Genomic DNA, 60,948 nt, shown 5'->3' with positions numbered 1-60,948 from the left:
AGTCCCCTTCATATCCTGCCAATAGCTCTACCCCATTCATAACTTCCTAGTTAGTATGAGCCATGCAGATAAGGTTGAGCAAGGCTGCCAGGCAACTGAGGAAGACAGGGAGGGTTTCCTGTAAGAAAATTTCCCATGACCCTGTGTCAAAGGAAGGTTAGAATACTAATTTGACATCTTTATTCGTTTTTAATATACAGATATGTATGCTATAAAATTCCCTCTAATCTCTTTAGCTTTAGCTATATCCCATAAACTTTGCTGTTTTATCATTTTCATTCATCTGAAAAGCCTTTTCTTATTTCTCTTTTTATTTCTTCTCTGACCCATTGGTTACTTAGGAGTGTGTTGTTAAATTTCCATATATTTTTCAGTTTCCCAAGTATTTTCCAGACTCACCCCACCTTTTGACCTCAGCAACAAGGCTGAGGGCAGGATGAGAAACACTGAAGTCCTGCTTCTCCTCAGAAGAAAGCCCTCCGGGGAGGAGGAGGAGGAGTCCTGTGATATTGGCTGCAGCCGCCTAGAGTGAGTCTCTCCTCCACTGAGCTGGGAGAAGAGGGAGAGCAGACTTGATTCAAATTCCATGGATGCTCACCTTTCTTACCGAATGTTCACAGATTTTCCTGAACAGGTATTTCTTCATTTGCTGTTTACCCAGAAAATTCGGAGGAATGTTTCCAGAGGCTCTGACTGTGTGTGTGTGTGTGTGTGTGTGTGTGTGTTATTTTCACCAGTTTCACTGGGGAAGGGGTCAGCAGAGCTCCTTGTGCTGTCCTGACAAAAGTCAATCTCTCTATATGTATACTTTTATAAAATATAAATCTCATAATAAATCTCATTCTGATTTTAAAATTTGGTGGGAGATAAGTGATACAGGAACAGGGAACTATAGATAGACTGTTACCCCAAAAAGGCTACCAGCTAGAAATAAGTGTTCCAATCCCTAAGGAGAGGATTACTTGAGCTACTTACCAAGAATATTAATTTAACAGATTTTAGTCAATGTTTCCTAGAATTTGTAGCAAATATTTGTTCTTTAATATGGTAGTTTTCACTTTATGAACTACAGAACACTTGACAAACCAGATTAACATACCAGAAATTATAATTCACACTCTTAAGACATTCCTCCAGGATACCAACTCCGTAAACTCGTGTTACACATTTGACTTGGGATCCAACTGATTTATAGACTGCATTAATGTGTCAGACCACATGAACAGGGTCTCCATCTGTCTCTGACAGAATAATATTAATCTTATTTTCCAAATGAGCACCAAGCATATCTCGAAGGTCAGAAAGAAAGCCTCGTTCAGTGTTGCTGTGTTCACAAAGGATGACATTTATTCCTTGGGAAGTTGCATCCAGAATATCATGATGGGACATCTCACCTGCCAACAAAGGAACAAGCAAACACTTAAATGTTAGACATGGACTCTGTGGAATACTGAACTGCAGAAATAACAAGTCTGCATTCTGTATGAAGTCAATGTAGCACAGAATTACCTTATATAGATGTCTAGAAAACTGTGTATAATTTTTCTTACATGTCCTCCAATTAAAAAAAAAGAGAGAGACCATCCTACTGAGAATTCCAACTTTTTTATTCTAGGCTGACCCAAGACAAGTATCCACAGTAAATGGCACATAAAGCAGTAATTTAATACTGCCAGAGCCAGAACTGTTAAAAGCACCCACAAGGGATTTTCGTAATTTAAAAAGTGACCATTGCTAAGTAAAATGGGACTTTTGGGGAGTTTCTTTCTTATGTAAATAATAAAAAAACAAATACCTCAGAAGAAAATTCTTAATTATATTTCCAAGAAGACACCTTTTTGTTTTGTAAGCACTGATATTTTCAGCATCAACCCTAGTCTATTTGAAGATTAAAAACAGAAACTACTTCTCTTTGACCTAAGGTAAAATTCCCAGAAATTCTGAAGTTACTGGAAGAGAATCTCATCTTTTGTGAAAAAATGTGGGGAAAATGCGAATGTTTTAAATAAAAAAAAAAAACCCATTTGTCAATTTAATCAGTTCTAACTCGAGCAAAAAGGTATTGTGTACAATTTGGTTTGTTCATAAAAAGCATAATTTAAAAATATATTTAGAGACCTAAAATCATTTAAAAATTAAGGAAAAAGTGAGGTTTTTTCCCCAGAAATTTTCAGTCACCCTACACTCTCCCCCCAATGTGTATCATTCCACTATAAGGAATATTTTTTATTTTAAACACCCTTTAAAATGTCATCTATAATAGTGATGGTATATATACCAAAAGGAGAAGACACTGACATGGCCTGGTTTGAAGCCATGCTTTACGAAAGACAAATCTAGATGTCTGGACTGTTAATTGGACTGACTGGAGAAAGTCTGAATGTGGTAAAATCCATGAAGACACTGCAATAATAGCTGAGGGCAAAAGAAAACTAAAGCCTGGCTTAGGATGGAAACTGCGGGAAAGAGAAAGCGAATGGGAAAGTGCAAGCATGAGCCAGACAAATGAGAAAAAAAATTAGTACATTTGCAAGGAGTAATACCTCACCTGGTGGTCTTTACAGGCTATTACCCTTAATGACCTAATACCATGGAAATACAGTCCCTGGCTCACAGGATGGGTTATGAACTTCAGCAGAGGCCTATATTTGGTCTTTTGGCTGGTGCTTCCCATCCCTGAAGTTAATTTCAAGTAATGCTTTATAGACTATAGATGTAAAGTTAGCCAAGATAATAGGACCATTTTCTATTTCTCAAAGTAGCCAGATAGGAAGGATGTTTTAACATTTTGGAACTGCTTGCATTTATTTTGTGAACATATTACTTCTCAATTTAAAAAAAACAAAACAAAACTAGTTTAACAAAATAATCATTAATTATGAGGAAAGAAATAATTCGACAAACCCAAATTGAGAGACAGACTACAAATTAAATTGCGTATACTCTTCAAAAATGTCAATGCTATAAAGACAAAGTGAGGAACAATTCCAGATTGAAAAAGAGACTATGTAACAACTAAACGCAATGTATGATTCTGGATCAGATAAACATCAGAAAAATAAATGCTATAAAGATTTGAATATGGACTATATATTAATGTTGAATTACCTGAATTTGATAATTGTTCCATGGTCATATAAAAGAATGTCCTGTTCTTAGGAGATATATGCTAAAGTAATTAGAGGAGAAGGGTCATCATCTCTACACTTTCCTCCAAAATAGTTTTTGGGGAGGGAGTAGTTATAAATACATACATACACATAAAGGTTCACAGAGAGAACATGTAAAAATGTGGCAAAATAATAACCATCAGTAATCTAGGTGAAGGGCATACTTCATTATACTATGCTTGTAACTTTTCTATAGTCTGAAATTTCTTCAAAATAAAATGTTAAAAATAATTTAAAAATAGTCACACACCATACTTAGAAATTCAGTCAAACTCCCTATACATACAAAGTTTATTTCAATCTGGTCCAGGTTTGAGGGCTTATAAAAACCTTTCATCTTCAGAAAAACAGACACATTTTCAATTTTTTGATTCAGAACAGTTACATCAGACTTGCTCAGATGCTGCCTCTCTCTACTTCAGGATGTTAGAAAGCTTTAAGTGCTTTCTACAAAAACTGTAGTTTTTGTAAGCAAGTATGTTAGATAATAAAGCATGGCTATGGGAGGCAGGAGAGGTATAGTAATGAAGAGGCACAGAAGCAGCCATGGGAGTGGTCAGAGGGCTAAGACCCTAGAGTTTGGTCCTGGAAGAGGGAAAAATAATTCCTTAACTCACTGTGTCCTAACCCTAAGGAGGAGAAGAGATGGAAACACAGCTGGTAACACCAGATGTACAAAATGGGGACCCTTTAAGATGGCCTCCAAATGCTCTGGAGGAATGTGGATCATGTTTGGCCACACCCTTAAATAGTAAGTAGGTCAAGTAATTCAATAAAAATTCAATGAGTACCTATTAGAGTAAAGCCCAAGGAGCCAGGCAAACAAATAATGACTGTCCAAAAGAAATGTATAGTGGAGGTTAAGGCCAAAGTGATAGGGATCTGAGAAGAGGCATGACCATCAGGGCAGGATGCAGACAGCGTCAGAAAAAATTAACTTTGGGGGACGGTGTGGAAGATAGAGAAGATTACAGGCTTGATGCAGTGCTTCAGGTAAATGATGCCTGGATAGATTGTGGCGGTTTGAAACTACATGTACTCCAGAAATCATGTTCTTTAAGCTAATTCATTCCTGTGTGTATAAACATATTGTAAGTAGGGCCTTTTATTGAGGTTACTTCAGTTAAGGCGCAGCCCAGGATGGGTCTCAATCCTCTTACTGGAGTCCTATATAAACAGGACAAATATGATGAATACATGGAGAAAGAGAAAGCCAAGGAAGAAGAAGCTGCAATCAAGAAAATCTGGAAGAGAAGGGAGAAACCAGCAGATGCCACCATGTGCTTTGCCATGTGGCAGAGGAACCAAGGATCACTGGCAGCCAGTCTTCAAAAGCAGTTTTGATGATGCCTTGATTTGGATATTTTCATGGACTCAAAACTGTAAGCTTGTAAGCTAACAAATTCCCATTGTTAAAGCCAACCCATTTCATGGTATCTGCTTTGAGCAGCCTAGGAAAATAAAATAGAGATAAGGGGAAAGGTTCTAGAAAGATCTTAGAGCTAGAACTGATAGGAATCAATGACTGACTGAATAGAGCTAAGTAGGAAGAGGAATCAGTTTCTCGCTAAGGCAACAGGGTACAAAATGTCCCATTAACTGACACATGAAATCTGAGAGAAAGCATATTTATGAAGAAGATAGGTTAAATAATTGCTAAATATCAGTTTTAATAATCTAAAAATAAATTGTTAAATGATTTCTTCCTTCTACAAATCTGTATGTCCCCCAGTTGTGATGTAGTGCCGGTTTAATTCAGGTTCAATATTTATTAGATCCCACGAACAGTGCTGTCCTAAAATCTACCATTTTGTAATTTGTTAAAAAATAAACCAAGGTGGAGAAATGGTAGAGAAAAAAGGTAACAGAAAGATACAAAGGCTTTCTTACCTGTGAGATAAAGGTCTGCCACAACACCCTGCAGAACACTGCTCCCAGAGCCAGCACACAGGGCCACAACTTGGACTTGAGAGTCTTCAGGATAAAGGAAACAAGAGATCAATACACTATGATTCCCCTTCATTTTAATATTTTAATTTGTACTGAGAATCCTAAATGTAATACAAATTTCACTCTTGGTCTCATCACCAGTGTATGAATTTTGCTTACTGATGTAAAAAAAATCAATATAGGCAAACAGATTCTTCAGTATTTCATCACTAATCCAAGGCAGTGTTGTTGTTCTCCTGGCTGTGGCTGCAAAAGCCCACGCGGGGCAACCACTGAGTGATAGACACCAATGGCACAGCCCTAGGCTTTATCTCAGCCCTGCCAACTAAAGTAACCCCACCTGGGTCTCCAGACAATCGTGAGAGGTAGGCAGGTACTATCTCTAGTCACAGGTGGAGAAGCTGAGAAACTAAAAGGGCTAGTTAGAAAGAGGAATGTGAGAAATGGATTTGGTACATATTTTTTAACATAGTATTTATCCTCAAAGAGGATCCACTGAAAAGTGAAATAACAGAAATATCCAAGCCAAAATCCTTAAGTATTTAACACTTAGGTTTCTAGAATGAACACTATTAGTGCTTACACCAGTTTGGCAACATGGTATTTCAAAAAAAGGGCTTTAGAGTTGGATCGGAATTCAGATCCCACCTCTGCCATCCATTTTGTTTGGAAACTAACTCCCATAAATTCTTTGATCCAGCCATGGACTTTTGTATACGTTACTTGAGCTATCTGAATTTCAATTTTTTCACCTATAAAATGGGAATAATAATACCTACCAATAGCTAACAACAGCAAACAAGTATTTACTGTACTTATGATGTGCCAGTCACTGCTAAGCATGTCACATGGATTATACACTTACCTCTCTGAGTTGAGTTAGGTTTTATTATTAGTGCAGTTTTATAGATTAACTACCAAGACAACAAGGGGTTAAATAACTTGCCCAAAGTTATGCAGTAAATAGACAAGACAAATTTGAACCCAGATTGTTTGGCTACCTACACTCTCTACACTTGTAACCACTATGCTTCACTGCCTTTGTAGTGAGAACTAAAATACTTAGGACACAGCAGTACAGTGCGAGGCTCACTAGGGATATATCCACCCAGTTTCTCTTCATTCTTTTTGTTCCCAAACTTACTGGTAAAGGCCAAAAGAAAAGACAGTGGCTACAAGTCAGAAAATGCAGTGAATCACATCATTTAGTAGCGCCTCCTTATAAAATATTGTCAATATAAAGTGCAAGATTTACATTGTAATTGCAGCAATCATGACTTTCAGCTCTCTTCTGGCACATGGTAGGATTGTACTTCATGCCCTCCCTGGGTTGTGCTGTGCAGTGTGACTAATTCTGGGCAATGAGTTGAGCAGAAGTAGCATGTATCATTTCCAGGCTAGAAATTTTCATTGATGGTTTAAGACCCTCCAGAACTCTCTCTATAAATAACAGCAACTAGTTTACAATGAGCAGACTTCTCCTGCTGACTTGAGATGAACACATAAAATGACTGAAAAATAAATCTTGTTAAAGTCATTAAGATGTATACTACAGTGTAACCTAGCCCCCCCATCAATAAAGTGAAAAAATCTCCCGTGAGCTGCTGACACATTTTCTATCATTTATATTAACACAACCAAAAGTTTCAACCTCTGTCCAAACATACTAGTAGATATAATGGTAATATAAAGGAAATATATTTACCTAGAGTCCTCCCTACCCCAAGAGCTAGGCGAACATGAGATAGTTTTAGGTGTCTCTTGATTCGCTCAATCATGGTTGCCAAGGAGACAGAGTCATCCAGTATACATAACCGTCCCATTCCAGTATACAGAAGCAGAGGCTGAAGAGAAACACAAATTACAAACACTGTTATAGAACAAACAGCAAATGCTGAAATCATGCACACTGAGTTTACTGTTACAAGCTCCAGGCTCAAGTTTGGGGATGCAAACCCGACAAACATTCTCTGACTTCTAGTTGCTCGCAGTCTCCTGGGAACAGACGTTTAAGTAAATAATCACAATAAAAGTATTTTAATGCAAGATAGTTGCAACTGTTATTGATGCACAAAGCAATGATAAAGTAAATGAGTTGCAATTTGGTGTGGGGGTTGGAGACCTTAGAGGAACTGGGACCAAAGGAGACTTCACAAGGACTTCAGTCTTGAAGCAAGACCAGAAAAGAGTTCAAAAAGGGGGCAGGTGAAGTGCAGTGTGGTAGGGAAGGGGTAGGGTAAGCTGTGGAGAGGTATTTTAGATGGAGAGAACACGTGCTAGGGTGTGCAAGAGTACACTGTGAGGGCAGATTCAAGGGCAGACAGTATGGCTGACGTGCAGAACGTGTGATGGGAAGGACATGAGGTAAGGACATGAGGTTGGAGACAAGGGCTGCAGCTCACAGGCTATGCTAAAAAGTCTGGTCTGTCTCCTATAGGTGCACAGTGAGGAGATTATTAATATCCCAAGTGAAGGGAGATGAGAATATTAATGGGGTGGCAGAGGTAATAGGAGAAACATTTTAGATTTGGGGACAGAATCACAAGGGCTGGATTTACAGGGGCAAGGGAAGAAAAGTTGTGGAAACTTGAAAAATAGGGTAGATGATGCCATCAAAAAAAGAAAACAAAAGAAAAAAATGATTTAAAGGGAAAGAGGTGAATGAAGCTAAAAAATAAGGTCAAATTTTTTATATATTAGATTGGAAATACCTGTGAGATCTTTACTTGGAAAATGTCCAGAAAATAGCTGGCAATATGAGTTGGACGGTTTAACTTAAGAAAACATTCTAAGACAAAGTAAAGATATAGAAATCATCATACATATAGTTAAAGGAGCAAATGAAATAGTCCAAGCATAGGGTATAAATCAAGAAGAGACTGAATCTGTAACCCTGAAGAAATACCACCATTTTTCTATTCCTGGAATATCTCCCTCTGTCAACATCTTTTCCAAGGTATATTATGCCCTCATCACCACTTTATGCTTCTTTAGATAAGAGGTAATGTCCTGTTGATCTAACAATTTACAAATTAATTTACTGAACAAAAATGTGCAGTATACATGAACAGATATATTTTTATTACCTTCTCCAGTAACAGAATTTCAGTCTTCTGATAAAGCTTTTTGTTTTGGGAGAGAAAAGCCACCACCTGCAGCAAAGCTTTCTCAGTACAATTCAGACTGATCCGTGTTTGTTCCTCATCATCAGTCCTGGGGGGGGTTGGGGGGGGCAGAGAATCACTCCTTGTTTATGACAAATATAGACAAAATGTATTTTAAATAATACACTGTTTAAAACCCTGGTATAACAGATTAGATTTATATGGAACTAAGGATTTAACCAACAAAACCCATTTAATCCCAAATCAATCTATTTTCTCGAGTTCTAATTTCAGCATGCATCAGGATCACCTGGAGGACTTATTAAAACACAGATTTCTGGGCACCCTCTCCAGAGATTCTGATTAATTAAGTCTGGGTAGAGCCCAAGAATTTGCCTTTCTAACAAGTTCCCAGGTGATTCTGATGTTGCTTGTCCAGGAACCTCACTTTGAAACTACTATTCTAGAACAGTTCTTTTTTTTTTTTTTTTTTTTTAATTTTGAAATAAATTCAAAGTTGTATGAACAGTTACAAAAACAATACTAGCCCCATACACAGAATTCCATCATACCCCGACACCCCCTCCCCCGGTAGCTCAATCCACAACTTTAACTTGCTGTCACATTGCTATTTCTTTCCCTCCCTATCATCCATCATCTATTGCTCTGTCGTCTGAACATATGAGAGCTAGCTGCACACATCCTTGAACAAACACTATAATTCACATATACACTTCCCATGAACAAGAACATTCTTTCATGCAATCCCATTAAGTGCAGCTAAGAAGTACAATAGATTCAACAATGATAAAAAGCTTACATTCTACATTTCCTTTTCCTTATGTCTCAACTGTGTCCCTTTGAGCCTCCTGTCCTCTATCCTCCTGTCCCATCCAAGTTCAAGTTCATCCTTAGTATTCAATTGTCATCTAGTTAGACTGCTTTTTTTTTTTTTTTCAGTTGTGGAAACATATATACAGCCTAAATCTTCCCATTCCACTCCCTCCCTAGCCTTTCATTAGTGGGATTAATCACATTTAGAATGTTGTAATGCTCTTTCCCACCCTCCATTACTAGAAATTTCCCTTCACCTCAAACAGCAACCCTACACTCATTTCTTAACTCCCCACTGCCCTTTCCCCCATTTCTCTTAACCCAAACTCTACTTTTCATCTCTATGGTTATATTCTCTGATAATTTCTTTGTGTTTACTGTGGGGCTTAAAATTAACCTCTTAAATCCATATCAATCTTGTTTTTCTTTGATACCACCTTCACTTCAATGGGACACATAAATGATGTTCCTATACTCCTCCATTCCCTCACCTGTATATAGTTGTCTAAAATTACATATTTTACACTGAGTTCAAAACCACTGATTTGTCCTTAGAGTTTGTATATTTTATATCATGTAGGAAGTAGCTAGTGGAATTACAGTTCAAAAATTATTGACTGCTATTTGTATTCCATTGTGGTTGGAGAATGTGTTTTGAGTATATTCAATGTTTTTTTTTTTTTTTTTTAATTTCTTGAGGCTTGTTTTATGACCCAGCTTATGGTCCCTTCTGGAGAAAGATCTGTGATCACTAGAGAAAAGTGAATGTATTGGTGATTTGGGATGTAAGGTACTATATATGTCTGTTAAAATTCTCTATATCTCTTTCTCCTTTCCTTGTCTCTCCTCCAGCAGGGCTCCCCTCAGAATCTGAAGTAGGGCAGGTCTTTCATAGGCAAAGTCTCTCAGCATTTGTTTGTCTGTGAAAAATTTAAGCTCTCCCTCAAATTTGAAGGAGAGTTTGGCTGGATAAAGTATTCTTGGTTGGAAATTTTTCTCTCTCAGAGTTTTAAATATGTCATGCCACTGCCTTCTCGCTCCATGGTTGCTGCTGAGTAGTCACTACTTAATCTTATGTTGTTTCCTTTGTATGTGGTGAATTGCTTTTCTCTTGCTGCTTTCAGAACTTGCTCCTTCTCTTCAGTATTTGACAGTCTGATCAGAATATGTCTTGGAGTGGGTTTATTTGGATTTATTCTATTTGGAGTTCGCTGGGCATTTATGCTTTGTGTATTTATATTGTGTAGAAGGTTGGGGAAGTTTTCCCCAACAATTTCTTTGAATACTCTTTCTAGACCTTTACCCTTCTCTTCCCCTTCTGGGACACCAATGAGTCTTAAGTTTGGACATTTTATTTTATCTATCGTATCCCTGAGATCCATTTTGATTTTTTTGATTTTCTTCTCCATTGTTTCTTTTGTTCTTTCATTTTCTGTTCTGTGGGTTTCTAGGACACTGAGATGTTGTTCGGCTTCCTCTAGTCTTGTATTGTGAATATCCAGAGTCTTTTTAATTTGGCCAACAGTTTCTTTTATTTCCATAAGATATTCTATTTTTTTATTTACTCTTGCTATGTCTTCTTTATGCTCTTCTAGGGTCTTCTTTATGTAGCTTATATCCTGGGCCACGGTCTTCTTGATGTCCTTTAAATCCTTTGCCATGTTTTCATTCATCGATTGTAGATCTTTGATTAACTTTGCGAGGTATACTGTATCTTCCGATATTTTGGTTTGTGTGTTTGGAGTTGGATTCTCCATATCTTCTGGTTTTATCATATGCATTAAGATTTTCTGTTGTTTTTGGCCTCTTGGCATTTGTTTTGCTTGATAGGGCTCTTTCAAGTTGTAAAGAAAAAGGGATATCGATCTAATTTTTCAGGAGCACAGTTTGGTGACATACACTTTCTCTAACTAACCAGCAGATGGCGTCTGTGAGTCACCTATATCCCTCGAGTCAGTTCTCAACCTTTCTTCCGCTTTGTGTGGGGAAATGATTCTTGTGGGTTCAGTTGGAGAACTCAGTTTGGGTGTGTTGCTGGAGCTGTCCGCCCTGAATGTGGGGCGTGTGTACGGGTAGCCAGGGAGGAAGGGCAGTTCTAATGTTCAAATCCCCCAGGATCCCGGAGATTCAAGGCCGCCGCACAAGTCTAAGCCTTCATTTCAGTTCAGCCCCAGCCTCTCACTCTCGCTGATCCATAAACCACCGGACTTGGCGTAGCGTCCCTGGGTTCTCCGAGCGGATCCCCCCTCCCAGCCGCGCTCCTCCAGTAGCTCAGCCAAGGGAAGGCTGTGCTACGTCATCAGTGTGCGCCGTCCCACAAGGGAAGTCCCGGGCCGCCGGGCCGTGCGGCAGCGCACTCCCAGCCCGAAGGAAAAATGGCCGAGCGGGGCGTCTCAGCCCCCGCCTCCTCACACCGTTCCTCCTTCCCAGCTCCGGGACAACTGGCGGGGCTTTGGGCTGTGGGCACGGCCCCGGGCAGGAGTTCATCCAGCCCTCCGGGGGCTAGCTGCTAGCCGCGGGGTTTCTTTCTGCTTCCAGCTCTCCCCTCCGTTCCCCCGAACCCAAGGGTATCTGCTGTGGGCTATCTTCCTGGCCAGACAGCAACAGGCCAGCCCAGCCCCCTCTTGCTGTGTTTTTCTGCGTGGTTCCCACAATTGCTACTGGAGCCGCTCCTTTATTTATTTATTTATTTTAAAACAGCCAGCTGGTCTCCATACGCTGAACCCTGGCTTCCCCAGCCGCCGCGCGGCTGCGGGTCTTCCAGTCAGCTTACTCACTCGTTTCAGAATGCCGACTCCTGGTTTCACCAAGTATACGGCTCCTCTGGAGCTAGGAGCCCTCATCCAGTTGGTGCATCGCTGTAACCGGTATTCTAGGTCACTTTCTGGTTTTTAGGTAGTGTTTTTCACAGAGGCGTTTTTTTCGCCCTGTCTCAGCTAGCCGCCATCTTAGTTCTCATCTCTAGAACAGTTCTTAATACTGGCTGTGCATCAATAGCCAATCTCCTAACAGCTTCTTAAAATGACAGATGCTGGAACCCTAAACAGATCTAGTGAAACAGAAGATCTTCAGATAGGGCTAGGGAAAACTGAATTTTTTTTTTAAAGCCCTAAAACAGTTAATTCTCAACATTGCTGAATTCAAAAATGCCCTGGATAGCATTTTAAAATGCATTTTCTTAGGCAAACCCTATTCTAATTACACAGATCTCGGATGATGCCAAAATTCTACATTTTTAATAAGCCCCCCCACCACCACCATTAACAATGATGCAGAGGATCCCTGAATCACCCTCTGAGAAGCAATGCCTTAGAGCTTCTCAAAAAATACTGGCGTTAAAAAAGTTTCGCATTTAGGCATAAACTATATAAAAATCATAGACTCCAATCTGGACCTAAATATAAAAGCAAAACCATAAAACTCTTAGAAAAAAACATAGGGGAAAATCTTCAAGACCATGGATTTGGCAGTGGATGCTTAGATATGACCTTAATAGTGTGGGCAATGAAAGAAAAACACAGATAAATTAGACTTCATCAAAATTAAAAACTTTTATGCATCAAACACATTTTCAAGAAAGTGAAAAGACAACCTACAGAATGGGAGAAAATATTTGCAAACCATATACCTGCTAAGTGTTTAATGTCTACAACATATAAAGAACTCCTACAATTCAACAACAAAAAGACAACCCAATTTAAAAAGGGGAAAAGGACTTGAATAGACATTCCCCCCAAGAAGACAGATATTCAAATGGCCAATAAGGGCATCAAAAAATGCTTTACATCATTAGTGCTTAGGGAAATGCAAATCAAACCCATGAGATATACTTCACACCCACAAGGATGGTATGGTTTGGAGCCATATGTACCCCAGAAAAACATGTTCTTAAAGTTAATCCATTCCTGCGGGTGTGAACCCATTTTAAATGGGACCTTTTGATGAGCTTGCTTCAGTTAAGGTGAAGCCCAGGATTAGTCTTAATTCAGACAGATAAAGAGAAAGCCACAAGGAACAGCCAGAAGCTGAAAGTCAATGGAACCCAGAAGATGGAGAGGCTGCTATGTGCATTGCCGTGTGACAGAGGAGCCAAGGACCAAGGATCGCCAACAGCCAGCCCCATAAGGCCAGTCTTCAAGAAGAAAACATCACTCTGATGACACTTTGATTTGGACTTTCTTTTAGCCTCAAAACTGTTTATGACAAACCACTGCATGGTATTTGCTTAAGCAGCAAAGGAAAGTAAAACAGATGGCTATAAAAAAAAATAATAATAAATTAAAAAAATAAACTAAACAGGAATTAAGTGTTGGCAAGGATGTGGAGAAATTTAAACCCGTGTGCATTGCTGGTGTGAACGTAAAATGGTAAAGTCATTGTGGAAAACAGTTTGGCAATTCCTCAAAAAGTCAATCACAATATGACCCGGTAATTCCAAAACTAGGTATATACCCAAAAGAAATGAAAACAGGGACTCGTAACAGATATTTGTACACCAATGTACATAGCAGCATTATTAAAAATAGCCAAAAGGTGGAAACAGCCTAAGTGTCCATCAACAGATGAATGGATAAACGAAATGTGGTATGTATCAATATACAATGGAATATTACTTAGCCATAAAAAGAAATGAAGTGCTGATAAATGATACATGCTGCAATGTGGATGGACCTTGAAAACATTTTACCAAGTAAAACAAGCCAGACACAAAAGGACATATTATAATTCCACCTTTATGAAATATCTAGAATCGGCAAATTCATAGAGACAGAAAGTAGATTAGATATTACCAGGGTCTGGGGGAGGAGGAATGGGGGGTTATTGCTTAATCATTACAGAATTTCTGTTTGGGGTGATGGAAAAGTTTTGGAAACAGTGGTGATGGATGCACAACACTGAATGTGATTAAGCCCACTGAACTGTGTACTTAAAAGTGGTTGAAATGGCAAATTTTATATATATTTTACCACAATAAAAAAGGACAAAACAGATAAGCTGGAAAAGTAGTTCTCAACATTAGAATCATCTGTGGAGCCTCAGGGGAAAAAATGGAAATAAAAACAATGCCTGAACTGCAATCTAATGGTAAAACCCAAGCATCATCTGTAATATAAAAAAACTGGAAACAAATTAAATGTCCATGAGTTAAAGAAAACAGTCAATCAGTAGGAGCAGGAATGCTTAAAAGAAACTATAATACAACCATAATAAGAAACAACACAGCAATTAAAAACAATGAGATCTAATGTATTTATGTGGAAAGATCACTAAGATACCCTTTGAGCAAAAAAAGGCAAAAACAGCATACCATTTAGTTAAGAAAACAATGCCTAAAACAAAACAAAACATTTTTTCATGTCCCTATGTGTGTTTGGAAAGATACCCACTTCTCTAAAAAAAATGAGACTTGAATTAAGGATATAGGGATTGAGTAGAAAGGGGACTTGTGCATTGTTTGAATTTTTTAATGAATTTTTCATGTGTTATATGTAAGTTTTTAAATTTTCAGTATTTACATAGTATTTCAGTAAGTTAAAAGATATCCAGGGCCGAAATCTAGTCAAAGACCCATAAATAATTTTTCTTAAGGTTCTTGAGATTTTCCAAAATTATTTCAGGACATCTGCAATGATGTTCTATAAAGAATCTACACTTAAAAACATTCATCAAAGAAATCACCTTTTGGTGTAGCCCAAAATAAGTTTCAATTTTATTAAAAAGTTCTATTTATCTTTGCTCTTAACACAATTGTTGATTCCCAGCTTTGTACAGCTTGTCTTTTATGATGCTTCATTAGGTCCTAAGATAAATTAGCCTAAAAGAAAATCTCCTATGAGGCAACACGTTGGTAACTCTGTCCTAAATAACTAATCGATTGCCCTTATAAGAGGCACTTTTTAATATATTTCTCTTTTAAACTGCTTGGGAATCATTCATTTGCTGAGTGCTGATTAAATACTACCTTTCAACATTACTGGGAGGATTAAAAATACTGTGCATAAAATGTAGTATAGTCCCTCCCACAATGAAAGTACTCAAAAGTGTTACTTTTCATTTTCTCGTCTTGGAAATGATTCCATAGTTCTCTAGCATCCAAGCAGAAATGAAATGTACACTGCTTTGTAAACTCAGTCAAGGGGGAAGGAGGGGTAAGGGGATCACAACACAATTTGTTTCAAACCTAAACACCAGGGAAGGAAGATCCTTACAAGTAAATTCGCGCACACATACACACACACAAAACATATTGTACCTAGCAGAAAAAGAAGTGACAGAAACATCTGCAATTTCTTTCACTGCAGACATGACTTTGTCCAGGTCTTCGGTGCGGCTGATGTTGAATTCTATTCGGTAGGTTCCCTCTGTGGGGCATTTGGGAGCTTTGGCAGGACGTATGGGGCTCAAAGTACAAGAACCTAGAAGAAAAAAAATTATGGAAAAAAATGGAGTATGTTTTTCCTAAGATTAAAAAGTAAGATAAACTATGATGGGCAAAATTTATAAGAAATATTTTTAAAAGACCTATGTTTTCGTATGCTTGTAACATACACACACATATATGTGCCTTATGTATACATCCACCAAGAGTCCACATAATCTAGAGATTTAGCATGGACATACAAAATCAAGTTTATTTTCAGTATTATTTTCCAGATGGCTCTTAAGGGAACATAAGAAAAATCTGGACAAGACTGACTGACTCATGGAGGTTTAAACGATATATAGAATTGTCTATTGCTTGGTAAGTCTACCCACGTCAACCATGATCCAGGTTACAAATGCTCATAAACTGTCTGAACACATTAATCCAGATCATATCATCATAAAAGCTTCAGCTAAAAATGAGTGAACTTAAAGATTTATTAAAATAAAGCTAAAACTCATGATGAATTCCCTCATTGTGGTAGGGATATGTAAGCATTCAATGAAGCCCTGATGTCTATCTGACTAACATATGAAGTCTATTCTGGAGAGGCCTTTGTTTGAATTCAATTTAATAAGCATTTTTTGAGTGCTTAAGTGCAAGGCACTATGCCGCATGAATGAGGATTATGAGGAATCAAGAAGCTCAGTCCAGGAGGATTGTGGAAAGATGGTGGAGTAGGAAGCTCCAGGAATCAGTCACTCAAACCCTGAGCTGGAAGAACTGTCTGAATGAACTATTTTGAAACTATGGAATCTAGTGGAACACTCTGCAGCATCTACGGAAGACTTGCATAAAGAAGCTGGTACATATCAGTGAATCTCACATTCCATGCAGTGGCTACTATTCTCCATCCCCCCAGTCATGTGGCAGGCAGTAGTGCGGACTGCAATCTAGGTTCCTGGTGCAGCCTGCTGATGCCAGAGTGAGATATAAGAATCTTGTCCTCCAAAATCAGGGGATGAGTGATCTGATCACTGATCAATATTTTTGTTCAATGGCTTCAAATCACTAGGGGACCAGCTCTCAGGGCAGCCACTGTTCTAACTTTCTCTCTCTCTCTCTTTTCCCTTTCCATTCCCTGTTTGGAAGCAAAAGTAGTTTGGAAAAGTCACAAATTGATGGCTCCAGCCTTCAACAACAACAAAAAAACTAGCAATCCCAGAAGATTAAGTGTTGCTTTATGATGCATCCTGGGAACACAGGCTCAAGCACAACAAAGACTTTCAGAAAATAACAACTTTGTTATTTACACATCACAAAGGGTCCAAAAGCACAGGAGGAGAAATTCAACTGTGCCTGTCTCTGGGGGAGGACAACTGCTTGGGACAGGGTTGGTGGATGGCAACTCATACGCCCTACTTCGCATCAGAGAGGAGACAAATCTGTGCTGTCCAAGGGTGGGGTATTTATACAGCCCAGAGGCAAACAACCCTGCCATTGAGCAAAAACATGCATCAAAAAAACTTGTGCAGAATTCCCGCCCTGATTAGCAGCTGTTTCCATTTCAGGTTTAAGGTATGAACAGGCTGCTCATTAGACCTAACATCTCCCCTTGGGGCTGAGGAACTGAAACACTGAAACACACAATAGAAATCGAAGGGGAGTGGGCAAGAAATCCATAAATAAAGAACTAAAAGAAATCAGGAAAATGAACAAAATAAAGAGACAAATTATAAATAGGAATCAAACAAATTTTGGAGCTGCAAAACACATTAATTGAAAAAAAAAACTCATTAGACAGATTCAAGAGCAGATGTGAAAGAAAAAAAAGGGCAGATTTGAATAGGCAGAAGAAAGGATCAGCAAACTTAAAGACAAGGCAATTGAAATCATCCAGTGTGATAAGCAGAGTAAAAATAATGAAGAAAAATGAACAGAGCCTGCGGGACCAGTGGCACACAATAAACCATACCAATATACACATCACTAGAGTCCAGAAGGACGAGAGAGAGAAAGGAGCAGAAAAAGCATTCAAAGAAATAATGGCTGAACAATTCCCAAATCTAATGCAAGACATGAATATACACAGTGAACTCCAAACAGGACAGACTCTAAGAGAACTACACCAAGACACATAATGAAATTGTCAAAATCCAAAGTCAAAGAGAGGATTTTGAAAGCCACAAGAGAGAAGCAACTTGTCAAATACCAGAGATCCCAAATAAGAGTAACAGAGGGTTTCTCATCAGAAACCATGGAGGCCTAAAGACAGTGGGATGGCACACTTGAAGTCCTTAAAAGATGATGATAATAATAATAATAATAATAATAATAATAATAACAATAATAATAATAAGCCCTTAAAACTGTCAACTATTCTGTATTTCACAAAATTATCTTTCAAAAGCAAAGGAGAAATTAAGGCATTTACAGATAAATAAAAGCTGAAAAAGTTCATTACCAGAAGACCTGCCCTACAAGAAATGCTAAAGGGATTCCTTCAGGTTGAAATAAAAGGACATAGTAACTCAGAGTCATATGAAGAAATAAAGAGCACTGGTAAAGGTAACTAGGTAAATATAAAATCCTATACTATTGTACTTTTGGTTTGTAACTACTTTTTACTTCCTTATAGGACTTTGGCAAGTGTGTAAAATTACATCTAAAATCTATGTTAATGGCCATACAATGTATAAAGATATAATCAGAGACAATAACAACATAAAGAGTTAGGGGTGGAGATATATAGAAGCAGAGAGTTTGTAAACTACTGAAACTAGGTTGGTACTAGTCAAAATAGGTTGTTATTAGGTTAAGATGTTAATTGTAATCACAAAGGTAACCACTATGAAAATAACTATAGAGAAAAGGAAAAAAGAAGAGACTCAAAATGGTATACTAGAAAAAAAAGCAACTGAATACCAAAAGAAAAAAAAAAAGGCAGTAATGGAGCAACTGAGGAACAAAAACATACAAGACATACAGAAAACAAATAGCTAAATGGCAGAAGTAAATTCTTCCTTTTCAGTTATTACTTTAAATGGCAATGGATTAATTAAATTCCCCTAATAAAAAGGCAGAGAATGGCAGATTGGATGAAAAAGCATGACCCATCCAAATGGTGTCTTCAAGACACTCACTTTAGATACAAAGACACAAACAGGTTGAAAGTAAAAGGGTAGAAAAAGATATTTCATGCAAATAGTGACAGAAAAAAGAGTTGGAAACACTATATTATTGTCTGAAAAGACAATTTAAGTCAAAAAAGATTACAAGAGACAAAGGATATTACATATTGATGAAAGGTTCAACCTAGAAAGAAGATATAATAATTATAAACTTACATGCACCTCCCAATAGAGCCCCCAAATAGATGAAGAATTGAAGGGACAAATAGAGTTCTACAATAATTGTTGGACGCCTCAATATACCACTTTCAATAACTGATAGAACATCTATGCCCAATTATAAAATGGGCAAAAGATATGAAGAAGACAGTTCTCTGAAGGGGAAATTCAAATGGCCAAGAAACACATGAAAAGATGCTCAGCTTCACTAGCTATTAGAGAGATGCAAATTAAGACTACAACGAGATACCATCTCACACCAATTAGAATGGCTACCATTAAACAAACAGGAAACTACAAATGCTGGAGAGGATGTGGAGACATCGGAACTCTTATTCATTGTTGGTGGGACTGTATAATGGTTCAGCCACTCTGGAAGACAGTCTGGCAGTTCCTTAGGAAACTAGATATAGAGTTACCCTTCAATCCAGCAATTGCACTTCTCGGTATATACCCAGAATACCTCAAAGCAGTGACATGAACAGATATCTGCATGCCAATGCTCATAGCAGCTTTATTCACAATTGCCAAGAGATGGAAACAATCCAAATGTCCTTCAACAGGTAAGTGGATAAATAAAATGTGGTATATACACACAATGGAATACTATGCAGCAGTAAGAAGCAACAATGTCATGAAACATATGACAACTTGAATGAACCTTGAAGACATAATGCTGAGTGAAATAAGCCAGGCACAAAAAGAGAAATATTATATGCTATGACATTGCTGGGGAAGAATGCAGGGTGTCGGGCTTCCCCACCTTGATGGTTGCTGATGTGCTCACAGACATTGGGGACTGGTGGTTTGATGGACTGAGCCCTCAAATCATGGGACTTGCCCTTGGGAAGACTGTTACTGCAAAGGAGAGGCTAGGCCTGCTTATAATTGTGCCTAAGTGTCTCCTCCTGAATGCCTCTTTGTTGCTCAGATGTGGCCCTCTCTCTCTAGCTAAGCCAACTTGGCAGACGAAATCACTGCCCTCCCCACTACATGCGATCTGACACCCAGGGGTGTAAATACCCCTGGCAACATGGAATATAACTCCTGGGGAGGAATCTGGACCCAGCATTGTGGGTTGGAGAACATCTTCTTGACCAAAAGGCGGACATGAAAGGAAATAAGTCAGTGGCTGCGAGATTCCAAAAGGAGCTGAGAGATCACTCTGGTGGACACTCTTAGGCACAATATAGACAACTCTTTTTAGGTTCTAATGAATTGGAATCGCTAGCAGTAAATACCTGAAACTATCAAACTACAACCCAGAACCCATGAATCTTGAAGACGATTGTATAAAAATGTAGCTTATGAGAGGTGACAATGTGATTAGGAAAGCCATGTGGATCACACTCCCCTTCATCCAGTGTATGGATGGATGAGTAGAAAAATGGGGACAAAAAAGAAAAAAAAAAGCACCCAGTGTTCTTTTTTTACTTTAATTGTTCTTTTTCACTTTAATTTTTATTCTTATTTTGTGTGTGTGGTAAGGAAAATGTTCAAAATTAATTTTGGTGATGGTCGCAGAACTATATGGTGGTACTGTGAACAACTGATGGTATGCTTTGTATGACTGCATGACATGTGAATATATCTCAATAAAACCAAATTATTAAAAAAATAACTGATACAACATCTGAACAGAAGTAAATAGAATATTTGAACAACACTTTAACCAGTTAGACCTCATGGACATATAAAGAACACTTCACCCAACAAAGGCAAAATACACATTCTTCTCAAGTGCCCACGGAACATTTTCCAGGATAGACAACACAATAGGCCACAAATCAAATCTTAATAAAATTTAAAGATATTGAAATTATACAAAGTATCTTCTCAAGCCACAATGGAATAAAGCAAGAAATCAATAAAAGAAGGAAAACTGGAAATTTTACAAAATGTGGAAATTAGACAACACAGTATTAAACAACCAATGGGTCAAAGAAGAAATCACAAAGGAAATTAGGAAATATCTTGAGACGAATGAAAATGAAACACACCAAAAACTTATGAGATGCAGCAAAAGTAGTGCTGAGGGGGGATTTTTTTTTTTTACTCTTGAAATTTTTAGTAAAAGTTGTTCCAAAGAGCAGATTGAGTGTACTATTCAGTCATAAAAGGAATGAAGTTCTGACACATGAGACAATAGGGATGAATCTTGAAGACATCATGTTGAGTGAAATAAGCCAGACACAAAGAACAAATAATATATGATTTCAGTGATATGAAATAATTAGAATATGCAAACTCAGTCAGAATCTAGAATACAGGTTACCAGGGGACATGGTGGGGATAAGGAATGGGAAGTTAAGGCTTAGAAGTACAGGAATCCTATTTGGAATGATGTAAATGTTTTGGTAATGAATGGTGGTAATGGTAGTACAATATGATGAACATAATTCACAGCACTGAAAGATATAGCTGAATGTGGTTAAAAGGAGAAATGTTCGGTTGTATATATGTTAAAAGAATAAAAATATTTTAAAAAATCCATGGAACTGCAGTAAACAAATAGGAACCCTAAGTTAAACCATGAACTATAGTTAACAGTACAATTATAAAAATGTGCTTTTATCAATTGTAACAAATGTTCCACACCAATGCAAGGTGTTAATAATAGGGTGGAATATGGGAATCCTGTATTTTATGCATCATTGTTCTATAAACCCATAACTTCTCTAATAAGGAAAAAAAAAAAGGATTATACACCATGACCAAGTGGGATTTATTCCAGGAAAGTAAGGATGGTTCCACTTTAGAAAATCAATGTAATACACCATAGTAATAAAATGAATGGAAAAAAAACAAATGATCATCTTAATTGATGCAGAAAAGGGACCTGAAAAAAAACCCAACATCCTTTCATGATAAAAACCCTCAGAGAATTAAGACTAGAAGGGGACTTTCTCAACATGATAAAAGGCACTTTGGAAAAACCCACACCAAATATCATACTCAATGGTGAAATACTGAGAGTGTTCCCCCTAAGATTGGGCACAAGACAACGATGCCTGCCATCACCAATGTTATTCAATGTTGTACTGGAAGTTGTAGCCAGAGCAATTGGGCAAGAAAAAGAGATAAAAGGTATCCAAATTGAAAAGGAAGAAGTGAAAATATTCATATTTGCTGATTACATGATCCCATATAAAGAAAAATCTGACAAAATCCACCAGAAAGCTACCAGAACTAATAAAAAAATTCAGCAGAGTTGCATGATACAAGATAAACATACAAAGTCAGCTGGGTTTCTTTATACCAGTAATGAATAATCTAAATAGGAAATCAAGAAAAACAATTCCATTACAATAATATCTAAAATAATAAAATACCTAGGGATAAATTCAATCAATGGGGGTGAAAGATTTGTACACTGAAAACTATAAAACATTGCTGAAAGAAATTAAAGACCTAAACATATGGAAAGGCATCCTATGTTCATGGACTGGAAAATTTCATATTGTTAAGATGTCAATACTGCCTAAAGTGATCCACAAAGTCAATGCAATCCCTATCAAAATTCCAGCCGTCTTTTTTGCAGAAACTGGAAATGTAATCCTCAAATTTATATGGAATTGCAACAGGCCCCAAATACGCAAAACATCCTTGAAGAGGAAGAATAAAGTTGTAGAACTCACACTTCCCAATTTCAAAACACCCTACAAAGCTATAATAATTAAAACAGTGTAGTACTAGCATGAGGAACAGAAGAGTCCAGAGATAAATCCACACATCTATGGCCAGCTGATTTTCAAGATGGGTGCCAAATCCATTCAATGGGGAAAGAATAGTATCTTCAACAAACGGTGCTGGGACAACTGGAAATCCACAGGCAAAAGAATGAATTTGGAACCCTGCCTCTCACCATATACAAAAATTAATTCAAAATGGATCAACAACCTAAATATAAGAGCTAATACTATAAAACTCCTAAAAGAGAAGAGAAATATCTTCAGAACATTTTGTAGGCAATGGATATTCAGATTCTACATCAAAAGCACAAGCAACAAAAGAAAAAAACCGATAAAATGGACTTCAAAATTAAAAACTTTTGTGCATCAAAGGACATTATCAAGAAAATGAAAAGACAACCTACAGAATGGGAGAAAATAGTTGCAACCCATATATCTGATAAGTGTTTAATATCCACAATATATAAATAGCTTCTACAATTCAACAGCAAAAGGACAAGCAACTCAAGTTAAAAATGTGCAAAGGCAAACTCTGCAAATTAAACTCATTACCCTCCACCCTACGTGGGACATGACTTTCAGGAATGTAAGTCACCCTGGCAATGTGAGACAAAACTCCCAGGGGTGATCCTGGTCCTGGCATCATGGGATTGACAGTGCCTTCTTGACCAAAAGGGGGAAAAGAAATGTAATAAAATAAGGTTTCAGTGGTGAAGAGATTTCAAACAGAGTCAAGAGGTCATTCTGGAGGTTACTCCCATGCAAACTTCAACCATGTATTACAAATTGCCATGGTAAGTCAAGCCCCAACCAACAGTATTCCTGAAAACCTACAGAAAACCCAAGGCTCTATCTAAGACTCTTTAAAAGTTTTACTTATTAAGTTTATTTTCCAGAAACTTAAAACCTCCAGATTGTTCCTATACCAGATAAGCCTGAAACTTAGAGGTACCAGTCTCTCCCAGAACATCAACCAGTTGCATTCTCCTACCCCATAATGTTGACACCCCTTTTCAACATGAAGAAATTAGAATGGTCATTGCCCAAATATCCCTGAAGACTGAGAAAATGATCAAATGAGAGGGAGGAGTTGTAACTGAGAAGTTAGGATTTAATAAATGATTACGACTACTGAATCATATAGATATTTCTTTTTAGTTTGTAGTGCATTAGAACAGCCAGAAGGAAATATCTTAAATTGTGGAACTGTAATCCATACTGCACTTAGAAATTTGCTCTGTATCTACCTGTTAAACTGTATTTTGAAATTTATCACTATTCTGCATATATGTTACATTTCACAATAAAAAAATGTTTAAAAAAAAAACAAAAATAGGCAAAGGACTTGAATAGACATTTCCCCAAAGATAATCAAACAGCCAATAAGGACACAAAAAGAAGCTCTACATCCTTAGCCATTAGGGAAACGCAAATTTAAAAAAATACAATGAGATACCACTTCATACCCACTAGGACAGCTATTATTAAAAAAATGAAAATAAGAAGTGTTTGGTGAGGATGTGGAGAAATAGAAAACTTGGGAATGTGAAATGGTGCAACCGCTGTGGAAAACAGTTTGGCAGTTCCTCAGAAAGTTAGACACAGAATTACCATGTAACCTGACAATCCGTCTTCTAGGAATTTACCCAAAAGAAAAGGAAGCAGGAACTTGAACAAATATTTGCAGACCCACGTTCACAGTGGCATTATTCACAACTGCCAAAAGACGGAAGCAATCCAGATGTCCATCAACTGATGAATTGATAAATAAAATGTGGTATATACATACAATGGAATATTATTCAGTCCATATTAAAAAAAGTGAAGTGCTAATAGATGTTACAATATGGATGAACCTTGAAGACATCATGTTGAGTGAGATAAGCCAGACACAAAAGGACAAATATTGTATGATTGCTCTTATATTAAATACTTAGAATAAACAAATGCATGAAGACAGAAAGCAGAACAGTGGTTACCAGAGGTGAGAGGAAGAGGGAAAGGGGAGTTAATCCTAAATGAGTATGAGTTTTGGTTTCAGATGATGAAATAGTCTGGAAATAGATTTGGTGAAAGTTACACAGTATTGTCAATTTATTTAATGTCAAAGATTTGTTCACTTCAAATGGGTAAAATGATTTTTATATTATGTATATTTTTCCACAATTAAAAATAAATTATTTTTATAAAAAAGAAGCTCAGTCCTGCAATCAAGACTTCCTATGTTCTCCTTATTCAATAAAGATAAAAATGTTCCACTTTTCAAATGGAATTTAATTGCCAGATTTCAGCAACATTATTTTTAAATATATTATATAAACATGGGATAATGCTGTCCCCTGCTAAAGCAGTTAAAGTTTCATTGGTAAGACACTCTAAACTGCCAAAGTATTTGTAAAGAAAATGTTAATTATGATGGAATAAGATGCTTCTCACCAAGTCCTTTAGCCAACCAGCTGTTGACTCCCTGGGGTGCAGCATCATAGGCTGTGTGAGGAGAGTAAATACCAACTCTGTTCTCTAGAGCCCGGATCACCAAGCGCTCCTTCCAGGTTTCCCAGGTTATGCGCTTCATGGGTCGGAAAATAGGAGGATGGTAGGACAGAATGAGATCTGCCTTCTTTTGCAGCGCCTCCTCCATCACTTCCTCAGTCAAGTCATTGGTCAAGAAGAGTGTGTTTACAGTATGTGGTGGGCTTGGTTCCACCAATAATCCAACATTGTCCCAACTCTCAGCAAAAGAGAGTGATGCAAAGTCATTCAAGGAAGAAATGAGAGCTTTCAAATCCATGAAGGAACGAGAAAAACTGCAGGAAGGGGAATGGATAAGCCGGACTACCGTGGGGACCAGGCGTACACAAGATGCCAACCTACAGAAATTAGATAAAACTGTTATCTGGTCACAAAAACAGAAAATGATACATACATATGTTTTAGACATGGACCTCAGAGGCAGCAAAACACATGGGCAAAAGAGCTCTAGTCAGATCTGGGTTCAAATACTAGCTCAGCCACTTACCAGTGCATGGTATCTTGAGTAAGGCGTTTAACTTCTATGAGCTTGTTTTCTTATCTGCAAAATTGAGATACTGCAACCTATCTCACAGGAGAACCAACTGAATTCTTATAAGCAGGTAACCTAACACAAACCTGGTACACAAAACAGAAATGTTCATCCGTCCCCTGCCCCACATATACATGTAATTTTGTCCTTGTTTTCCTCACTCCTGCCTCAGTGATCCTCCTCCCTTCTCCATTTCTTTCTTCTCTCTTCCTTCCAAGCTCACTTCAACTTTCTAAATAAAACTTACCCTAACAAACCTTCCTTTTCAGTGTTCCCCCCACCCACGTATTCTCACAATGTTATATTCCTGTTCCTCTCCCCCAGTATGCTAAAGCCACCTGAAAACAGGAACTATCTTTTATAAATCTCTATCAGCATAGACAGGCACACTAAATGTTTACAGCAAACTGACACAGCCAACACCTGTGGTGTCTATTGGCATTAAAACGTGCTTTACCAAAAAAACGATTTTTCTTTTTTAATTTTTAAATGCTTTACCAGCAACCAGAACCACAGGACACAAAGGTGGGTCACTCCACAAACGAGCAGGGTCAAAGCCAAGAAAAAGGAAGGAACTTCTGCATCTGAACCAACGGTTGCAGCACAAAGATCACATCCAAGAGATGGGAGAGGTCAAGATGTAGGGCACTTTACCCATACAGTCTATAAGCTTTCTAGACATTTATAACTAAAAAGAAACTGGAAAGTTTGGTTAAAAAAAAAAAAAAAAAAAAAGGAAAGGTGGAGGATAATGGGGAGCTGGAAAAAAATTGTTGGCTCTAAAATATGAAAACTGCAAAATCGAAATCAGTAAATATTTTTTAAAATAACTGTAAAAGATAACACAGTCACCCCATAATGTCAACACCCCTTTTCAACACAAAAAAGTTAGATATCCCTGAAGATTGAATGATCAAAGGAGAGGAAAGAGATGTAACAGAGGAGTTAGGATTTAACAAATGATTAAGATTACTGACTCATTACATAGTTATTTCTTTTGAGTTTCTAGTATATTAGAGTAGCCAAAAGGAAATTCCTGCTATTGCTGAACCAGTAGCCTTGATCTTTGATAATGATTGTATAACTATATAGCTTTTATCTTGTGACCATGTAATTGTAAAAACCTTTTGACTGACACCCCTTTTATGCAGGGAATAGGTAGATGAGTAATAAAATAAAGATATGCATAAAAAAATAATAGGTTGGGAATATGGGGAAAAAAATACCCCTGTGTAAACCGTGGACAACAGTTAATGGTACTACTTTAATAATCTTTCATCAATTGTAACAAATGTAATCACTGCTTAAAAAAATAGAATTACAAAAAAGTGCTATCAACTGTAACAAATTTTCCACACCAATGCAAGTGTTGGTGGTGGGGTGGTGTATGAGACTCCTGTATTTTAGCATGATTGTTCTTAAACCCACAACTTGTCTAATAAAAAAATAACATTGTCAATTCAGTTCTTAAATTTAGTATCTACAGAAATTTTTGTTTTTGAAGAAACATTTCCTGGTATGCACAATAATTTACAAGAAATCACAGGCAATCATAAATTGAATGAAATGTTCATAACATTGCTTTCAAAAGCAAAATAAGTTTCGAACATTTTTACGGCAAAAAAATATTTGATGAGATATGGATACTTATTCAGTATTTGAAGCTCAGCGGGTTGTCCCAAGAATTAAACACAGTCAAGCACGGAGAACAGTGCCTGTCCTAGAGTAATCACAGTGCTTGCTACTGTTAAGTAAGGTAGGAGGGCCCGCTTTACAAACTGCTCCCTCTTCTGTTTCCCCTAATCCTCATTTCAGTCCCACTTCAGCGCCTTTTCCAAGACAGTGAAGAGCCCAGGTGGCACAGCAAGCCAGCCCTGCAGTGAGGACCCCCGCCCCACAAGTGCCCTGTACTCTCGCGTGACAGGGCAGTTCTCTGCCCCAATGTACTCTTACGCCTCATCTCCCCGCAGCAACCCCACAACAGACACAGCCTGCCCGAACCAGACACTGTCACGAAGGCCGCAAAGTCTCACGCGGATTTTTAAATCGCTCCTTACTCACCAGTCCCGAAAAAAATACGAACCCTCAAACGTCACTTCCGGCCCGGCGCAGTCTCTCCGGGTTTTGTGGTAATGGTTCCAATTAAAGAACCGGGCGGAAGTAGCCCATTCCATTTTACAACTGAATCCAAGGTACTTCTACAGGTGGCCCAGTATAGTCCCGATTTACGCTTCTTGTCCACGTGTAATTATTAATAGAGTTGCCTTCCACTGTCAAGGCGTTCCAGGTGGGCGGTAAATTACATGGTCCCACTCGTTCTAGTCGTTTTGGTTTGAGCCAGGGAGGCGGGGCGACGGGAGCTTGACGAGGTAAAGAGCTTCCTCTCTGCTAGGACCCGCTCTCAACTTCCGGTGCCCAAAAGAAACTCTGACTTTGAGCCGACTGACCCGTGCGGGCACGTGCGATTGTATCTTTTCTGTTTTATGCAACAACTGTGCTAATTGCAGTAGTGAAGTAAGCATGGAGTAACCTCATTCATTCTTTCGTTCACTTATTCAAATACTTGTTGAGCGCCAACTAGATGTTAGGCATTGTTTTAGTTCTCGGGGTACACCTAGTGAATATTCTGGGCAGGAAAGGTGGTGATAGAAAGACAGAGAGATTTAGTAAATAAGGAAAGTATATAGTACGTTAGTACTTTGGGGAAAAGGAAATAGACCAGGTACGAGGCTTAAATAACTTTAAATAGGGTCGGCAGTTCAATGAGACCTGACACTTGAGTAGAGACTTGGAGATGAGGGGATTAATTAGCCGTAGGAATGTCTGAGTGTAAGCGTTTCAAGCTAAGACAGAAATGTGGCTGACTTGGTGGACTTGGAAGGAGGCGAAGAGGAGTAAGCGAAGGGAAGTTGGAGACTGGGGGACTGGAGTCGGGTAGGGTCTCTTCATCATTTCTATAACTGAATTTTTGTTATTTGGGGGATGCTATCCGAGGCGTTTTCTTGTGTATATGCAGTAAAGATGAGCATGTGTGAGTTAGGAAAAGAGAAAAAAGAACTTTTTTTCTTTTGGGAATAGAGACTCGTTTTCGAGCTTTTCTCTGGAGGACTCTGAGAAATTAAGTAACAGTGCTTCCTGAAACCATCAAGAAAAAGAATGGTAAGTATTATAGAATTCTATAAATAGCTTTCATTGTAACTAATTTTTAGAAATTCAGTCAGGGAAAAACATGCATGGAAATTTCAGCAGCAAGAAAGAGAAATGATAGAATGTCGTAGCATATAAAGTAGAATGGCTAAAAAACAGAAATAAAATTATTTTTTAACTCTTTAGTGTTTTGAAGAATATAGTCAGGTGTAATAAAGTTAATTGGATCCTTTTGCTTTGGATCTAAGGGAGGTCACTCGAGTTTGAAATAGAAGATAAGCAATGAGACTAGTGCCCTGCTTCCCATCCCCACCCCTATCTGTCTTTAACCTGGCCTGCTGACTGCTGGATGCTATTTTTTTTAAGAAAAAGAGAAATTGTAAAAGGAGCCTCAAAATAGTTTTCCCTCTCTCTGAAATGGAATAACAAAGGAGTATACAAGCTACCAAAACAGCAGGTACTCCCTACAAAATACAAAACAAACAAAAAGCAGGCAAGATGAAGCACTGTGCTTACCTCTGCACATTTAGAATCTGGTAACACTGTTGATTATGTTTGTTGTCTTCAATCAAGAAAGGGATTGGTTTGCAGCCTTGTTTCTCTGTGTGAATTTGCATAAGGGAAATGGTGAAAACTGTTTTGAAAAAGTTATTTTTCTTACCATTTTTTCAATGATATCATTAATGATGATGGCTGTTTGCAGACATCAATAATACATAACAATTTGTTTTTGTTTTTACCTGTGAAACAATTCAAACTTAAAATAATTATTTCCATCACGATAATTTGTTTTGAAATTTTTTAGTGTAGCTACAATTTTACTTTAACATTTATGTTTATCTTCTAGTGTTTTTTTTTTGTTTTGTTTTGTTTTTTTCTCTGCCATTGGGATAAATTTGGGGGAAGGAGTACAATTTATCTCATAACTGCTAAGTGAACTGAAGCAGCATTTCTCTCTGTCTCCTTTATTCACATTGTCCTCTTGGACATCCAGATGTAAAATAATATAGTGCATAAAGTCACCTGAAAAACTGTCATTAATCTCACATTCTCTCTCTCTTTTAGTCTGTAACACTGCATACAGATGTAGGTGATATTAAGATAGAAGTGTTCTGTGAGAGGACACCTAAAACATGTGAAGTAAGTACCGTAACTTACAAAAAAATGAATTAATGCACCAGGATAACCATTATGAAATTCAATCACCTTAAACATTAAAAAATTTTTTTCTGTTAAATCATTGCCAGAAAAAAAACAGCCCTCATATTTTCTAGCCTAATTTTCACTTCCTTTCCTGATGTCAAAGGTGAATCAAAGAAAGGGTAGGTAATTTTTCTCTAACCATAGAGTATTTGACATTTTTTCTTTTGATGCGTTTTCCTCAGGAAACATAAATAATTATTAGGATTTTAGATAATCTATACATTATTTCTACCTTCTACTCTATTTAGATGACAAGGGTAGAAGGAAGAAGAGTCAACTGTATATAATCATTTATTCAACAGTTATTTATGAAAGGCTATCTTACCAAGTAGGGTCTGAAGATACAGTGATGAACATAAGACATTCTTTGCCCCCATAGAGCCTATATTCTAGCTGGGAACAGGCAGGGAAAAAAAGTAAATCCAGATATTAGTAATGCCAAGTGAAATAGAGAATAATGGGAAAGGAACTATTTAAGAGAGGAACGTGAGGGCATGAAGTCTAGCTGGAAAGTGATACTTAAACTGAATCCAAAAAGTAAAATGAAGCAATCTCCATGGAAAGAGATGTAAAAAGAACATTTCAAGTATCGAAACAGCAGTTACAAAAGCCCCGAGGTGGGAAAGCCTGCCTCTTTTGGATGAATTGTCAAAAGGCTGACGGGGTTAACATAGGAAACATGGGGAAAGGATGTTATAGATATGAGATATTTAGAGGTAAGCCAGGTCACCTAGGACCTGTTAGGCCCTACTGAGGATTTTGTATTTTATTCCAAGAGCAGAATGAAGCTATTTGAAGTGTTTTAAACAGGAAAGTGACGTTATTCAAAGTAATGCCAAAAAGAAGTCATAGTTTAAATACACTACATCATTTCTCAATCATTATTTTTACTCTCTTCAGAATTTCTTGGCTCTTTGTGCCAGTAATTACTACAATGGCTGTATATTTCATAGAAATATCAAGGGATTCATGGTTCAAACAGGAGATCCAACAGGTAAGTTATTCTGTTAATTAATATCTAGGGAATTTGGGTATGTAGTATAAAGAGGGTAGAAGAATAAAAAAGAAGGCACGTGGAGATTTTACATGTGAAGTAAGTACCGTAACTTACAAAAAAATGGATTAATGCACCAGGATAACCATTCCTATAGCATGAAATTTTAAAGCAGAAGCTATTGGTAGCTACTCCTAAAACTAGCTCTTAAGTTTTAGAAAATGTACATAAGGGTCTCTGACATTCTCACACACACGCGCGCACACACACACACACACCCATGAGCCCTTTTTCAACTTTAATTAGATACTTCTTTTGTTTTGCCTGACTTGTAATATAGGTACTGGAAGAGGAGGTAACAGTATCTGGAGCAAGAAGTTTGAGGATGAATACAGTGAATATCTTAAGGTATATTCCTGGTGCTTCACAATCTATTTTCTAATGCCTTGGAAACTTTGATACATGTTTTGTAGTAGTAACACAAGTAAGCATGATTTTTGTGGTTTTTGAACACTTGGTAAGTGATGTCAGAGAGAAAGTATAAATAGCAGGTCTAGCCTGATATGTATACTGGAATCTCACCTTCTTATGGATCTTGATATTATGTGAATTCATCCTTGGGTCTACCTGAAATGTTTAATATGTAATATACCCAAGGAGTGCAGTGTCTCACCATAAAACTCAGGTGTAGTGATGAGTCATTAGCCTTTTTTGAGAGTGGGCAAGAAAGGCTATTAGACCTCCTGGTTGAAGATTTATCAGACTTTTATCATCTTCTGTTAGATGTGTGAATATTCCTGTATTAACTTTACTTATGGGTACCGTAGATCTCAGTTGGTTAAAGAGAAGTGCATATAAATAAATCTTTGCCATGGTAAAGTTAGTAATTTTTATTTCCTTTATTATATTTTTTCCTGTAATTTTCAGACTTTCTGAAGCATATATGTTTTAACATTCCTATTTATAAAATTCAGTTCCATTTCCCAAAATAACTGCAGCTAACAATTTACTGTGTGGTCTTTCAAACTTTTAATCTGCACAGAATTATAACTTTCAAATTAAAAAAAAACATAAATTCTCCTCAATCAGAATATGTAATTTAGTATATTATATTGCAGTTACATTAAATTATATTCAGCAAAAAATTGCAAAAAAAAATTTGCAATGTTTTTTTACCTCATGATTTTGAGATCAGAGGTAATTTATTTATCTTCTTTTTGCTTTTCTATCGTAAGGAGCTATTACTTTTGTTACAGGAGTTGAGGTTGAAAGATAATAAACATTTTTAAAAGTCATCCTTTTCCTGAATTAGAACTAAAACATTTTTTAGACATTTATTTATGACTGCTCTCATAGCACTGATGTAGTATCCAAAAGTGATTTTCAACCTTGATTGTAACAGAATCACCTATGGAAGTTGTGAAACTTTAGACTATCAGGGTCTTACTCCACTAAAAATTCAGACAAATAGTCAGTAGGACTCATTAGGACCGTGACTATATTTTCAGGTTCCCCAGGTGATTCTTATGCAGCCAGGGTTAGTCTTATACTCTAAGACTGAGGATGTATATGAATATTCACATACTCTGTGACTCAGTGTTCTAGTTTGCTAATGCTGCAGAATGCAAAACACCAGAGATGGATTGGCTTTTATAAAAAGGGGGTTTATTTGGCTATACAGTTACAGTCTTAAGGCCATAAAGTGTCCAAGGTAACACATCAGTAATCGGGTACCTTCACTGGAGGATGGCAGATGACATCCGGAAAACCTCTGTTAGCTGGGAAGGCACGTGGCTGGCATCTACTCCAAAGTTCTAGTTTCAAAATGGCTTTCTCCCAGGACATTCCTCTCTAGCAAGCTTGCTCCTCTTCAAACCGTCACTCACAGCTGCACTCCGTTTAGTCTCTTTGAGTCAGCACATTTATATGGCTCCACTGATCAAGGCCCACCCCGAATGGGCGGGGCCACACCTCCGTGGAAATATCCCATCAGTTATCATCTACAGTTGGGTGGGGCGTATCTCCAAATCCAAACATTCCAACTTAATCCCCACTATTATGTCTGCCCCACAAGATTGCATCAAAGAATATGGCTTTTTCTGGGGGACATAATACATTCAAACCGGCACACTCAGTAATTCCATTCCCAGATGTTTACCCTAGAGAAACTCTTGTACATGTGCACTAGGAGGCGTGTACAAGAGTGTTCCTAAAGTACTATTCATAATTGCAAAATCTAGATACAATACAAATGTCCATTGATCACAGACTGGATAAATTGCAATATATCCAATAATGGAATATTATACATCAGTGAAAACGAAATACATATACATGTATGAATCCTAGAAATATAATGTTAAGCATAAACAGCAAGTCCCAGGAAACTACAAGTAATATGAAACCATTTTATTGGGCCCAAAAATAAGCATACAGACACAATATATTGTTTAGGCACATATAGAATAGTGGTTACCTGGAGAGGCAGAGGGTTGGGATGAAGAAGAGCACATAGGCATATGCAACGGTATTGGTAAATTTTAATTCTTAAAATGAAAGTTGGAAATTAGGTTAATGGGTGCTTATTTTTTAAATTTACAAATGGTTCATATATTCTTGCGTATGCAGTGAATATTCTATTTGATTAGTAGCCATCTTTTGAGGAGACTAAAGCATTAACATCTTGATGTAACTGCATCTCTACAGCTTGTCTAATTAGTGTCACCTGCTCAGTAGCTGAAGAAATTGTGATCAGTTGAGTTCCCTATTGTGTATTTTATATTTGGGCCCCTTCCTATAACATGGTTCTTGGTCATGCTTTCAAGCTTTCTTAGCTGTAAGATCCTTCTAATTCTTGTACGCAGCCCCTTGTATAACAACAGTATCATAAATATTAGAGCTGGATGAGACCTTTCTTAGATCATCCAATCTTGGGGCCCAGAACTTACTGCCCATGGTTGAAAGACCCACTGATGTATTCTCTGTGGCCATCAGTTTTTTTTTTTTTTAAATAAATGCTATATTAGGCAAGAGATGCAATATTTTGCCAGACTCCACCACTCCCTAGTGTTTGTTCTCTCCCCAGTTATCAATTTATTACCTGCCTAACCCTTCTGAGCATTTGAATTATCAATAGACCCCTGAACTAGACCAACCTCCCTTGTTTTACAGATAAAGAAACTAGTGAGTCCATTGTATGTGTGAAGAGATCATGGGGATTTTGATTTTGTGTCTACCTGATCGTTTCATGCCAGGACACTATTGCTTAATATAAGTGTAAGGATTATTTCTATTATATATTGGTATTGCTGAAAGTGTTTGTGGCTATACTTCTCCATAGTGAAAATGAAATTAATTAGGGAATATGTTTTGATAAACAATTTACCTATAAGTTTTCAGGAATTCAGATAATACAGAAACTGAACTTTGGAATAAACTCTAATAGAAGCGAGTCAATGTTTTCTTAGTCTTATAAATATTGGGAAGGTAAAGAGTGCATGTCTTATTTCAGTCTTTATTTGGAATATTTATGTGTTAGCACAGTTAAATACATACTTTAATCTGCCTTTTTCAGCACAGTGTTAGAGGTGTTGTATCCATGGCTAATAATGGCCCAAACACCAATGGATCGCAATTCTTCATCACCTATGGCAAGCAACCACATTTGGACATGAAGTACACAGTATTTGGAAAGTGAGTATTCTGCTTATGGTTTTCTTTGGAAATTCAATGCAAGGAATGCAAATGACTGGCTGTGGTAGTAGCATAACTAATATTGAAAAAAGCAGTGTGAGAGCGAAATGTTTAGATCTACCACTTACTTGCCCTGTGACCTTGGGAATGTTCTAACCTCTCTGAGCCTCAATTTCCTTATTTGTAAAAATGGGGCTGTACTGGTTTGTATATATTATGTCCCCCAGAAAAAGCCATGTTTTTTGATGCAGTCTTGTGGGGGCAGACATATTAGTGGGGATTAAGTTGGAACATTTGGATTAGGTTGTTTCCATGGAAATGCGCCCCACCCAACTATGGGTGATAACTCTGATTAGATAATTTCCATGGAGATGTGGCCCCACCCATTCAGCATGGGCCTTGATTAGTTTACTGGAGCACTGTATAAGCTCAGACAGAAGGAGCAGGCTTGCTACAGCCAAAAGGGACGCTTTAAAGAATGCACAGGAGCTGAAAAGAGAGTAGCTGCAGATGAGAGACAGTTTGAAGACGGCGTTGAAAGCAGACTTTTGCTCTGGAGAAGCTAAGGGAGGACAAACACCCCAAGAGCAACTGAGAGTGACATTTTTGAGGAACTGCAGCCTAGAGAGGACCGTCCTGGGAGAAAGCCATTTTGAAACCAGAACTTTGAGCAGGCACCAGCCACGTGACTTCCCAGCTAACAGAGGTTTTCCGGACACCATTGGCCATCCTCCAGTGGAGGTACCCGATTGCTGATGTGTTACCTTGGACACCTTATGGCCTCAAGACTGTAACTGTGTAACCAAATAAACCCCCTTTTATAAAAGCCAGTCTGTCTCTGGTGTTTTGCATTCCGGCAGCATTAGGAAACTAGAAAAGGGGCCAATACTTTTTTTCAGGGTTGTTATATAAATTAGTAGAAATGTATCTGTCTTCATTAAGGATAACATTTGGCTGCAACTAACAGATCTGGAAAACAGTGGCTTAAACAAGATGGTATCCAAGACTGAAATGGTTGTTCCATTATGTCATCAATGTTCCAGGAGCTTCTGGTTTTGTTCTCCGCCATCTTTACCTTCTATCTTCAGGCTCACCTCCCAGTCATAGTATGGGCATCACAACTCCAGTCAAAACATCTGTGTTCTAGGCAGAAAGAAGGATGAATAAAAGGTGCTTGCCAGCTAAGTCAGCCCCTTTTTAAAGAGCTTTCCTGGAAGACTCCAAACTTAGTAATGTTCCCTGCCCCTCCCCACCCCGGGAGACTGGAAAATATTTTTTTAGCCAAACACATTGCTACCCTCAATAAACTGGGATTCTGTGAGTAAGAAGAAGGGGAGCATGATCCTAGGGAGGCATTTAGCAGTCTCTGCCAGAATACCTGCTGTCAAGCACTATACCTGGGAGTTGCTTTTATAAATCAGTGGGAACTCAATTCATCTCTTTATTCAAAAAAAGATTTACCTTTCTCAGTTAACCAAGGCATTGTTCTACAGTTTGTTTTATTTAACAGTTTAGATGGCCAAACTAGGTTGATTTAAAAATAGATATGTTTCTTTTTTTCATCTCATATACATGTATCAGATGTATAGTTTATTAATAATCAATAAAATTAGTGAAGTATTACAGCATCTGGGTAATCCCTGTGTGTTTGTGTGTATAGATAACCCAGGTTCCCTTTCTTTTTTCTTCAGAATTATTGATCAGTAATTAACAGAACTTATCTTACTGGATTTGTGACAGAACTTATATCCATTAGCTCCTTGAAATTAGATGCAGTGTTATGCATATATGTACACATAGTTTTCTGGGGGGATGGTCCATATCTTTCTTAAGATTCTCAAAAGGGCCCATCTCCCAGGTACTTGACTAGAATGACCCTGCTTCAATTCTTCTTGCCATTTTTCCTGAGAACTTTGTTTTCTGTATCCTGTTTCTCTTACTGACCCAGAAGGTGGGAGAGGCTTTAAAAACTTAGAACTTAAAGGCCTTAATTGTCCTTCATTCAGGAGTAAAATCAAAACAGTTTGATTATTCTGGTTATTTTTGCTGATATCCTTTCCATGGCAATCTTTCCTATATCCTTTTTTTAAAGTACCATTTTAGTGAAAATGCAACATGAGATGTATATCTGTTTTTTTGTTTTGTTTTTTTTTATGTACACACTGTAAATCTTGGGAATTTACTTGAGTTGCACTTTGCACTAAGGGGTATAATCTAAAAAGTCATGTTTTCTTAGCAAATGATTTAGACTCAACTTTCCAGAGCACATATTTGAAGGATAGCTCTCAATATTTTTTTTCTGTCAGAAATCTGAAATGAATTCACTGGAGGTTAACTTTGTCAGTCTTCTCTTCTCCTCTTTTTAGTATTGCTGCTTATTGTTATTGTCCAGAAACAAAAAGTAGAAACATTGTTATCTTAACAATAAAATGGAAAGTGGCCTTCTACTTCAGGACCTTCAGAATAGAACAATACAGACCATAAGCATCATCCCTACATACCTTCTCTGATTATTTTCTGTAGCAAAGAAATCCTTACAAATGGTTAGATTGGCCCCGTTTGTAGCTATTGTGTGACTGTGTGAATGGGGCAGAATATAATTGTTTAGGTACTGTGGAGGAAATGTTCTTAATCACTGCCAATGTTGACTAAGGGTATAGAAATGAATTTTGATTTCTGAATTTTGACCCATATCTATGGCAGAAAATCAAATCAATAAATATTTTGCTGTACACTCAACTAGGGAACTCAAAGAATGTTAAGACATGGTCCTTTTCTCTTAAAGAGACTATAATTGCTATAGATATTTGGATATTATGTTTCAATCTGAGGAAATTTCACACATTATACTGTTTCTCTTTCAGAGTAATAGATGGTCTAGAGACTCTAGATGAATTGGAGAAGTTACCAGTAAATGAGAAGACGTACCGACCTCTTAATGATGTACACATCAAGGACATAACTATTCATGCCAATCCGTTTGCTCAGTAGCTAATAATAGACCTGGACAAATACTTGGCAAGCTCTTCATGGAACACACTTACTGTGGTTTACCCAGTTTTAATTATGTCAGAGATTGCATGATCCTTCTACTTGTTTACAGCTAAGTTCTTCTATGAGTTGGTGGAACCAAACAAACCAAAAGCTGGAGATAAGCAGCTTTTATTCCCACTCTTATGAACATATTCTTACTGTAACTATTATCCAATGTATTTCTTTAATTTTAATATAAAAAAACTTCATTTAATTTTTGTTATAAATAAACATTGTATTTTTAACTGCTGAGAACTTTAATTAAACCCAGGCCTTTTTTTAGCACTCTACTTACATAATCCTACCATATCTAGTCCATATCCTAGAAATATTTTACATTAACTGTTCACCTTGTGCAATTAGAAAGACCAGGAACAAGATAAAGGAATGGTCTAGTATGGCCAGCCGATCCACTTGCTATTTTCTCTATAGATTTACATTAAAGGCTGTATAAGAAATCCTGGAGTATAGTAAATGTTCAGCATTTCCCAACTATTTGGCCATGGAACAATTTGTTAAGGCATAACTTTTTTTTTGGGGGGGGGGGGTGTATCAAAATGCCTTAGGTGATGATTGGGATAAGTAACTGAATCTAGAGCAAAATTTGAAATATTGGTGAGATTCTGACCTTACAAATACTTAATGTATATACGTTTGAGTTTATGTACATATTTATAAATATTTCATTTAGCAAGTAGCTATGGAGAAAAAATTACTTGCTTTCATAGCATAGTGTTAGGAGTTCAGGGAATTTATAAAGAGAAATTCTGACCTCTGACTTCTTAGCTTAAGGCTGTTTGGAAAGAGATCACACATATCACAATGAAAGAAAACTATCCAAGGTAAACTTAGTCCAGTGTGTGGGATTTGATGCCATCAAATTACACGGAGCATCTCTATGTGGAAGGAAATTTAGAAGTCATCTCAACAGCCATATGTAGAATGCATAGTAGGACAAGTGAATGAAAGAACCAATGGCTCTTAAAAGAGCCCTACTAAATGCATACATATCATTATTATCTTGAGTTATTTTTTATTTTATTTTATTTTGAAATAAATTCAAAGTTATAGGAACAGTTGCAAAAACAATACTAACCCCATACACAGAACTCGAGCATACCCTGATCCCCCTCCCCTGATACCCCAATCCACCAACTTAAACATGCTGTCACACTATTTATTTCCCTCCCTCCCTCTCTCCCTCCTATCTATCATCCATCATCTATTGCTCTGTCTTCTGAACATATGAGAACTAGTTGTACACATCCTTGAACAAACACTATAATTCACCTATAGAATTCCCATGAACAAGAACATTCTTTTATGCAACCCCATTAAACGCAGCTAAGATGTACAAGAGATTCAACATTGATACAAAGCTTACATTCTATATTTCCTTTTTTTTTTTCCTGATGTCTCAACTGTGTCCCTTTGAACCTCCTGTCCTCCATCCTCAGATTCCATCCAGGGTCATCCTTGGCATTCAATTCTCATCTATTTAAACTGTCTTTTTTTTTTTTTTTTTATTTCTCGATTGTGGAAACATATATACAGCCTAAATCTTCCCATTCCACCCTCTCCCTAGCATTCCATTAATGGGATTAGTCACATTTAGAATGTTATAATGCTATCTCTTTCTCACCATCCATTACTAGAAACTTCCCTTCACCTCAAACAGCAACCCTACACTCATTTCTTAACTCCCCATTGCCCCTTCCCCCATTTCTCTTAGCCCATATTCTACTTTTCATCTCTATCACCATATTCTCTGATAATTTCTTTGTGTTTACTGTGGGGCTTAAAATTAACCTCTTAAATCCATAACAATCTTGTTTTTCTTTGATACCAACTTAACTTCAATAGGACACATAAACTATGTTCCTATACTCCTTGATTCCCCCACCTTTATATAGTTCTTGTCAAAAATTACATATTTTACATTGAGTCCAAAACCACTGATTTGTCATTAGAGTTTGTGTATTTTATATCCTGTAGGAAGTAAATAGTGGAGTTACAATTCAAAAATTATTGACTGCTATTTGTATTCCATTGTGAACAGAGAATGTGCTTTGAATATATTCAATTTTTTTTTTTTTTTTTAATTTATTGAGGCTTGTTTTATGTCTCGGCATATGGTCCATTCTGGAGAAAGATCCGTGATTACTAGAGAAAAATGAGTGTCCTGGTGATTTGGGATGTAAGGTTCTATATATGTCTGTTAAAATTCTCTATATCTCTTTCTCCTTTCTTTGTTTCTCTGTCGGTAGGGCTCACTTTAGTATCTGAAGTAGGGCAGGTCTTTTATTGGCAAAGTCTCTCAGCATTTTTTTGTCTGTGAAAAATGTAAGCTCTCCCTCAAATCTGAAGGAGAGTTTTGCTGAGTAAAGTATTCTTGGTTGGCAATTTTTCTCTCTCAGAATTTTAAATATGTCATGCCACTGCCTTCTCGCCTCATTGGTGGCCACTGAGTAGTCACAACTTAGTCTTAGGTTGTTTCCTTTGTATGTAGTGAATTGCTCTTCTCTTGCTGCTTTCAGAACTTGGTCCTTCTCTTCAGTATTTGAGAGTCGGATCAGAATATGTCTCGGAGTGGGTTTATTTGGATTTATTCTATTTGGAGTTCGCTGGGCATTTATACTTTTTGTATTTATATTGTGTAGAAGGTTGGGGAAGTTTTCCCCAACAATTTCTTTGAATACTCTTTCTAGACCTTTACCCTTCTCTTCCCCTTCTGGGACACCAATGAGTCTTAAGTTTGGACGTTTTATTTTATCTATCGTATCCCTGAGATCCATTTCGATTTTTTCGATTTTTTTCTCCATTGTTTCTTTTGTTCTTTCATTTTCTGTTCTGTGGACTTCTAGGACACTGAGTCATTGTTCAACTTCCTCTAATCTTGTATTATGAGTATCCAGAGTCTTTTTAATTTGGCCAAGTTTCTTTATTTCCGTAAGATCTTTTTTTTATTTACTCTTGCAATTTCTTCTTTATGCTCTTCTAGGGTCTTCTTTATGTCGCTTATATCCTGGGCCATGATCTTCTTGATGTCCTTTATATCCTTTGCCATGTTTTTGTTCCTCGATTGTAGTTCTCTGATTAATTGTGCCAAGTACTGTATCTCTTCTGATATTTTGATTTGGGTGTTTGGGATTGGGTTCTCCATATCGTCTGGTTTTATCATTTGCATTAAGATTTCCTGTTGTTTTTGGCCTCTTGGCATTTGCTTTGCTTGATAGGGTTCTTTCAAGTTGTAAAAAAAAAAGTACCAGTCTAATTTTTCAGAAATACAAGTTGGCGGCGTACACTTTAACTAACCAGCAGATGGCGCCTGCGAGTCACCTATACCCTGCAAGTCAGTTCTCCTCAACTTTGTCCTTGTGGTGTATGGGGAAATGATTCTTGTGGGGTACAGTTGGTGAACTCAGTTTGGGTGTATTGCTGGAGCCGTCTGCCCTGAATGTGGGGCATGTGTCCAGGTGGCTAGGGAGGCAGGGCAGCTTTAATATTCAAACCCCCCAGGTGTTCCTGGAGATTTAAGGCTGCTGCAAGAGTCTAAGCCTTCATTTCAGTTCTGCCCCAGACCCTCTCTGTTGCTGACCCACAAACCACCGGCATTGACGTAGCATCCCTGGGTTTTCTGAGCGGGCCCCCCTTCTCAGCTGTGATCTTCCAGGACCTCTGCTGAGGGAAGGCTGTGCTATGTCACAAGTGCATGCCGTCCCTCAAGGGAAGCCCCGGGCTGCCGGGCCATGCAGGGGCGCGCTCAGCCTGATGCAAAGATGGCTGAACGGGGCGTCTCAAACCCCCTCTCCTCACACAGTTCCTCCTTCCCAGCTCTGGGACAACTGGCGCAGCTCTCGGCCATGGGCACAGCCCATGTCTCCAGCCCGCCGGGGAGCCAGCTGCAAGCAGCGGGGTTTCTTTATCCTTCCGGCTCTCCCCTCCGCTCCCCTGGCCCTGGGGGAATCTGCAGCGGGCTATCCTCCACACCAGACACCAAGAGGCTGGCTCAGCCCGCTCCTGCCGTGCTTCACTGCGCAGTTCCCACCATCACAACTGCAGCCGCTCCTGGGTTTTTCCCTTTTTTTTTTTAAAGAACCAGTCCGTCTCCAAACGCCAATCCCCAGCTCACTCGTTTCAGAATGCAGACTTCTGGTTTCACCAAGTGTACGCTCCCTGTGGTTCTAGCAGACCTTGTCCAGCTGGTGCATCGCTGAAACAGGTATTCTGGGTCACCTTCTGGTTTTTATCTAGTATTTTTCACGGAGGTGTTTTTTTGCCCTGTCTCACCTAGCCACCATCTTAGGTTCTCCCAAGGCATGACTTTTAAGATGTTGCAGAATAGAATTCTACAGAACATCTATTTGACAAATCTTTGAAGTGGTTAAAAGCACCCTTTGTGGAGTCCTGGTCTGTGTTTAAATAACAGCTGTGCCTCTTACTCTGTGACTTTAGGGAAGGTAACCTCTTCAAGCTTTAGTTTTTTTATCCATAAAAAATATATTATCATAAGATTACGTGGATTAAATGAAATAATGTGTTTAAAGCTGCTGGCATGTAATAAGTGTTCTGTAAATGGAAGCTGCTCTGCTGACATAGTCATCTACACCATAAGGCTCTGACCTAATCAAGCTATTTATCAGGCTCCACCACTAACTTCCATCAAGGGTTGTTTCCTACTCACCGTCTGAATCAACTTGATTAGACTAGGTATTCCTAAAACTTAAACCAATGTTTTGTTTCTGGGTTTATTTCATTTCTGCAGATAGCTGATCTAATTAATGTTTTGATTCTTTCTTAACTATAATTTAGGAGTGGCTTTAGGAGTTTTATTGGAATTCAGCCATGTCCATTGTTTCTGGCTGTTTTGCACTACGATGGCAGAATTGAGTAGTTGTAACAGACATGATATGGCTTGCAAGCCTAAAATATTTACTCTGGCCCTCTGAGAAAGTCTGCCAACCTCTGATCTTGACTATCAGAAGTTGATAAATAACCATGGTATCATAGAAAAGGGAGCTGGATGAGCTTAAGGGATAGTATAATTAAAAAAAAAAAAAAAAAGTATACTCTTTAACCAATCTAGAATGGTACCTGCACCTATCACTACCCTTAGAATACTTAAGTCCTATTAGATCTTTGTGGAATGGCTATTCCAATAAATTGGTTTGCAGACCTTTTGGTTAACAGCAAATTGAAGTTACAATTTATACCTTGGTTGAACTTGCATATTTTCCAAATTCATCTTAGCAACACATTTATAATCTCTGTGTTGGGCATATCTGAAGACATCTATTGTCACCTATTTTGTTTAAACAATTGAAACGTGTAAAAATAATTTATTGAACCTCTTCCAGGCTTAGATATAAAGGTACATAGGACACTGCCTGTCCTTGGGGAGCTCAGAGACATGAACAGTTAAATTGCAATGCACAGAGCTCAACTGTTAATCAGCTTAACAAAATAAATACTTCAGTTATATTTCATTAATCAATTGGGAAAAAAACAACTAGTGGTTCTTTTCAATTAAATTCAATTTGTATAAATTGTAGTAGAGGTAGTGATGGTGGGAACTCAAAATAATTCCAAAGCTATCTAGAAGAATAAGTAGTAACGGATATTTTTAAAAAGAAATTACAATGAAAAAGAAATAGCCCCAATCTTCATAATGTTGCTAGTATTCAAACTGTGGTGGTATCAGGATAAAGCTAGAATAATAGAAAAAGAGTGTCAATAAATAGCATCTATGTAAGTGTTTAATATACCATTAAAGTAGTATCTAAAATCTTTAAGAAAGGGAAGGTTACTACATAATAATCTTAAATGATATGTGAAAAAATAGTGAAAGAACTTCACCTCACCTCATACACCAGAATTCCAGATGGATAAGAGTTGTTTTATTAAAGAAAACACAAGAAAAACCTAAAACATTTAAAAGAATTATCTTCAAGCCTCTAAAGAGAAAAGGAATTTTTTCAGCTTATAAACATCACACAGGTAAGGCTGGAACAGGTTTAACCACATGAAAATTGAAAACTTTTTTTCCAATTAAAAACTTAAAGGACAAACAAAGGAAAACATATATTCAAAAGAATCACAAAAAAAAAGTGGGTGGTGGCCTTCAACTTTACTATTAAGAAAATGATTTAACTTCAGTTTTTGCTAAAATAACATTTTTTTAAAGTAAGGATGCACTAAAATAGTTATTTTCATAAAGGAAAATTTGGGTATTCCCAAATTAGTTATTGGCTAGATTGGGGCTTTTGCCAAATTAAAAAACATTTTGGTAAGCAATTTTGATATGTACTAAGATTTTCCAATGCTGATTGTCTTTGACCCTCCAATTTTACTTTGGGGACTTCTATTAAATAAATTATTTTAAATACACTACATTGCTTTCTGCACAAAGCTGTTCACTGCAACTTTATCTGTAATAGCAGAAAATATTTGATGCCTATTTCATACATTGTTAGGATTAAGTGAGAAAATATGTACACTTCTTGTCACATTGGCCCACTGTGAGTAACTATTATCCTCCAAAGACTGGAAATCCCCAAATCTGATAAACAGTTGTGCTGCTAAATCTATCCTGAACAGCTATAGATAATTTCACAAATTACTGTGATGGACTGTCTCTTTGAAATATTTACCTTATATTTAGTGATTCTGGCCATAATGTGAGTATTTAGGTACTAATGGTTTTAAAGCACTTTCAAATTAATAAAGGGGGGTTAAGAAATGCAAACAACTATAGGAATTTTGGGAATGTGTATTCTTCATCAGATTGCCCTAGAATAGTTGTGCATTTGTATAGCGCAGGTTATCTACGTTGTTCTCCTAGGCAAATTTGCACTTTAATCTTTGAGTTTATGAACCAGACCAGTAAAATTATTATGCTTCATCTTAATGCATGATAACAATATTCTATTTTCCATTAAATTTGGAATGAATAAATGATTTTTTTCAAGTGAGAAAAGGAGAGTGGGCAGGGAGCTGATACAGGCCCTGGTCAATTAATTACTTTATCAAATTGTGGTTTGATGATTACTGTCGTTCAGAGCTTGTGTCCTGATCTTCGTCTCCCTTTTCTACGATCTACCATTTCCCCCTTTTCTAATTCACTTGGCCTTAACGCTGCAGAGGCCTCGTTTAATGCCGAAATATTGTTTAAACCTGACGAGTCCCCACTTCCTATATCCAGACTTGGTCACTCATTTATCCTTTTTTTAAAACCCTGGGAATATCTTTCCAACCCAATTTCAGTGCATATGGGCCCACGGCACTAAGATTTAACTAGATTTAAACGGTCTCAGAACCTTAGCAAATCCAGCCAATAGCAAATCTGGAGCTGTTTGATGCTGGTGGTGTAATTTTTTAAAAAATATTTTCTAATGGTTGCAATCCAGGTACATGCTATTTTGTATCCTGCTTTCCTCACGTTTCCTTGCTTCTAGCTTTCATAAAAGCAACTTTTAATGAGAGTGGGACGAGAATTTTCTGTCCAAAACTCGCAGTGCTTTCAGAACACCAGCGGCGTACTGACAGCCGCTTTAGCCTCCGCTAATTCACCTTCCTCAACTTCTGCTCGTTCAGGGTCCTAACATGGCGCCTGCGCAAACAGCGGCCATGAGCGCGCCCCTTCCGCCCCACCCTTCGCGTGCGCGCGCCTCCCGCCCCACACCGCAGCGGAGACGCGCACGCAGCGTCACGATTGTTTTCGAGGAGTCTCCGGACGTCACGACTGTCAGCTCCATTTTGTGGTGGGAGTCAGTCGCAGTGAGCTGGCGGTTTCTTGTGGTCGCGTAGGAAGCTTTGTCTCCGCCGGCTTGGATTCTCTGGCCAGGACGGTAAGTGACAGGAGGAAGCAGACTAGGTATCAGGGTCCTTTTTGTGTTCAGAAGCCCCTGGCGGCCTCCTCTTCCTCGGTTAGTTGTCGTCCGCAGTCTCTGACACTACTGCCCTCCCTTGTCTGTTCATCCCCACCCCCTTCCCGGTTCTGCACAAAGGCTGCACGCTTGTCTTTCCTCCTGTGCCGAGCCTGTCGCGGCGAGTTTCTGCTTAAATCCTACACGCTGGCGGGAGTTAATAACGCTGTTTGCTAAACGGGGAACTCTTCTTGAATTGTATACTTCCATCAGGGGTAACTGGCCTAACTGAGCGGGAGGAGGGCTGAGCCGGAGTCCTTGAGGCCGCCGGCCCGAGGCACTCTCGAGCGCCATGTTGTCTGCAGCGTCGGTCTCCGCCGCCTTTGGCCGAGCCTTAAGATGGCGGCGGAGGCAGGACTTCGTGCTCCCGCGAAAAATGCGTAGCTGCCTGTTGTGGGTGGCGTTTACTTGTATTCTGGAATATGCGTAAGTGACGCTCATGTAGAGGTGTGTTTCGCTAATGGGGGGAAATGACAACGTGTCGTTATATGTCGTATATAAAGAGATTTCATTTGGCATCTAATTGCGTTTTAAAGGATTGGAGTGAAAATCTCGAGTACCGTGGCCGTCATCGTTGTTAACAAAAACCAGATTTAAGAACCTTAGGAAAGAGGGTATATTTGAAGGAGGTTTCTGGTGATCTGGTGATCTCACTTTATGCGTTGTACTTTTCTCCCCCTATTCCCTCCTAAGATAACATTTGAGGGAGCGTTTTGTCTTGAGTTGTATGGAGAGACACGATGGCGTCCGAGCAGTTAGTAAGAACGATAGTTGCTGAAAAGCCATTTGTATGTAATATCTTTTTTTTTCATTGTCAGGGAATAGCTAATTAAAATATCAATAATTACATTTATTGTAAATGCAATTAATCTCCTGATGGCGGAAATCATTTATGATTACGTTGAATTGTATATTATGGTCCTATAGTTCATTTGTGCTACTGGCAGGACGGGGATAAGATTTTACCAAAGTTAATAGTTCAGGATCCCTTCCCTCCCCTATTCCATCTTTCTTTTTTCTTACACACTTAATAAACTCTGCTTAATCCGGTGCCTGATGGAATAATGCAGAAGAGATATGAATAAAGTTCGGACATCAGTATATGGGATAATGTGACGTGACTTCAGATTGGGTAACGATAACTTTTGGACTTGTATTTAAAAGAACAATTTAAAAGTCTCAACTAGGGTGAATTTGCACGTAAGAGTTTTACTAAACAGTTCTGTGAGCATGTGGGAGACAATTTAAGTGGCAAAAACTTCTGTTGTATGCAGATGAGACACTCAAAGAGAACTTACTGTCCTGATTGGGATGAAAAAGATTGGGATTGTGGAAAATGGAGGAGCAGCAGCAGTCATAAAAGAAAGAAGAGATCACATAGCAGTGCTCGGGAGAACAAGCGCTGCAAATATAATCACTCTAAAACATCTGATAGGTAAGGAAGGTTTTTTCCGAGTTTGGTGTCATTTTAAAATAATTTCATACTTACAGGAAAGTTGCAACAATAGAGAAACTGCGTAAAATTTTCTCAGATTTACTATATTTTAGGCCTTTGTATCATTCTATTTATTTTCTAAACATTTGAGAGTAAGTTGCATATACATATTTAAAGGAATGTCTCAATGTAAAAACATGTTTTCATGATTAAAACGTGTTGTCACTTAAAATAAACCATTCTTTTCCTGTTTCCAAAGTTTTAATGGCTTGTAAATTGGTATTCCCTTTGTGTGTGGCAAAAGCATAAAATCCTATTCAGAGTACTGTTTTAAGAGATTTACTGAGGGTAGTAGGTATTAGCATAAAGCATTGAAATTTTTTAAATTTCTCTAGCCATTATTTGGAAAGCAGATCTATAAATGAGAAAGATTATCATAGTCGACGCTACATTGATGAATACAGAAATGACTACAGTCAAGGATGTGAACCTGGACATCGCCATAGAGAACATGAAAGCAGATATCAGAACCATAGTAGCAAGTCCTCTGGTAGAAGTGGAAGAAGTAGTTATAAAAGCAAACACAGAATTCACCACAGTACTTCACATCATCGTTCACATGGGGTATGAGCTCTTTTAAAATAACTTTTGGAAAGTTAATTTCCCATGTGTAACAGGAAAACTTGAATTTGTGTTTGATTATTTGAGAAAGTTCTGTTTAAGATGAAGTCATCTGAATTTTTAACTTGCAGCATTTTCTCTGTGCATTGGATAGGAAATTATTGAAATACAGTACATATTTAGTTCTATAAATTATTTTATTACTGGTTGGCTACTATTTGTCATTCCAGTGAAATAGTGAAGATAATTTTAAAAATTATTTTAGTTTATAAAGAAATGATTTCAAGATATTTCAAAGCATTTTTCATGATACTTCCAGAAATTTGATTTATTTTGATAGGTTGAAGCCTTACAACAAAACTAGGAAAAGGTGTTTTATTTTTGTAAAATTGAAGATTAGATACATCTTTTTGTTCTAGCAAAGCATGTGCACTAATGGTTTTTTCACTAAGCAAAACACTTAAATTTGAACTTTGTGAGTTTATGTATTTAGAGATCAGCTCAGATGACATTTAGAATGCTGTAGTGTTATTCTTGTATGCCAAATCTTTTTCCTTCCTCCAAAATTAGGGCTTTAATTTTATTTATTGTTTCAATATTTATTTTCTAGGTTAGCTAGGAAATCTTAATTTGGCCACAGTTTACTTTGACAAATGAATGTTATGCCCTACAGTTTTGCAACATTAAGTTAGGACATTAGAAACTTAAAATTATGTTTCAGTGAATGCTACATACAACTAAGCATTTTTTTTAAAAAGAAAAACAATTGTATTATGTTTTGTTGCCTTACCACTTTGAGTATCTTATCTGAAAATCTGTTCCTTGCCATGTTTTTCTCCTGTTAACATAAACTATGTGCCCTGTGAATTTCTGGGGACTGAATTTGAAATTGCTCCTGCCAACCGTTTGTGGCCTGGCGTGTATCTGAATGCCTGAATATCTCCCCGCTGAATGAATTTCGTATTCTGCCCTGAATTCACTCGGGTATATTGATTGGCTGGATGATCTTGGTGCCGCCCACTTGACGTTTCCAGAAGAGTCACCGAAGGAAAAGAACCAGGAGTGTAGAGGATGATGAGGAGGGTCACCTGATCTGTCAGAGTGGAGACGTACTAAGTGCAAGATGTATAGAATATTTTTTAACACTTTTAACTTTTCAGATAACATAATCTATATGTATAGATTAAGATTTCAGGGATTTGGAAATCTTTTTTTCTTTCTCTGTTTTTTGTTTTGTTTTGTTTCTTCTTGTTTTGTTTTCCATTTCTTTTGGTGGGGGGGGATTGTATTTTTATTTCTTTAGAAATTTAATGTTTGTTATACAGAACTTCCAGAACAGTAAATCAAGTTAATGCAGATAGACCTAAAAATAGTTATATATGCTTTTTGATGCCGTTGACCAATAAAATATATAGTGATAAGAAATTTGTAACATCAACTAGAATAATCTGCATTGATAGTATTTATTATGATAAAAGTAAAGTGTTTCCACTTCTTGGTATGACTGAGGTTTACTTCTCTCTTTTAGATGAAATTGTTGATACTTTAGGTGAAGGAGCTTTTGGAAAAGTAGTGGAGTGCATCGATCATAAAGCGTAAGTTTCCCATCCTGGGTTTACACTTGGGGAGGTCAACAATATAGAAAATTCATTTAGCTGTAGAATATAGTCTGACTCTTGAGTTAGATATATCTATAAAAAGACTTAAATGTAGGAAACTTACAGTAAAAATTACTGGCACTTTGTATTTTTGAATACTGTCAATAGTATTTATTGTTTTGAAATTATTCTTTTGTTTCCCTGCTGAGCACAATAGTGTGCCCATCTTTTCTTTCAACAAAGAAAGAGCCATACATAATCCAAGGCTGTGAACTTGTCTGTGTTGGTGTCCCAAGTTTAATTGTGTATGCTCATCAAACTGCTTCACTGAAATCACTTGAGATTGTTTAAGGAGAAATTTTTCCTTTTTCTGTTCCTGTTGAGGTGTGTCCCCAAATGAATTATTTGAGGAGCTTCCTACTATGGTTTGCTAAGATTCTGAGAACTAGAGCTCTTTACTATACCCCTACTATATCCTAACTTTTCTGCTTACCTGGGTGTTCTAGTTTGCTAATGCTGCTGGAATGTAAAACACCAGAAATGGATTGGCTTTTATAAAAGGGGGTTTGTTTGGTTACACAGTTACAGTCTTAAGGCCCTAAAGTGTCCAGGGCCATGAAGTATCTTATCAGTGATCAGGTACCTTCACTGGAGAATGGCCAGTGGCATCCTGAAGACCTCTGTTAGCTGAGAAGGCACCGTGGCTGGTGTCTGCTCCAAGTTCTGGTTTCAAAATGGCTTTCTCCCAGGACGTTCCTCTCTAGGCTTCAGCTTCTCAAAAATGTCACTCTTAGTTGCTCTTGGGGCATTTGTCCTCTCTTAGCTTCTCTGGAGCAAAAGTCTGCTTTCAAAGGCTGTCTCCAAAATGTCTCTGTAAGCTGAAGCTCCTCTCTCAGTTCCAGTGCATTCCTCAAAGTGTCCCTCTTGGCTGTAGCTCCTCTTCAAAATGTCACTCTCAGCTGCACTGAGTTCCTTCTGTTTGTCAGCTCATTTATATGGCTCCGATGACTTAATTTAGACCCACCCTTAATGGGTCGGGTAACACCTCCATGGAAATTATCCAATTAGAGTCATGACCCACAGTTGGGTGGGGCGCATTTCCATGCAAGCAACCTAATCCAAACATTCCAACTTAATCCCCACTAATATGTCTGCCCCAAAAGATTGCATCAAAGAATATGGCTTCTTCTGGGGGACATAATACATTCAAACCAGCACGCTGGGCCACAGGACATTTGAGATAATTGCCAGTGACAGGTACTATAAGAAGCAATCACTTTATATACATTTGTTTTAAGTTGGGGTCTCAATTGGTATGCACATTTAGGTGGTAGCATCCCAATGTAGTTGCTATAAATTAGAATTATTAATACATAGTTTAACTGAAAGATCAAAAACTATTTCATGTGAGTGGTAGTCTGATGTGATGAAAGAAATTTGTGCCTTAAATATGTATTTTGTATTATCAGCCTTACTGTATGCCCAAAGGTAAGATGACTTATATAATTGGAGGAAACTGAATGCTAGAGCATAAATTTAAAAAAATAAACTATAGGTTAGACTAGAAGTAGTTCAGTATGAAGAGTGTGATAGAAAAATGGTATTGGTAATCATCTTTATCAATTTTTTTAACTTAGATTTGTTCTCTCTAACAGAGGAGGTAGGCGTGTAGCAGTAAAAATAGTAAAAAATGTGGATAGATACTGTGAAGCTGCTCGCTCAGAAATACAAGTTCTGGAACACTTAAATACCACAGACCCCAGTAGCACATTGTAAGTATCAAATTAGAACTTGGAAAATAGCGTCAGGTAAATTACAGTTGTGAAGAGGTGCACTCAGTTTATTTTTCATGTGTTTATAGCCGCTGTGTCCAGATGTTGGAGTGGTTTGAGCACCATGGTCACATTTGCATTGTGTTTGAACTGCTGGGTCTTAGTACTTATGACTTCATTAAAGAAAATGGTTTTCTGCCATTTCGACTGGATCATATCAGGAAGATGGCATATCAGATATGCAAATCTGTGAATTGTAAGTACTTAGCATATCTTCTAGAAACTTAAGTTTACTGGGACTAATTTAAGGGCAGACTGGTTGGATCTTTTAAAAAAAATAAGGCATATTATATATAGGACTAGGAAGGCTGACTTGTTATGAAAAAATAATTAAGTTAATTACGAACTCACAGTAGTATGTATGTATCATTTAATAAATATTATACTATCCAGATAACATTAGAGATTATGATTTAGCTTTTGATTCTTTAAAATAGGAATATAGAACCATTGGGTTAAAGTTAAGCAATGGCAAGTCTCAGCTTCTTAAGAGGAAGGTAATTTTTTTTTTTTTTCTTTTTTTTCCTTTTCTCTTTAAGCCGTTAGCTGTCAGTGAACTGAGGAACTCTTTAGGAAGCGTAGATTTTAGGTCTCTGGTTTTCTAGCAGGCTGAAATGTTGACCACTTCTTTGAGAATGTAGGAAAGGCATCAGAGCAGTTTTTTTGTTGTAGGGTTTTGGGGGGGTTGTTTTGATTTTCTTATTACAGCAAGTTTTGTTTGTTTCATTCTCAGTTTTGCACAGTAATAAGTTGACTCACACAGACTTAAAACCTGAAAACATCTTGTTTGTGCAGTCAGAATATATAGAGGCATATAATCCTAAAATGGTAAGTCTTTGCTGTATTATCTTCATAGTTCCAAATGAATGTATTTCCTCTTTTATGCTTTCTTAACCGTGATCTTTGGTTTTTAGAAACGTGATGAACGTACCTTAATAAATCCAGATATTAAAGTTGTCGACTTTGGAAGTGCAACCTATGATGATGAACATCACAGTACATTGGTATCTACAAGACATTACAGAGCACCTGAAGTTATTTTAGGTCAGTATTTACTGTGCTTTATTAATGGTTGTGACAATATGTGAAGTTGACAGTGCAAAATATTTATTTTCTAAATTTAACTGGAGGACAACGTGTATGTCTTCATTGACACTTAAAATTTATATAAGCTCTAGGTCTTAATACTTTTGGGTGGCTTTTATCTTTCTTTTCCCCTAGGAAGTCTTAAAGCACATTAAAGGATTTTAGACCTTTGATTGTTTCCAGGTAAAAGCCCTAGGACTTTTGTTGTGATTAACTTTTCTGGATAATATGTGGCAGGATTTTAAATATGTATTCATTTAATAATACCTCTTAAGAAAGTGTTTGTCTTGTTGACTGATTGCTAATGTCTTTAAAGTATGTTGAGCATGTTTTTCTCTAACCACATGTTTTGCTCTGCAGCCCTAGGATGGTCCCAACCATGTGATGTCTGGAGTATAGGATGTATTCTTATTGAATACTACCTTGGGTTTACAGTGTTTCCAGTAAGTGGCAATAATCTGTTTTAGTGACTTTGCACAAGAATACTTCCTGTTTATATGAACGAATACTTGTAACTCTCAGTATCTACATACACAGTGTTATGGTTTTTTTCTTCTGATTTTAGACTGAATTATAGATAAGCATAGAGAAACAAAAGCCATATAATTTTACCATCCTTGGATTTTGTATTTTCTTCATAATACATCATTTTATGTAAACTTTTAAGTATATTTTTAAGGTATTTACCCCTGTCCATTTAGGGAAATGATTGGTGTAAATTTTAAGAGCTTACTAAGCCTTAGTAGCTTTTTGCTGTCAGCTATAACTTGCTAAAAGCATGCCCTTTTTAGTGATCACCTTCCTAGAAAGTTGGCGTCTGTGTTACGTAAAAATAAAGCACAATGTGCAAGTAGAGATAATTGATGCCATTTTGTTTTAGACACATGACAGTAAGGAGCACTTAGCAATGATGGAAAGGATTCTTGGACCTCTACCAAAACATATGATACAAAAAACCAGGTATGTTTTAAGAGTTAGTGCCACTTGGATTCTGATAATCACTTTGTAAAACATGAAATCAAACTAGTGCTTTTTTGCTTTCAGTTTGTCTTGGTGTGGGTAGCAGATAACTTCAGTTATACAATCTAGTGACCTGTAGGATACTGTCAACCTTTTAAATCTTTACAAAAGTATCTATAAAAGCATTTCCAGATAAAATAATTGTTTTAAATACCCTACATCCATAGTTTTATAAAGTCAGCATAATTTCTTTGAGACTTGACATGTTTGTTTTTGCTGTATCTGAAGTCATATTTGTCCTTTTAAATATTTTCTGTCGTCATAAGAAGGAAGAAAAGTCCAACACAACATTTTGCTTCACCGCAGCATTAACATTTTAGTGTGATGCCTTCTAGACTTGTTTTTTTCCTTATGTATAGCCATTGTTTTATGGGAGATTATGGTTTAAACATAAAGGATCAGATTCTTAATATCATGATGCTTTTAAGAAAATTTGATAATACATAGGAGCTTCTTTGTAGCTGATCACCTTTGATAGCTGTTTTATGTTTTGGTATCAAAATTATAAATGTAAATGAATATTGACTTATTTTTAGAAAACGTAAATATTTCCATCATGATCGATTAGACTGGGATGAACACAGTTCTGCTGGCAGATATGTTTCAAGGCGTTGTAAACCTCTGAAGGTAAGCCTGAGATATTATTTAAGTTGTTTTCACTCTGCTTTTATGGTAGAGAAATAAAATTATAATAAAAGGTTGTTGATTATGTTTCTCTCTCATTTCAGGAATTTATGCTTTCTCAGGATGCCGAACATGAACTGCTTTTTGACCTCATTCAGAAAATGTTGGAGTATGATCCAGCAAAAAGAATTACTCTCAAAGAAGCCTTAAAGCATCCTTTCTTTTCCCCCTTAAAAAAAAATGTATAGATCTATAATTGTGTACAGCTCTCTTAGAAGAGATAATATAGACTGTATCAGTCTTAATTTTTAAATATTAAATTATTTTGTACAGCTTTGTAAATTTCTTAAGCTTCCTATTAGTACCATGTTTATTTTGTTTGGATAATTTGATTTGTTAGCTACATAGCCCAGTAAACTAATGAACATCCTTTTCATTAATTCCTGTATAAAATGATTTATTCAGAATAAATTTTTTTGCTCTTAAGAAATGTATAACTGTGCAATTCGTTCTTAGCATTTTTCTTTCTACCTGTGTGACTTAAATGGGCATAATGGTTTTCCTTGTAAGTTTCCTTAAGTTCTTGGAAATACTTAGCTTTGTTTCATTTTAGAAGTTGCCAAAATTGGAATTATTCCTTCTCTTGGCTTCACTGCATCCTCTAGGTGGTGGCTGGTCATAATTTACAAAAAAAAAAAAAAAAAAAGGGCGCGGGGGGAGAAAGAACAGGAGGATGAATGGAATAAGTTGTATACATTCTATAAACCCTTAAATAGTGATGCTGGCCAAAGCACAAAGGGCAAAGAAGGTAAACCCCTATTTGCAATATGTCAGTTTCCAGGTAGATGAATTGCTTTCTCCTCCAGGGTAGATGTGGTCTGAGCTAATTAACTCACCACCGGAGAGCTAGTTGATCTCAAGACAGAGTACCAAATTGAGAGGCACCATTGATCTCTGCAGCTGGCATATAGCAGTGGAGAAGTTCTGTCTGTCTGAATGAAAGGGAGCCCACATTGTTTGGCCCATTCAAAGTCTTCACCCCTGTAACCATAGTTTAATGGGCCCATTGTGCAAGCAGTGGGATGACTAAGCTCCAAGGGATGATGAATCATAATCACTTGGTGGTTCAGTTCCTCTTCTGCAGTGGGCATACTCTGTAGCCATTGATGTGAGATTACTTGACATCTTATGGTCAGGCACTCACTCTCCACCAGTGCCCAGTAGCATGCTAGAAGCTACTTTTCAAATGAGGAAACTTTCTCTGCTGTAGACGCCATATTCTTGCTTCTAGAATGCTAGGCATCTGTGCTGCACCTTTCCTGTGAAGGCTTTCACATACTGTTCCCTTCTACATGGATACTTCCAGTACTGTAGGATATAACCTGGCCGAAGACTCAGGGCTGTTCATACCACAGCATGACCTGATAAAAATCCCTCTCTTGCTCTGGGCCCCACTCAAAATGACGGCTTCCTGAGTTACCTAATAAATGAGTAAAAACAAGATTCCTGAACATATGGTATGTGTTGCAGATTTTTACATTTTCACAAAAATGAAAAAAAGTTTACTTTTGAGGGAATGTACTGGCATACCCTAGACCACTGTATCACTAAAATTTGTACCAATGTGGTAGACTTTATAGGGTTTATTTTTCACCTTTTGTTCTTTTTAAAGTCATCCAGAGTACTTGTCATCTCATATTTGATTGAAATGATGTCATTCAGAAAGTGGACTAGTGTGATGTTCTGTGGAATGTACATGTATTACAGTGGACAACAGAACAGATATTACTGGCTCTCGACCAGTAAATGTGACTGACTTCTGACCCTCTATCAACTTCTACTTTAAGAAGGACACTAAGAGAAGAAAAAACAGGAAGAAAATAATTTCAAAACACCTGACAAAGGACTTGTGCCCAGAATGTACAAAGAACTTAAAACTCAATAACAGGAAAAAATCCAATTTAAAAATGGGCAAAAGAGAAGAACAAACACCTCATTAAGGAAGGTACACAGATGACAAGCATATGAAAAGTTGGAGTTGCAAATTAAACAACACTGACATGTCACTACCCACCTGTCAGAATGGCTAAAATCCAAAACATCTATACCACCAAATGTTTGGAAGGATGGGCAGCAACAGGAACTCTGATTTCATTGCTGGTGGGAATGCAAATTGGTACAGTCACTTTGGAAGAAGTTTGGCAGTTTCTTACAAGGGTAAACATAACGCTTACCATATGAGTTACACTCCTAAGTATTTACCCGAATGAGTTGAAAACATCCACACAAAAACCTGTACACAAATATTTGTACCAGCTCTATCCACAATTGTCAAAATTGGAAGCAACCAAGATGTCCTTTGATAGGTGAATGGATAAACAAGTGTACAGTGAAATGTTTTTCCATGATAAAAAGAAATGAGCTATCAAGCCATTAGAAGACATCAAGGAAGCTTAAATTCATATTGCTAAGTAAGTCTGAAAAGACTACATCCTGTGTGATTCCAGCTAATAACATGGAAAGGGCAAAATTACAGAGACAGTAAAAAGATAAGTTGTTACTGAGAGATGGGGGGAAAGATGGAGGTGGAGCATAGCATTTTAAGGAGAGAGAAAGTATTCTGTATGATACTGTAATGATGGATACATGACATTTTGAGTGTGTGTCAAAACCCATAAAGCTGTGCACTCACAGTGAACCTAATGCCCTAATATAAACTATGGCCTTTAGTTGCTAATAATGTATAAATATTGGTTCATCCATTGTAACACATGTACCACACAAATACAAAATGATAACGATACAGGAAACGAGGTATATGGGACAACTATGCAATTTTTCTATAAAAGTAAAAATGCTCTAAAAATAATTTACTTTAAAAAAAAAAAAAAACTGCACCTGCCAGATAAGTAGCTGCATACCCAGTGCTATAGGCTGTGTTGATCTGACCTAGTAAAGCTAAAGTTAAACAGCTAAAATTTGGGCCACCATTTGGTTAAATTTAGGGTAATCCACTGTTAACCGTCTTGTTTTTGCAGAGGTCAGATAGGTAATAAAATGGAGGGTGGCAGTAATCTTTGATTTGATAATCCACCGGAGATGCACTATTGCTTCTGATTTACTATCTTGCCTAGGGTGGGAAAGTAGTTTCAGAGGCTTCCACATGGCCTTTCCCACTTCAGTCTTTTTACACTACCAGTCAGAATCAGTGTGAATGTGCTGCCCTCTATAATTATGTACACCCTTTTAATGTACTCAAGGAATGGGGAAAAGGCTGCAAGGTAGGACCTTGGATATATCAAACCCACTGTGAGACAAACTTGGACCATGTTTTACTGTTAGGCAAAATACCATCAATGGATTGGCTTTTTTAAAGGGGGTTATTTGGTTACAAAGTTACAGTCTGAAGGTCATGAAAATGTCCAAGTGAAGACATCAACACAAGTATACCTTCACCAAAGGAAGGCCAACAGCATCCAGAAAACCTCTGTTAGCTGGGAAGTCACGTGGCTGGTGTCTGCTGATCCCAGGTTGTATTCCAGCTCCACTCTTAGCTCCTGTGTATTCTTCATTGTCTCTCTTGGCTGCAGCTCTGAGGTCCTTCTGTTTGTGAGCTCTTTTATAAGACTCCAGTGAGCTAATCAAGACCTACCCTGAATGGGCGGGGCTGCACCTCCATGGAAACATTCAATCAGAGGCCACACCCTAACCAAACGTGTCACTCACAGTTGGATGGGTCACATCTCCATGGAAACAACCTAATCCTAATATCCCTAGAGATTGGATTTAAAGATTATGACATTTTCTTGGGGGACATATATCCAAACTGGCACAGGCGAGAACCCCATTTATCACCTGGACTCCATTATGCCCTCTCTTTGGCAGAAGGGCCATGATAGCAGTTTGGTTTCCCTAGAATCAGTATCAGCTCAGACACTGTGATGCTTAAATTCATGTCTCAACATGACTAGGTTATGGTCAAATAAGCATTGGCCTGATTGTTACTGTGAGAATATATCATGGATTTAAATCATTAGTTGATTGCATCTATGTCTGATTACATCTACAGTCAACAAAGGAGATTGCCTTCAGCAATAAGAGAAGACTTCATCCAAACAGTTGAAGGCCTTAAAGGGAGACCTAATGATTTCAGTAGTGAGAAGAATTTGTATCTACATCAGCCTGCCAGCTTCTGGGGAATTCATCAAAACCATCATAAGAGTTCCCAACTTGCAGTATGCCCCAAGAAATTTGGACAAGCTGGTCCCCACTGTTACATGAGACAATTCCTATAATACATCTCATAATATTTACATACACGCACATATATCCCCTGTCCTGTTTCCTTGGAGAACCCTGACTAATACACACTGACCCAAACGGCTCTCAAAATTATTCTAGATATTCCAGTTTTCCCAGTTTACATTTATTTTGGCAGTGGCTTTTGGGGAAAGAATAGTGTGCCAGTTTGAATGTATTGTGTCCCCCAAATGCCATTATCTTTGATGTAATCTGTGTGGGCAGACCTATCAGTGTTGATTAGATTGTAATTCTTTGAGTGTTTCCATGGAATGTGCCTCACCCAACTGGGTGATAACGCTGATGAGATAATTTCCATGGAGGTGTGGCCCCGCCCATTCAGGGTGGGCCTTGATCAGTGGAGCCATATAAATGGGCTGACAAACAGAGGGAACTCAGTGCAGCTGTGAGTGACATTTTGAAGAGGAGCTACAGCCAAGAGGGACACTTTGAAGAAAGCACAGGAACTGCAGATGAGAGACAGTTTGAAGATGGCTATTGAAAGCAGACTCTTGTTCCAGAGAAGCTGAGAGAGGACAAATATCCCAAGTGCAACTAAGAGTGACATTTTTGAGGAACTGCAGCCTAGAGAGGAACGTCCTGGGAGAAAGCCATTTTGAAACCAGAACTTTGGAGCAGACATCAGCCGCGTGCCTTGCCAGCTAACAGAGGTTTTCCAGACACCATTGGTCATCCTCCAGTGAAGGTACTCAATTGCTGATGTGTTACCTTGGACACTTTGGGCCTTAAGACTGTAACTCTAACCAAACAAACCCCCTTTTGTAAAAGCCAATCCATTTCTGGTGTTTTGCATCCTGGCAGCATTAGCAAACTAGAACAAATAGAAAAATTGACACTATGTATACTTGCTGATGTGTTGCAGGGTTCTCCCTCAGATGGACCCACCTTCCCTTCAGTTTTTTACAGACAGAATTGCTCTTTTGGTCTGAGATCAGCTCAGATCTGGCAACTAGGGAGGGATTGTGATTTTCCATCGTGGTAGCTGACATTAGCCTTTGACTCATTCACTCTTGAACATTTTTGTTTATAAACATCAAACCACTTCATTGATTAGCCATCCTACCTCTGAGACAGATGAGAGTCATTGCCATAGATCTCTGCAGGATAAGGATCCCCTAGTTGCCAACCTAGCTTTGCTCCCTCTTACAGTAATTGCTTCTACCTTGTCTCTTGATGGTGACGTATTGCAATCTGCCCTCCACTTTCTGGAATCCATCTCAATTGGTGCTAAAAACCCAATTCCATAGTAGCATCCCCAACTAACAATCCTGTTGGAGTCTGTTACAACAGATACCACTGCATGGGTTGACTGAGATAAGCATTTATTGGTTCATAGTTATGAGGCTAGAAGAAGTCCAAAATCAAGATGTCAGCAAGGCTTGCTTTATCCAGAGTCTGTAGCATTCTGGTGTTGGCTTGCTGCACTCTTTGGGGTTCCTTGGCTTGCATCTCTGCCGTCTGTCATATGGCAATGTCTCTCCTTTCTCTGATCTTCTGTTTTCTGCTGATTTCCTGCTTCTGGCTCCTCTTCCTGTGGGATTGTCTCCATAAGACCTTCAGTAATATGGATAAAGGCCCACTCTGATTCAGTTGGGCCATAAAAAAATAGTCCACACCTCAACTCACTTTAACATATTCAGAGATACTATTTACAAATGGCTTCACACCCACAAAAACATGGATTGACATTAGGAACATTTTCTTTTTTTGGGGGGTGGGGTGGGGGTGACATTTCCTTTCTTAAGGTACAAAATTCAGTCTTCCGCATTGGCCTATAGCTGCTCAATGATGCTGGTCTCTTGGTCCTCCTGTTTTAGTGAGGGGATTCTCCCTTGGGCCCTCCTAGAGAACGTGGTCAGCTGATAAGTTCTCTGGTCTAACATCATAAATTAATTTTAGTATGTCTGTCATCAATTTGAGACATTTGACCCTTTCCTCAATATTCTGCTAAAGCAGTTCCAGCATCTCCACCTTATTTTACCATAGGCAAAAGAAGACCTCACAGCATATTAGGACAAGCTCTGGGTACCCTTGGTGAAGTTGAGTCTTGATTCAAGGGGAATTTCCCCCATATCAACAAACTCTTCCTTATCCAGCCTTGTGTTCTGCCCCTCCCCTCATACTTGGTCCAATACCTGAAGTTCCATTACAGTTGTGTTCTCCCAGTTCCTGCTGATATGTATTATCCAGGTCTTGCAGCTCTTTTGGTGCATAAGTTTCTTCCCAAAGCAGATAACACTTCTCCAGTTAGGCCATGCAAAAATTCTAGTTTTCAGTCTACAAGCAATGAGGAAAGGCAGAGACAGATCTTGTGGAGGACATATCTTGTGAGGCATCTGCTTGAATGACACTGTTCTTGATCTCCAAGCAAAGGGAAGGCACTATCCTCTAGAAGTGTCTGCAATAGCAGAGGGTTCTGGGAATTTTGGCATTCCAAGTTCTCAAGCACATTCACCCAGATGGTCCCATCCCAGGTTGCAGAGTCTCCCACTCATTCCCTATCACGACTCAGATTTTAGCATTGAAGGACTGTAGTATTAGCCCTCTTAATTCTGGTACTCTCACTTCAGGACCTGGACCTGAATTTCAGCACAGTCACTCGGTGCAGGAGATGAGGTTCTCTTTAAATGCTGCCTTGGAGGCCTTTCTGTTTTTTATACCTTCTGACCCTGAGTTGATGAATGTAATTGTCTTCCTTCAAATCATCTATGGCATTTAACAACAACAAAACAAACCATGGTTCTTATAATTACATTTGTTGTATAATAAAGAATTTAGCTTTGCAAAAAAAGGAGGTCTGGCCTTTGCCCTCAGCTTCTAGGAGGTAATCTCTTAAAGCCTTAGAATGTCATGTCTGATGGGAGTCATTTGCCTGGGGGCTTTTGGGTC

The 60,948-nt window shown here is 37.8% G+C and overlaps 3 protein-coding genes across 4 annotated transcripts; 2 read left to right on the top strand and 1 right to left on the bottom strand.

Moving 5' to 3' along the window:
• Positions 1-1,018: 1,018 nt before the first annotated feature.
• Positions 1,019-27,497, bottom strand: NIF3L1 (NGG1 interacting factor 3 like 1). Of its 2 annotated transcripts, XM_037850205.1 has the most exons (8): positions 27,482-27,497; positions 25,484-25,537; positions 24,901-25,334; positions 15,312-15,474; positions 8,207-8,333; positions 6,826-6,964; positions 5,061-5,144; positions 1,019-1,394 (listed from the first exon to the last, which is right to left on the bottom strand). In XM_037850205.1, the coding sequence occupies exons 2-8, from the start codon at positions 25,489-25,491 to the stop codon at positions 1,210-1,212; spliced, it is 1,140 nt and encodes a 379-aa protein (XP_037706133.1). In that variant the 5' UTR covers positions 25,492-25,537; positions 27,482-27,497; the 3' UTR covers positions 1,019-1,209. The 2 variants fall into 2 exon arrangements, with proteins under 2 accessions (XP_037706133.1, XP_037706132.1); XM_037850204.1 differs by lacking the exon at positions 27,482-27,497 and having other exon boundaries at positions 25,484-26,203.
• Positions 27,498-27,919: 422 nt separating this feature from the next.
• On the top strand, positions 27,920-37,848 carry PPIL3 (peptidylprolyl isomerase like 3). Its single transcript, XM_037849577.1, has 7 exons — positions 27,920-28,042; positions 28,607-28,687; positions 29,741-29,815; positions 30,779-30,872; positions 31,213-31,280; positions 34,447-34,565; positions 37,430-37,848. The coding sequence occupies exons 2-7, from the start codon at positions 28,685-28,687 to the stop codon at positions 37,554-37,556; spliced, it is 486 nt and encodes a 161-aa protein (XP_037705505.1). The 5' UTR covers positions 27,920-28,042; positions 28,607-28,684; the 3' UTR covers positions 37,557-37,848.
• Positions 37,849-45,297: 7,449 nt separating this feature from the next.
• CLK1 (CDC like kinase 1) lies at positions 45,298-54,208 on the top strand. Its single transcript, XM_037849575.1, has 13 exons — positions 45,298-45,445; positions 46,798-46,958; positions 47,354-47,582; positions 48,614-48,704; positions 49,108-49,174; positions 50,833-50,949; positions 51,039-51,205; positions 51,743-51,837; positions 51,924-52,053; positions 52,456-52,538; positions 52,976-53,055; positions 53,652-53,742; positions 53,844-54,208. Exons 2-13 carry the CDS (start codon positions 46,798-46,800, stop codon positions 53,985-53,987), a joined length of 1,455 nt encoding a protein of 484 aa, XP_037705503.1. The 5' UTR covers positions 45,298-45,445; the 3' UTR covers positions 53,988-54,208.
• Positions 54,209-60,948: the final 6,740 nt, after the last annotated feature.

Source organism: Choloepus didactylus, chromosome 9 (assembly GCF_015220235.1).
Source record: "Choloepus didactylus isolate mChoDid1 chromosome 9, mChoDid1.pri, whole genome shotgun sequence".
In the NCBI taxonomy this organism is placed as follows: Eukaryota; Metazoa; Chordata; class Mammalia; order Pilosa; family Megalonychidae; genus Choloepus; species Choloepus didactylus.
Note: the sequence above shows the minus strand (reverse complement) of the source record. Positions and strands in the feature narration are given on the sequence as shown.

Coding starts and splice junctions, on each gene's coding strand:
- NIF3L1 (XM_037850205.1), bottom strand. Junction 15,475..24,900: donor CTGGTTGGCTAAAGGACTTG/GTGAGAAGCATC, acceptor TTTTTCTTCTAG/GTTCTTGTACTTTGAGCCCC. Junction 5,145..6,825: donor TGGGGTAGGGAGGACTCTAG/GTAAATATATTT, acceptor TTTATCCTGAAG/ACTCTCAAGTCCAAGTTGTG.
- PPIL3 (XM_037849577.1), top strand. Junction 31,281..34,446: donor AATACAGTGAATATCTTAAG/GTATATTCCTGG, acceptor TGCCTTTTTCAG/CACAGTGTTAGAGGTGTTGT. Junction 34,566..37,429: donor AAGTACACAGTATTTGGAAA/GTGAGTATTCTG, acceptor TTTCTCTTTCAG/AGTAATAGATGGTCTAGAGA.
- CLK1 (XM_037849575.1), top strand. CDS start 46,798: ATGAGACACTCAAAGAGAACTTACTGTCCTGATTGGGATGAAAAAGAT. Junction 49,175..50,832: donor GAGTGCATCGATCATAAAGC/GTAAGTTTCCCA, acceptor TCTCTCTAACAG/AGGAGGTAGGCGTGTAGCAG. Junction 53,743..53,843: donor GGCGTTGTAAACCTCTGAAG/GTAAGCCTGAGA, acceptor CTCTCATTTCAG/GAATTTATGCTTTCTCAGGA.